This window comes from Fringilla coelebs (assembly GCF_963513975.1).
Source record: "Fringilla coelebs genome assembly, chromosome: 9".
Classification (NCBI taxonomy): domain Eukaryota; kingdom Metazoa; phylum Chordata; class Aves; order Passeriformes; family Fringillidae; genus Fringilla; species Fringilla coelebs.
In genome coordinates, this window is record NC_140067.1 from 16,462,348 (window position 1) to 16,534,436 (window position 72,089).

The 72,089-nt window shown below is 38.5% G+C and overlaps 1 protein-coding gene across 1 annotated transcript; it reads right to left on the reverse strand.

Moving 5' to 3' along the window:
* Window positions 1–6,757: 6,757 nt before the first annotated feature.
* On the reverse strand, window positions 6,758–47,178 carry HFM1 (helicase for meiosis 1; the record flags this gene model as incomplete). The annotated part of the gene is given in 39 exon segments (XM_084211299.1): window positions 6,758–7,091; window positions 16,950–17,107; window positions 17,472–17,577; window positions 17,846–17,936; window positions 18,368–18,466; window positions 18,571–18,680; window positions 18,770–18,852; window positions 19,678–19,796; window positions 20,209–20,304; window positions 20,553–20,708; window positions 21,017–21,120; window positions 21,819–21,976; window positions 22,985–23,068; window positions 23,981–24,066; window positions 26,938–27,069; window positions 27,159–27,256; window positions 27,451–27,498; window positions 27,586–27,692; window positions 28,519–28,610; window positions 29,234–29,314; window positions 31,280–31,327; window positions 32,214–32,347; window positions 33,160–33,254; window positions 33,665–33,810; window positions 35,175–35,276; window positions 35,368–35,411; window positions 36,082–36,170; window positions 36,254–36,454; window positions 36,887–37,048; window positions 37,141–37,179; window positions 37,183–37,269; window positions 37,626–37,777; window positions 39,972–40,104; window positions 40,581–40,651; window positions 42,326–42,373; window positions 43,884–44,149; window positions 44,884–45,193; window positions 46,661–46,782; window positions 47,083–47,178. Coding segments are annotated over 39 exon segments (4,662 nt in total). The 5' UTR covers window positions 47,154–47,178.
* Window positions 47,179–72,089: the final 24,911 nt, after the last annotated feature.

A 72,089-nucleotide genomic window follows, 5' to 3' on the forward strand; every position in this document is an offset into this window, starting at 1 on the left:
GGATCAAGCTATTTGCTTCAGTTTACAGTCCTGCCACTGACCAATGCTAAACACTATCTAAATAGTTCCCTGACAGCAAGTTCATGCAAACCAGTGGGTATTATCCAGCCCCAAACACTCACTGCTGCCACCAGCCCCTTAAAGCACACCTCACACTCCCCAACTCCCAGTCTGTGCTCAGAAATTATGCACAACATTATTAACACTGGTGGCAGGGGCAACATGAGGGATGTGACTGTACAAAGGGGGCAGTGGTTTATTTACTGCTGTGTTACTTTGCAACTGTCTGAATTTTAGGTAACAAAGAGTTAAAACTACCACCCGAGCAATGCTGGCAGCCTCCTGCACTGCGGGAGGTCCAAGGGCAGCAGGGAGTCTCTGCCAGGAGATGCAGCCTACAGGGGGCTTTCAGAAATCCTGCTGCTGCCCAAGGCCATCCTGTAACCCAGTCAGAGCTCAACTATGAGCCCATCTTGTCCTCCCTAACAGGGCTGAGAATGTGAGTTTTCCTAGTGAAACACTCCAGCAGGGAGCACAAGCAAAATGAAGGATAGGTCAGTCCAACACTGCCGTAACACCTGGGCACAGACTGACCCTGGGCATCAGCTGACACGTACAGACCTCACAGGCACAGCAGTGCCATCCACATCCTAAATCCAGGCACTGGGAGAGATTCATGCTCCAAGAGCCCCTCTCTCCACTGACCATGTGGTGACAGTGCTCGTCTTCACCTCCTGCCCCAAAAACTCCCTCTGGTATTGAGTCAATACCAGCATTCAGGTCGGCAACCTGGTAGCTCACAGTTGGATTTGTTCCCTCATCCAACTCTGCCATCCACGACAGAAAACAAATGTTCCTTTTGCCTGCATCAGCCACAGAGATTTGTGCTGGATTAAAGCAATCACACGACTCCTGGATCCCAGAGGAGCAGAACTCCTCTCTCACCACAGGTGTGGCCCTTCCCTACTGGTGGTATTTCAGGCACACGTTCATTCCTGCCAGCTTGCCAGCCACTGATCACAATGGTGGGTTGAAACAGCCTGTGCAGAGGGTAGGAAGGAAGAAAGGACTCCTGTAATCTCCCCATAGGCTGAGGACAGATTAGTTTTGTATCTGGACGTGGATTTTGTTAATTTGATTTTTTGCTCTGCTTTACACAGGAAACTGCCCTTTTCCTAGGGCTGCAGAGGGCCTTTCAAGCCCTGCAACTCCTGAATTTGTTCCTTGTATTCTAACGCCGGAGTGGCAAACAAGAGATCCAGAGATCACTCTGCATCTGATAAAGAACAAAACAAAGCTAAAAGTTCCAAAACAGAGTATTGACACACACCAGTTTGTAACCTACCTTGGGAATGCAGTGTTTTCTTTTACAAGTAGTCCCACATAGCCCCTTTTTAATGATCTGCAGAGAGACACAAATTCACTGGTGGTATTAAATTAGAACTGAAAAACAACAGAGACAGCAGATGCATTACAAATGGGAAAGAGAAATGAAAAATAGAGGAAGGAGAAAGGAAATATCACAACATTTAGGAAAAACAGGAGAGCATTTCAGTGTGGGGAACAAGACATGTATACATGGTATCAGGCACAGACTGACCAAGGGAGATCAAAAATGTGCCAAGAGGAACAGGTCAGCAGTAGAAGGGGAAAGACTAATAGTTTTTTTCTCCTCAATGCTGAAGACTCCTGCAGATGCAGGACACTGGAAACCCTTTGAGGTGAAGCCCTCATGCATAGAGCTGTGCTTGTAAAAACATATGGATACAGTTCCAACAGCCTTTTGCTGGAACAAAGAGCAAATGGCAGTATTTAAGAATCACATAATGATTTTTGATAATTCCTAAACAATCACATAGCCAGAAAATACATGCCAATCAACCCCTCTTCTTCATGTCGACAACTGTGTAAGTAAAGGTGATGTCCATTTGAACCTGACACCATCCTATCAAGTTTTGTTTCCATCTGAGACATCCTTTAAATAACATTTCAGAGATAGGTTTACAAAACCATTCAGATAGGTTTAACATCCATTATCACTGTTTGATTATTCTACTCCTAAGAGAAAGGATTTCAAAATTGTATTTTCCAGTTGAAGATTAAAGAGCTACTTCTATGCTTCCTACCTTCTTTAACGAAGTAAAATTCCGCTGTTTCTCAAACGCTAAACATTAATACGGATGGGATTTGCTGTCATTTTAGTAAATGTTAGCAGCAAACATTTAGCATTCCCATTACTTTCCCACCCAAACCTCATCTACTCATGTTGAGAAGCAAAATGGATTTCTTATACCCTCATGCTTCCTCATCTTGTGCTCAGGGATACCTGCCACTGTCGGACTCCAGCTTTTCTGCTCGGCTTCACAAAGTGAAAGCAGGTTGTTGCCTCAGGGCCTAAAGAGAGCAGCTTTTCACGCCTGCGATGCACAGGTATCCCGCTGACCTTTTAAGCAGCCTGCTGCCCTCCAGGGGGGCTGCTGGAACAGGGGGAATGCTGCTAGCTCACCTCATGGCACACGTGCAAACAGCAGCTCCCCACATCTGATGCTGTGGTATGTACTTGGCACTGGAAAGCCACATATATCGCTGCAGAGTGCAACGCAAGATAGGATTCTTTTCACTGCACATCAGTAAGCAGTGGCAGTCCATTTAGCTAGCCTTGCCTTTCTTATAGTCACATCACTTTCAGACTACAGGCAGAGTCACAGCACTTGCCTCTGACTGCAGCATACATCCCTGGAAACAGGGGTGGAGGGGAGGCGGGAGGTAAGACAAGTCTCTTAGTAAGGGACAGAGATGGGCCCTCTCAATCTCACACTGCAGAGCCACAAACTCCTGGCCCTACTGCTGGGGAAAACAGAGGGAAAATCCCACATCCTGGTAAGAATCCAGAGCAAAACTATGCCCTATGGAATTTGTCTGAGGTATGGCATTGCCTAAATCAGGTCTAATTGCCATGCAAGATAGGATGAAGAGCCTCTTAATTCCCCAAACTCTGTCCCAAAGGCTGAGCACTCTTAGAGCTCATAATCTTGTGAACTGAGTCATATTAAACAAACTGCAGGACTCAGCCTAGGTTTGCCACACTTCCTCCAACACACTGCTTTAGAAGGAAGGGTGAGTTGCACTCTGAGCCTAAAACCAGGGTGTGCATTCCCTTCCTCCACTTTCCCCAGGCTTTACACCTAAAGAAGAGCAGGAACTAGGTAACTTACCTGCTGTCAGCACCTTCTATGTTTTAAAGTTTTCTATCAGGGCACAGAAGAGCCATAATAATGAAGACCTACATTATCTCACTTTGCATCAGATTTTCCACCTTCTTCTGTGATTTACCATGCCAAAATCTCTGCTATTTGAGTGATACGGAAAGCGGCAGATGAAGGCTCAAAACCTGTAATGCTGCCTAGAATATGCAGCAAATAGAGTCTAATTAGAAATTAATATTTATGAGCTGTGTTCCTTTAACATAATTCCTTCTGCCCCAAAGTATCACTAGAGTATCACTTAGAAGACGAGAAGATTTGAGGTGAAGTCTCTTAGTAGAGAAACAGAGCAGATGCCATGTGGGGAGCAGCAGCCTGGAGGCTGACAGGACCTGGCTCTGCAGAGACGCCGGCCTGCCCGACAGGGGCAGAGGAGCCCACGGACAGGAGGGCTCCAGACATTAAATACCTGCTGGCTGAGAGCCGGTAGAGCTGCAACAACCAAGAGGGGCTGGTCCTCATCAGCCGCGCAGAGCTGCGGGCTCCTTCCCGGCGGAGGCGGACGTGGGCGCGTCACGTGCGGCCGTGTCCCCTCAGCCCCGCTTCCTGCGGCCGCGTCCCCGAGGCCGGTCCCCGCAGCCCCGCTTCCTGCGGCCCTGGCTCCTCAGCCATGGCCTCTCAGCCCCGCTTCCTACGGCCCTGGCCCCTCAGCCCCGCTTCCTGCGGCCGTAGCCCCTCACCGGTCCCCGCAGCCCCACTTCCTGCGGCCCTGGCCCCTCAGCCCCGGCCCCTCACCGGTCCCCGCAGCCCCGCTTCCTGCGGCGCCCCCGCGGACGGCAGTGGCCTGGCCAGCGCAGCGACCGCGGCCAGCGGGGAAAGGCTGCTGTCTGTCTCGGCAGGGCTCACGGGGAGAATGTGCCGGAACAACATCCCGGCCTTTGCCCGCTGGTTTGTAGAACTAAGTCCTAGAAATGAGTGTCCCCCAAAACGGAGCTTCCACACAAGTGAATGCTTAAAGAAACTGCACCACGATGTGTATAATGGAGTTGGGACATAAACACTGGGGAGATATTCAGGATTTGACTGTGTGTCAAAGGAGGCCTTGTCCCATCACTAGTCAACCGATGACTAAAGGCAGGACCTGCAGAACAGAGAATACCATCGAATGAAGCAAACACCTGGAAAAAAGAGAACCATTAGAATTATATCCGTTTTCACCTCCTAGCAATATGTAAACACAATAAGGTCAAACCTAGACAGTACTGTTGAGTATGTGACAAGTTCTCTCCAAGAACCTGTGTTTTTAATCCAGGGTGTGAGATCTTTGCACAAGCTCCACACTCCTGCATACTCCACAGTTCTCCTTGGCTGGGGTGTGGGTCAAACACAAGACCAAGTCTTCAGCCAAGACTCATCTCTACGGCAAAAACAATGAACTAAGAATACACTCACTGTGTCAGCAGGTCCTATACATAAGAAGCACTGCAAGGGTTAATAACAAAAGAAATGGCAGGATTTCTTGAGTTTCAATTACAGCTTGTATACTGAAAGTAACGATCCTTACTCAGGAGTGAATCCTACTCAATGAAACGCGAATTTTCAGTAAATGCAAATAGCCTACACTGAAAATGTGAAAAATAAACAAAATATCATTTAATTTAATTTGAGTGCCCAAGCAAGTAATTTTCAAGTCTGTTTAATGTTTAGGAAGAAAAAGCCTTAGTTCAGTCTCTGCAAATGGTTTTAGTTACTTCTGTGACTTTCCATCTCTTGAGGATAATCTACTCCTAATAAGGACAATTGCTTAGATTTATTACCCCACTGAGGTCTTGTTAAAGATCTAACAAAAATCCTATTTAAATGAAAAGGACAATAGAATTTAAAGTCAGTGTAGAGTTTAATTAAAACCTGAAACAGAATCAACATCTTCATGCATTAGAAAAGCAAAAACAGATTTCAAAGCTGTTAAACTACATGTAATTGGCATAAACTATCCATTGAGCCAAAGTTAAAAAAAAAAGGCAGACTATCGTATGGAAATTGAAGTCTATTAATAAGTAAAAAACCTGATACATGTGCATAGCACCGTATTTTTGCATGCATTTTTTTATTTGCCTAATTTGCTAAGCATATTTTAGAGCAAACATGAAACAAGCTAGCTGTTAAGTTGAACAAATCCAAAAGGGACAAAAAGAGGCTGATTGAAATCAATGCATTAACATGAACCAGCATTTAAAAACGTTTCATAATGTTCCCAAAGAGAGCATGTAAACTGCAGCAGTCTCAGTGCAAAACTGCTGTAATCTGGGTTCCCATGTAGTCATTATTCATACATGGGAGTATACAGCTCCTAAGTCATTTTTCATGCATGAATAGTTTAAAACCCAAAATCACTGACATAAATCCACAAGGGAGACTTCCCTTTTGAAAGTTAACGTCTCGAGAACTCTGGGAAGGAATGTGAAGCCAGACACCAGTCCATGTGCGGACAAAACTTTTCTGCAGGGAAGGACCTGCGCGCAGCCCCACTCCGACCGCAGGCACACCCAAGCCTTCCCCAGCCCCAGAGCCACCGCCGGCCTCTTGGGTCCCGTTTGCAGAGCCAAACCCAGCAAGGTCGCAGAGCCAAGCCAGGGCTTGCCACCTCTCCCTTCCCCTACCGACATGCAACGGGAACCTCGCACACAGGGGAGGGAGGTCAGCGAACAGCTGCTTTGGGCACGCACTGTCCTTTTCAGGAGAAAATAAATTCTGAGACAAAAACTATCCCATGACCTATTTCTGCATTAAGGAAAAGGCTCTTTTCTTTCCCTTCCTTCCCACAGGAAGGGTGATGGGCTGTCTGGGGTGCGCAAACGTGAATGGCCTCGGTGCAGAGGAACTGCACACCGAGGCGTTCCACGCAGCAGTGGCTAGAAATGGTGCCCCGGCTCGGCCGTCCGCTCTGACTGGCCCGGTTGTCACCCGAGAGTGACAAAGTAAGAGTCAGGAAGGAACTGGGGAACTACGGTGCTCAAGTGGATCACACGACTCCCTCGTTTGGAAAAATACCGAAAGGATGGTACATCACCTTCCCTCTGCAGCACATCAGTCCCTTGAAAACCATTTAACCAATCTGGTCACAATACACTGCAAGCCCACAGAACTGGCCATCTTACGTAGGCCTCTCTCCATTTAAAATTACAGCTCTTGCCGGGGCTATGGTACAGTCGGCGCCCTTGGTTTTAGCTTGCATTTTTGCTTGGGTGTTCAATATTCAGGGCACCCTTTAAGTCCGGAAACACCTGCCCGAGCAAGGCCAGCTGCGTGCCCTGCCACCAAGTCCCTGTGGAGCGCGGGTGGGCGGCGGTGGCGGCCGGGTCCCTCCCCCGGTCCCTGCCCGCGGGTCTGTGTGTCACCTACCCAGCAGTGCCGAGACGCGAGAGCCCTCTGGACAAGCACCGTGGAACACACCATGGGGTGCCTGCAGCACAAGCTGTGCCATACCTCGGTCTGGCCCTGCGCCTGGTGCCAGCACCAAGGGGGAGCGCACGGTGACACGCGAGTGCCACCGGCTAAAGCACCCGGAGGGCGGCGCTCCGAGGGCGGCACCCCCCCAGCCGTCCCGGGCCGGCCCCGCGCACGGCCCGCGAGGCGATGGCCTCCGTCCCGCACGGCCAGCGGGCTGCAGGGAGCGGGCGCGGAGCCAACGCCCCCGCGCTGCCCCCCGGGCCCGGCCCCGCACTGTCCCCGCTGCGCTGCGCCGGGGGCTCGGAGCTCCCGCGGGTGCGCAGTGAACGAGGACTCGTTCCACGCACGGTTCCGGCACGGCGGACGGGCGATTCCTCAATGCGCCTCAGGCCGGCGATTGTGAGCACTGTAACGGAGGGGAAATGTCCGATGTCAGCCCTGTGTGAAAGACACTAAAACACTTAAGTGTGCAGTGCATCCTGGGGGTTGTATTCCTCAAAGACCTTTTTAAAGAAATATGGTCTGAAATCTCTTATCAGGATCTGCAGGAAAGACACAGCTGTTTACAAATGGTAGCCAGTACTTGGAATTAGATTACCCATTCCACTTGGTGAAAAAGAGCTCCTCATTTCCCATTCCATCCACACAAGGACTGGATATGTCAATTTAGTGCTGCTGTATTTTTAGTTCTTTCATTACAGATACAAAGCCTAGCACAGTTTCAAGACAATGAGGAATGCTATGAAGCTGGGATGGAAATCTTGGAGCATCCCAAGCCCTTCCAACCACCTCTATAGCTAACAAGCAGAACTACATCTTGGTAAGTTATGACTAAGCTCCAAATAAAAAATACTATTGAAAATACACTAATAGCTGCCAATGACATTCTAAGCAGGATTTAGGATCTCTGTTTCATTAATGTTATGTAGCTCACTTGCCACATACATGAAACAAAGGCTACTTCCAATTCAAGGATGAGTGAAATACAGCCATGGAAGGTAACATTTGAGTCTACTTTGCTCTTTGTATGCATGCACTTTCTTCTGGCAATAACAGCATTGCCAAGAGATAAGAGACGGGCTTCTCAAAAGATAATTCACATAACAACCTTACAGAACAACTGGCTTGGTACAACAGCTGAGTGGCACAGGGCAAGAGTGGAGCTCCACAGCGTCAACATGCTTTTCTGACAGAACACAGATTTACACTCAGTGACTATTTTCATTACTGATTAGGTTTCCACGTCTTCACAAGCACATTCCAGTCATACTTCCAAAAGTATTTGGCCAGTCAGCACAACCTTGTATAGCAGTAGACAAAATGGCATCTGCATAAAGTTTGCCTGCAGGGGAGAAAAGGCAAAATACAGGCATGAAGGTGAGGCTTGTCCCAAACTCTACATTGCCCTCGAAGCCTCAGTGCTTCACGTAAGAAACAGGGGGTTCCTAAAGCTATGCCTCTGAAGGAAGCAATACTTTGTCCACTATTTTTTCTCCTGTTTTGCTTTTTAGTCACGCTATGTCCTAAATTCAAAGTCTTAGAACAGATACCCTACTCCTGCATTAAAAGTTGTGGGAGAGACTTTTTTATAGAACCACATCTATCCGATGCTTCTTTAGTAAACTATTCTGTTGGGGTAATGGATTGTTGTCCCTGTCCTGGAGGGGGCTGATACTGGGCATATGGCTGCTCTGTGTGTCCTCCCTGATGCAGAGCTCTGAAACTCTCCTTCCAGAGCTGGATCACGATGTTTACATGTCTGACACCAACTCTGCCTATGGCTGCACTCACAGATTTTTCAGTGAATACTTACACAGCTGCAGCACCTGACACCATATCAGCCCAGCATTTCTCAAATATTAGGGGTATGGAAGAATGAAGATAAAGTACTTTACTTCCTTCTGTGCATCATCCCACTCCAGCAAAGGAAACAATTTCCCACAGGGCTTAAGTAAGCAAAAGGTGAGGCCTACCTTTTAACTAGGGCCACAAATACAAATTATAATTACCTCAGTGGAGAGGTAAATGTTTCAGCACTAACACCTGAAAGCTTGAAATTTGGTGACATATTTTCAAATCAGTCTCAGAGTGACAAATAACCCAGAGGAATAGATATAGCTACTTTGGAAAGTGTTAATGCAGATTAAATCCAGTCAATAGCAGAAGTCAGAGTAATAAATTCTGGTTCTCAGATCTGCCCTTTCAGAAGAAAAGCCCTTTAAGAATGCAACAGATGCTTTGCTTTTGAGCACACTCCAGTAGATCTCAGTACGGCTCATATACACCTGAACGAGCAGGAGTTCCTTCAAGGGAGGGAGCTGGCCTGTCCCACATCTGTTACAACTTATCCACCCGCAGGACTAACACCCAGTTATCTCGATAAAACCAACCAACCAAAGCCAGGAAGAGGTAAGGTGTAAGAGCAGTTAGCTCTTTTTCATCCTGTCCACAAGGACCCCGAACTAGCAATTGTGTTTAGGTGGATGTTTTTCGGTTTGATAAGCACACACACAATCCGGATTTATAAATGCAAATGTTACTGGAATGGGAGGATAGAGTTGTTCTTTAAATCACAACAAGTCTGGTCTGTTGGAGAGCTAGAATTAATAAAAAAGCTTGAAAATTAATGTTTCCATTGTGACACTGCAGGGCAAATCTTTCTTTCCAGTTCTCCTTCCAATCTGAAATGGTTCAGAGAGGTGCCACAGACACCCCCTCTAGGAAACTTACCTTTCTCCTGTCATTTCTAAGGCTTGCTCTGTCCCACAACCAAAATCCCAGCTCCTCCATAACACTGCCTACAAGATCTCCCTTCTCTACCCAGCTTGGGAGCATCAGGTCTGAGCACTGCTCAGTTCCTCTTAGAGGAGATGTCTGCCCCTTCCAGAACATAGGAGGCAAATGGGTGCCCTCCATATAGCTTTCCTCACATCTGCAAAAGTTGCAGCAACATAGTATAACAGTACTTCTGCAGTGAGCTCAATGTTCACCACCCACACAGGAAGGGGAAGTACAGGAACATCACAAACAATTGAGGAGGGACTTGGGTTTTGCTTTGAGACAATCCTTTCTATATACAAAGCCTGTAGAAAGTCATATTTTCTTGAGCACTGTTGCTTTTTAAAAGCAGGAGGTATTTTTTTGCTCAAAATTCAAAGAGGCACTTAAATGCACTAAGCATAAACATGCTTTTAGCATTTTATTAAGCAAGCTGCTTCTACTGTCACAATGACTGGTCCTACCTTACTGTCACCTTTTCCCAGTCACTAATGCTGCATGAATATGCAGATACACCCATCTACTAGAACAAAATGCAACAAAGCCTCTACCCAACTTTGGATCTGCTTAAACTGACAGTAAAGTCACAAGTTACAGTAGGAACTATTTTTAAGTATTCTCAAGAAAATACAATTAAATAACAAAACTAGGAAAAAAAATCACAGCAGGTTCCATACAAGTGTTCAGACAAGAACTTAAAATAACACCTTATTTCTTTCCAGGTTACCATTTGTTTTGCACTACATTTAAATATTCTGCCATGTCTCTAGGCAGTGTGAGACAGTTATTCTGCAGCAAAACTTCTGCCGAAGTAGGCTCTGGTGGTGGAATGTATTTAGAAATGATGGCCAGATGATGGCACAGTAAACGTCCTTCTTTTGACAGGCGGTACATGTCTATTAGAAATATTCCTTGTTCCATATGCATGTGGAGGATTAGACACATACACTCCTCACACAGAACAACTACCTCCTGGAACACATCAGCAGAGTATTTACTGCCAAATCCAGAAGGAGTTTGTGATTCTTACATTGTCCCCATTAATGAGAAAAATGTCACTATACAAAAGCTCTCTCTTTTTCCCCCTTTCTTATCAAATCCTTCAAAGAGCTGATAACTAGCTTTTGTAGATTGGAGAGTCAGATGGAATTCTGAACCTATTATTTTACTAAAACCCCAGGGGTCAACTTATCACCCGAAAACCATTTTACATGGACAATTTGACTTTCATGTGGAGTGTCAGAACATACCCTAGATGGAAATCTAAAATAAATTATATGGAATAGTGCCTTCTTTGTGCTGAAATTTATCGGTCCCACACTACAATAATTTTGAAAATTGTATCCCTTAAGCTACAGTGCTGAGATATTATTAACTGCTTGAACTGAAAGAGAAGGTCTGATTGGCTGCTATAAAGTCTATGGAAAGAGACTAATTTCTATTGAACCACATGCTTATCTGAAGCTGTGTTCCACCATTGCAAGCTGCCAACTTTATTTTCTTCCAGAATACACTGCTCATCTTTTTACCATCATCCTCAGTATGCACTGTCACTTCAGCAAATCCATTCCAGGAGCTAAGAATGTGTCTAAGCTTCTGCTAATATGGTTGTCTGAGACAATCACACCCAGGAGACAGGGAGGGAGATCCATGCACTTGTACCTCTTATCTTCCTAACACAGGTTATTTTCCTCACAAAGCAAGCCTCCAGTCTCTGAAATGCATCTCTAGGATGTATCACAAGATAAGCATATCTATTTCATGGCCAACACTTTCTTTATCACTTCTGCTGCCATACTTAGGAAATAAAATTATTTGATAATGTGCTGATGCTTTGGCCAATGCACCTTTTACATCTGTTAGTACAAATTTTAGATATCAAAGTGACCTCAGAGCCTAAAATCTTTATAATTGAGTATAAACATAAAAATGATGAATGATACACCTGCTGGGTGACTATTCTTTGAGTGGAAATTCCCAACCAGACAGAAAAATCTTCTCCAGGCATAACACATAAGGCATAAGGATAGAATTCTGGGATAAAAGAAGTGTATTTACTACACCCAGGAACCTAACAAGTCTGGAAAAAAACAGCTAAAATATTACTCCCCACCAGGAAAAATAGTAATAAATGGTACTGCCTTATTTTCATTCAGATAATTTAATAGCCTTTATAAACTGAAAGAAATTGCTAAAAAGGAGGTTCTGATTTGCACATCCAAGTTTCTAGATAACACTACTTTAACTTTTTCTTTACTAGACAGTGTCAAGCTCTCCATGAGGCATTCAAAACTAATGACCATTCACTGTGGCAAATCAATCTCTCTAAGCAGAGAACCTATTGCTTCCAGCAATGACATTCAGCTCACTAAGACCTTTGCCAGGCAGGAATTTGAAAACCAAGGCATGGCAGGTCTCTTCCAAACCTTTTAATGCCTGTCTGTCCATCATTTTTCTTTTATTTTAGGATGGATCTGAGAAGCAGCAGGAGCCTGTCAGTAAGTGGACATTTGTCCCAAATGACTGGCTTGGCTGCTTAAAGAAACACCATCAAAGGTATTGGCAAAGCAGGATATAAGAATTTGTGAAAATATACAGAGTTCAATAGCAAGGTTCACTGTATTACTTATTGTGCTATACAAATTTAAGCATAAAAAAAAGAGTAATATTTCTATGTCTACTTTGATTACATCCTACCATTAAAGTGACTAGAACAAGTTAGCAGCCTTTTTCTGTCTCACTCAAACAACAGGAATTCTCTCACATCACAAATTCACAGTACTGGAGATAAGGAAAAAGGCCAAGTTAGGAGTTTTCCACTTGTACTGATGAATATTCTGAGTACTTTTAAATGCTTAAACTGATGAGATTAATGTTTTGGATTCTATTTCTCTAAATTATAGTTTAATAAGATCAAAAGAAGAAAGCCATAATTTCAAAGGATAAAGCCTGAATCTAGCTGGAAATGTGATCAGGTAACAACACGCAGCAGCTTAAAACAAGTTACGCAAGCTGACCTTAATATGTGTGAATATCAGGTTTCCAATGCAGAAATATGTATTTTTCAATATATTTTTCTGAGCAGAAATCATGTCATGTCATTTATATGCAAATCAGACTATATTCTGCAGAAGCCATGGGAATTATTTGCACTTAATAAAGCCTCATAAATAGGTTTTGCCTCTAAGTGGGTGGGGGAACAGCAAATATATCATAGCCATTTACATTTCCAAACGTCTTTTTATTTTGAAAGCTATATGCATCCTTTAATAAGAAGTTTCACAGTTACAAAAGAAACAGTATTTCCTTTATATAAACAAAATATCCTTACAGCCTTCAAAACAAAATGTTTTGCCTTATTCCCTATGCTCTACTATCTAAAATATAGAAATTGCCATCTAGCCCCAGTCAAAAAGACATGCTAGTTCTAAGCAGTATATGTTAAATACAGGAAGACGTTACTTGTTTTATATCTAGGCAATTTTATTATATTTGAAAGGACATATACCTTCTTTATGTGAAGGACGTCCACCCAGTATCATCTTATTGCATTTCTGCAAAACGTGTTAACATTTTCACACACCACCAATTAGATGTGCCCCTCAAGTCCTGGTACATGGAAATAATCCATTTTAAAAGCACAAGAGGACAGACTCAGGACCACTCAAAGCACATTCCCCAAAGTGTAGTGTTTCAGTGAGGTAGGCAGCACACTAAAGCAAATTGGGAACCAACTCTCCCTAACTGGTATGAACAGTCTGAACTGGGACTCCTGTTAAGGGCAGGACTGCAAGCCAACAGTAGCACATCTTTTCCAGTCTCTTCACCAGAGGGAAGAGCAACGGTGACAAGCACAGCCTAGAGACAGACGGATAACGAAAGGGCCCCAAGGGCCCCTAGTGCTTCCAGAGGCACACTCCTTACCCCAGCCTATTCCATATGAAATGCCCATCGGGGCACATGGAGACCAGGAGTTACAACGCTGGGAGAAAGTGAAGGCTTAAAGGGATACAATTTAATGTCACACAGACTTCAAGGACAAATACGGAAGCATGGCTCAGTCAGGTTTATCTCAACTGAACAGTGGCAGCCAACACCTGCCCTTTTTCTATCTGATTGTTTTCAGTCAAGCTGAAATTAATCACTGAAAGCACTGTATGTGCCTCAGTTAATTCTCATGGAAGTCTTCCAAAAATGCAGTGTAGCCTCTGCAGGAAGAGAATTTTACCCTGATTAGTACCTTCTTTGCTATTTCGTTGTTAAGCAAAGGAGCTTGGAAAAAACCCAGGCATCCACAGATCTCATTTTAGAGATCTCATTTTAAAGATTCTGGCAGTAAAACAATTGACATGATACAACTCTTTTGCTCATGTACATAACATGCAGACAAAGTGACATAAAGAGCTAATGCAAGACACCCTTTCTTTCAGAAGAGGTACCATCAATACTGTCATAATGATGCATTAGAATGGTATCATTTGTGCTCTGCAAAATGACTAATTTCAAATATTTTGTGTATCTTGGTTTCATACAGTGACTTCTGTTCATTCTTTATCATTATTCTGACTGCTTTTAAGAGCACCAACTTTTGTACATCACATAACTATTCTGTGAAGGTATATCTAAATAAAAATACATCCAAGTAACAAGAGTCTGACTTGTTGCAACTGCTCTTATTTTGACAATTACTGTAATGTTTAACTCATTAAAATCTTCAAATACAGGAATAAGAGCTATATAATTAAAATTGGTGGTTTTCATTAATTTTCATTGCGTGGTGCTCAGGAGACGCACCACGCAATGAAAATTATTTACAATACATTTGCAGTATTCTGTATGCTGTAACTTACCTTATACACAAATATGTCTGGCAACATGTTTAAACACTATACTTATTTTCCCACTATTTTTGAAGATTATAGGTTTTGAGTGCATATTGCATTTTCTTCAGGCACAGATATGGTTGACCTTAGTTTATATTTTGAAATCAATATGTGTGATAGGACAAGGAAGCACATAAGGAAGTTGAAGTTAAATTAAAAGCAGGTATAAGCATGTATTTTATTATGGAGAATCACACAACTAAGATAGTAAAATCTGACTTCTCATCACATTGAATTTTCTTTCACTACTCCATTATAGAAAACAGTATTTTTATAACGCAAATTTTGTAGAATCATCCCCAGACTAAAGTTTGTGGCATCCTGCTGTATCTCCAGAGAATTACTTACACAATTCCACTGATTGATACTCAAGCCATTCATTTAATGTTTCAACTCTATGTAGAATTAAAATAAGGATCAGCTTAGACTCTAATTTTTTAATGTACTTTAGTCCGTATTTTAATCATTGTTAGTAGCTTAGTGAAAATGTCTGATGATATCCTGTTGAATTTGTCTTTTTTAGCATTTGGTCAGCACCTGAAACAAAGCACAGCCATCTCTTGCCCTTTTATTCACCTTAGGAAAATTAGATCCTTACCTGGATAAAGGAATTCAGTGTCTCACATACACAAGCAAGACAATATTCAGTGAGCCTGTCTGTGAAATTACATCACACCAGCTTCTCCATGTCACTCTCATCACAGGTAATTTGGAGAGTTCCACCAATATCTTCTGACAGTGTCTGCCTCTTTCTAGTGATTAGGCAGGGAGTCTAGGAGAACTAGGTTTATCTCTTAATGGGATTCAGTTAAATAATGGCAATTACAGCTCTCCATAGTTATGTCAGCACACCTTCTGGGGTGTGACCTGGGGTTTTGGTCTCCTGATCATTTATATGAAGCATCTTTTGAGAAACACCACTGTATCTGCCTAGGAACCACCTGTTTCCCATGGAAATAAGTAGATGGTGATGTGCAGGAGATAAAATCCGCATTCTTAAATCTTACACAGAACTGGAATGTGTACATGACTAGGACTGCTGGGTTAAATGTAGCAGTAGTACAGTAATTCTGAGTTACATCAGCTTGGAAGCTTAATTTTTAAAAATCTGACAAAAAGTGACCTGACATACTAATAACTTTGAGATGTAATAAAATACTTGAGGTGTAGAAAAGTGAGTTAAGCTTGGGCCTGCTGGCATTTGCATAGTCAAAAACATATTGAGGGGTGAGTATGGACACTGCTTAGATTAGGCCATTCTTTCATGCAGAGAGTTATATTAAGTCAAAAGCGTAAGGAAACACTGGAGTCAAGCAAAATGTTATTAGTTGAGAACATTACAACCTGGTAGTGGAGAAAAAACATGACTGCATTTCGTTGCACCACAAACAATGTTGAAAGAACAGACAGCTACTGTTCCACATGTGATTATAACATTTTAATTCCTCACATTTTAAATAATTAACAGTAAAAAATAACATTCTCTTGGATTTTAGGCAATATCATATATTCTACTAACTTGAACTTGCAAAGTCTACTATTCAAACACTAAAGCTACAAGAAAATATCCAAATCCAGTGCCTGGTGCCTACATCTGTATTAGGGCACATGAATGTCCATTTTATGACCTTGGGTATGAAACTGAACAGCCAAGAGAGTTTTAGAGTATTTTTACAGACATTTAACAACCAGTTTGCTGAGAATCTGGAAACATATCTGCTGAAGTTGCACTTTTTTATTAACACATTCATAGCACTGTCAAAAGGAATATCTAGAATCTAGGATAAACTATAATCCTATTACTTCTATTTATAAATCTAATTATTTTATAGAATCAGCACTATGAAAAATTCAGCTTTAGAGAAACTGAAAGAAAAACCCGGCAAAAATTACGAAACTTCCAAGGAAAGAGTCTTTCAATCACTTAAAGATTACTTGAGAAGCAGGACATGTTACTATAAACATTTAATCCTTTACTTTCTCTAACGGGATTTTCTGTTAACTATAAAAGTACCCTCAAATTATGAACATTTGACACATTTCAATATTTTTCTTTATAATCCTGTAAACAGCAAGGTCAACAAAAAATACATTAATACTTGTAAAACAAGATATTATTTCTCATATTCTATAAATTCTACAACAAAACTGCTGTCTAATTTATTATATATTCTATGCAGCAATCCAGCTATTAATAGATAGGTATACAACAGGAATCAAATCTCTTGACTGAAACCTTCACTGTAAAATTGACTGTAAGTTCTTCCCCCAGCACTTACAATGTATTTTTTTTACATGTTTTACAAAATACCATCAAATATTCCAAGAAAGGGCTTGACATCATTGGTTTCATCATCAAGAAGAAATCTAAAGAAGATTAAGCAAACAAACAAATTAGGTATAGCACATCAAAACCTATGGAATCAGGAACACTCCACAGAGTCAAGAGAAACCAAGACAAGCAATATAATTTTAAGTAATGTCTCTTAAGAAAAATTAATTGTTACTATTATTGTGAAAGCTAAAATTTTTAGCAATGTTAGAAACTAACACATTGCCCAGAAGTCTTTGTTCCATGAAGAACTAAGCACTGGAACACTGAAGAAACAGAAAAACATATGTAAGTTTTTCTTACCTTGGATCTACTTCTTTTTCCTGCTCTTTTGTGAAAATAAAAAAATCTTCTTTCCTAGTGAATTTAGAAGAGTCTGAGATTATTTCTGGGTTGGAAGAACACTGTACATTTTTTTGCTCTTGGGAAGGACTTGAATGTATTTTTTCTTGAAAACTGAACTGCAACACAAAAGTTTAAAAGTATATATGGTTAAACTGACTGAAACTCCCAGGTTGTTGTAGAATGTAGTACTGGTTTTTAATTGATACTATGCTGTTTAACAAGGACCAAGCATGTGATGAATCTAACTATATCCTGGACAGAAAAATGATCAAATTGAGGAAATAGTTTTGAGATCATGCTATATAAAGTAAATTTGTATCATATTCCTTTGTATCAGGAATATCCCACTGAACACAGATGGATTTGGATAATCTGAAATTCATGATATACTATTGATTCCTAAGTCAGATATGGCAGATATATTTACACAATAAGTACTCGAATCATAGAAAATTCTGTTGTCAATATATTTTTACTCACCAAAGTTCTATTTCTATTCTGTGCAGATAAATTCACTTTTGATGTGCTACTGACCACAGAAACATCTGAGATCTGAATACTGGACTCATCTTGTACTGTGCATGAACTGAAAATACCAAGTTGAATAATTTCAGTATTTTTACAGAAGGGAAAAATTACTTCCTGTTCAATTCAGGTTTTTCTAGTTATTTCTCTACACAATTAAGTAAAAACCAAATTAAAATAATGCAACAATTCATACCATTTAAGCATTGAAATTTCACTCACTTTTACGAGTGAACCATCTTCTATATATTTGATTACACATATACATGTGAAATACAGAAAATATTTTTTAAACTGAATAAAACAATAGTAAATTATCCAAGTCTTACTCTTTTAAAATGTTATTTATGGCCTTGCTTGATGTATACTGGCAGAGGGGTTGACATTCATCTGGACTTTGAAGGCAGATATTTTCATGTTCTGTGAAAGAATGAAAGTTTTAAAAAGAGGGTCAGGAAGCAGCCACAACCCCTTCTAAATATTTCCCATGTTATGATAAATAATACTTTGAAAATTATGAAAGTGTCTTAATACTTAAAATATTTCTTCTTTGGGTTTTGGGCTAATATAAAGATAAGCAGAGATATACAGTCAGTATACATCATGAAACAACAATTATGCAGTTGCAGGCCATCCAAAAACTTTAATTGTGAGTTTTTCAACTCTCCCTTCTGTATTGGATTTGTCACAATAAATGTGACACTCAAGGCAGAATAATAAATCTGTCAGTCTAGCCAATTAACCAAAAATTTCAGGTGGTTCTGTTCATTGTATATTATTACAATTTATTTTCAAATAATAGCCTGTAGAATAATTTTAGGAAAGAAAAAAGTTTGTTGAAATAACCTTACCTAATTCTCTACTGACAAAATTACTGGCAAATACCAATTTCTCATCATCAATATCATCCCAAATATCATCTCTCAGTTCAAAGTCCACATTCACAGCATCTGAAAAACAGTATCTGCTTTTATCTGTGGCAGAAAAATATGAAGCAATAATTTAAACATCAAAACAGTGAACATTGTAATTTTAAACATTATCAGTAACTTACTACTCTTTCCACAATTCCAGGATTTCAGTTGTTTCTGAGATACTTCTAAGGTATTAATATTATCTGCCTGGTCCACTGAAGGTGATAAAGATGACAGTTTATTGCTAGACCTATTAAAAAAAAAATCGGTGACATGCCTGCAAAACAACTGCAGAAAGTTGCAAAATAAATTTATTCACAAAATAATTCTTACTAATACCTTGGCAGGGCTGGCAATAAAGACTTAGGTGTAAAAACAAATTGTTTGAGATCCACATTTTCAGCTTGATTTAACATCTGCATCTAAAGAAAACAAAATATTTTAACTTATAAGATATAAACATACTAAGAACTATTATTTTTAACAAGCTTGATGGCATCATTAATATTGTAAGTTAGCATAATATTTAAATGTCATAAAACCTTTCTGATGTCTGTCTATCTAATGCACTCAGTTAAAAAGGTTTGAATTATGTGCTTCTGGTGGAGGTGTCCAAACACCCTGACAAAGCCAGACTGGTTGACTCTCATCTGTGTTAGCTGTAGGCTAAATAATCCTCTACTGCAAACAAACAAGCAAACAAAACTGTGAGGTGGAAATAAAACCCTCCAATACCTCAAATGTCATTCTTGCTGCAGAAAGACCTAGTTTAACACTACATTCAGAGGAATAAAGTGCAAGCCATGAAATGTTTCAGAAGTTTAAAACTAATAGGGATAGTTTTATAAACACGTGGATATACCTGCCAGTGAAAAAAGGACTCTTAGTAGCATGACTAATAAATGCCACAATTTGTTTCATTCAGGTCATATTTTGCCAAAGCAAGTCACAGTGCAGTACCTTCCAACAATGCCTCTGAACCTTCACCAACCACAACCTATCGAATGCCATAAAAGAAAAAATACAGAGGATGTGCACAAAAATGGACCAATGGAAATGTCCCAAAGAACAGTAGAACCTCTCAAAGATTCCTGGACCTTTGTACTTTCTTACTGTTTACACTCCACACAGAAAAGTCAAACTTGAATGTTCATATTTAGTGATAAAATTCTCTCTGCAAACAATGCCTACAAATATGTAACAGATTAAAATAAACCAATGAAATGGCTGACTGCGTTCAAGTGAACCTTTAGACGTTTTACGGGGGGTATAGATGAAACTGAGTTCCTGCTCCTTAAATCAGCTAAGTACAAAGAAAACTTTGTGTCTCCATTCATCTGTGACTTTGGAGATACTCCAGTTTTACCTGAGAAAATGAAGTAAAATAATCTTTAGATTAGTTATAAGGGATAAATCCTAATTGTTTTCAAATTACTTTGAAAAACTTTCCCACTAAGCTTAATATCTTCTGCTAAAAGATTCTAAAAGATTTAGCATGCTAACTGCAAGATCTAACATAGTATTTATAAAAAAGCATAACAAGCTTGACATTTTTTAAATCATATGCTAAGTACAAAAAGGATTATTAATCATTGTAATGCCTATAAAAGTGCTATTGCCAAAGCTACTTATAACTGCTTTTATGACTGCATCATAACAACTCAGGCCCCGTTCTCTTGCTTGCATTGTTTCTATTAATGTAGCATTGGTACGATGGGAGCTGTTCTAAATTGCATTTCTCTAAAAGTATCAGAAGTAGTAGATTTAATGAAACTCACAGCAGTCATGCCCACACACATCTTTATTTTTACAGCGGTGGTTGCATTCTCTGTTGCCATATTTCTTGTAAGCAATCTCCTGTTTAGATCTGCCTCCTAGGTAAATAAAATACAGAAATTCAAACAGTAATATTGGATACCAAACACCCATGATTTTTTCTTACTTTCAAACTCATCAAAGAACTGCAGTGTAGTACTTTACATGTAGAAGCAGCAGAGTTGTATTTTATTACCTTTGAGAAAGAAACAGCAGGGATGAATAAAGATCTAGTTCCCCAGTGAAAGCAAAATTCAATTTTCTGTTGACATTAGTATCAGCCAGATACTGTGATCTGACCATTTACCTGTATCTACTTTTGCTGCTGGCAAGCTTTGGGGCGAGCCATAACATTTATCAAGTGTAGATTCAGCTTTCAATTTTTGATTTGTAACCACCTTACGTCCCTCTGGTTTTGGTGTTAAGTAGAAGGCTGTATATGCTCGCTGTATATCAAGGCCAACTTGGAAAATAAAAAGACAAAAATATTAAAACTGCTTTAAACTGTTTCTATACTACAATTATCTTCAGTTTTCTAGAGCAAGTGTTTAAGCAAGTAAATATCACTCAAAGACCATGGAAATTTTAAAAAATAATTTGCCCTTAGAGCACACTCTTGTATGACCAGATTCTTTAAGACTGAGATTAAAAACCCCAAACATTTTTTAGAATTAAAGACATAGTTACTAGAAGAAAAACAAAATTAGTTCCTTTAACCAAATGTTCTTGTATTGCGTATTGGTTTTTAATTCAAAGATTACCTTAACCTACCATAATCAGAACTAATTAAGTTTATACTGATGTCTTCTGATTTAAGAGCTCTTTTAACTTCAATTTTCTTCATCCAATTTCCAGTTTTCAGGAGCACAGAATCCCTGTAATGCATCAGCGAAGTTGTTAGACAAGGACAACATACTTTGGTATCTGTGACCAAGTGAAAGAGCCTGTATTTGGTCCTAGTTCTTTTGGTTTGCTTGATAACTGGCCTAAGAACAACTTTTTAATAATTTATGATTTATGGCCCTAAGAGGGCCAGGATCCTGCAGGTCAGTTTCCATTTTGCCAAAAGTGCCAGATTTTGGCCAGAATTCTCATGAAGGTCAAGCACTTGGAAAAGATTCTGTTCCTCTTTTCCCATTTGCTCCAAGCATCTCTTAGCCACCTGGGAAATTTAAATCCATCTCTGAGGGAAAAAAATTATTTCTAAAATATAATTGAAGAAATATAGCAATCAGGAGTAAGTAACAACTGGTTTATATATATTTTTAAAATGTATTTTACTTGTTTCATATTTATGGGAAAATTATTATGACTTTTCCATAATATGACATTGATGTTTAACAGATATTTACACGTGCTCTCTTCACTGACAAGCACACTGGCATGTTTTGGGGGTTTCTGAATCTTGTGTAGCATTTTAAATGACAACAGTGACTAGAAAATGCTGTAGGATAAAGAATAATTTTGTACTATTAGACATCAGTAGGAAGTATTGAAAATCTGCAAGTCAGAGAACAGATGAAAAGCCCACACCATAAAACTATGTGAGACAAAAAATCCTGATCATACATACATAATTTTCTGATTAAAAATAACTTGGTTGTCAGCATCTCCTATGACCAATGTAACATAGTGAAAGTCTGGTGCTGTTCTCTTTGTCTGGAGCCGCTCAAAGTTTGTTAATTTGATGGTTACTAAGATTTCGGCCAACGTGTCACTGTATTTGGGAAGCTAGAGAAAATGACACAGAAGACAGAACTGCTAAAATATGCAAAGGAAAATATATGCCCCTCCATAAATTTCTGTCAATTTACACAAGCACAAAAACTCAACTCAAGCAATCTGAATTTGTGATACAATTTTATTTGTTCTTCTGAGACACCGATTTTTAGTACTAACTTGATCATAAGCTGAATAGCCTAAGTTTGATTCAGTGCTGAGAATTAAGGACAAATGCAAAGAGAAATATGCAAGAATATGATTTGTTATATAGAAGTTATATTTTGGCATCCCAACATTCCTCTATAAGATATTTAAAAATTGTTAAATCATTCCGAGAATTGAGCTACTCATCTGGTACTATGTCAAATGAAAAGTAAACTAGAACTGATTGTCATATCAGTAGAATTTCATACACATCTATTGAGCTTTTAACTTCAAATGTGTCTTCATTTCTACCAACTTTAAGGTTACTTTTCAAATTTTGCATTTTAGAAAGCTAGAGCGTCTTTGTGATCCATATAAAGAAAAAATGCATTTTACAACCTCAAAGTTCTTGATTACACATAGAATTGTACCCTTCCTTTGAAAGAGCACCAGCTAGGTTAATGTAATAACTTACTGTTTCTCTGTATTCCTAAGTGTGCTGTAGAAAATAAACATGCATTAATACCATTTCAGTAAGCTGTATTTGGATGTTTTGCTGTCTCTAGGGTTTGCTTAAATTCAAGCTCGAAGAGACCTCTCAGACTCACATATAATGCTAGAATGTGAATATACTGGTATACATCTGTAACATAAAACGCTATCAACAAGACAGGCCAATATATTATAGGGAATGTCTGTTCCAAGGCTCTCCTTTGAGATTTAGGAGTTTCATTCTACCTGCTAAGCTGGAAGGAGGTCGCAATATTGTGTGATCTTCTATCTGTGAAGACTCAGAATTGCTTTAAGTCAGTACTTGCTTTTTCATTTAATAATACCAGCATAAAACCATAAAATAAATATAAAAGAATGTACCTGTTCAATTTCAAGTTCATATTTCGGAAGGTGCAAAACAGACTCTTTTATCTGGTTTCCAAAAGGAGGATGTCTGTTTAAAATCTGCAAAGATGTAAATCCAAGGAATCAAAGTCACCTGAATAATTATGTTTGCAACAAAAGCCCCTTTCACTCTTGGTTCTCTACTGTCAGTGATGCCCAGAATAGCAACATTACCAAAAGGAAATTCCAACACTTTCATATGTTGCTACTGCTTCAGTTCAGTTAACAGCCAATCAACTACCAGTGACTACTCAGGTTTTATATGAGATGACTCTTCTATGCTGCACAATTTTTAACTAAAACAGAACAAATGACAGGAAAAAACACAAAAGGAGCCAGAAATGAGAAATCAAATTTCCAAAGTCAAAACAGAAAAACCCAAGTAAGATTTAGAAGTCTGTTATATCTTTCAGAACACTGGAACACCAGCTTCCACAGAAAAGAAGCCAAAAGCCAAAGAACCAGTCCTAGGGTAACACCTTTCCTAAAGTAAGAAGTGCTTTATAGATGATTTAGAAGATTTGTATTCTACTCCCATCTCAAACTTGCAATAATGGAAATTTGAGATTTTAATAATTAAGATACACTAAGATAAACTGTAAATACATATTCCCTTTTATATTTTTCCAACACTCCTAACAGAGAAGTGCATATTGTTCTTTGTTACAAATCACGTTAATGATGAAATTCTACATATTTAAGCACCTGCTTTCCACAGCCAGCCAAATGAGTGAAATCATCATTCACATTAAATTTGCTACAACAAAACATCATACGCATTTTCAAGGAAAACCAGCAGTAGCTACACAGCTTTTAAAATTCTACTAGTTAAAATGAATAAATCACCTAAAGATCTAAGTTTTGCTATGATCATATAACAAATACATATTAACTATACTGCTTTTACTGGTAACAGTATCAATCCTCACTATTTTCCTATCATATTTATCTATGTACAAAATAATAAGTTACCAATTCAAGCTCTCTTGCATTTATGTCTTCAATTTTTTTAAATGATGTTAGCCCAGCATTTACCATAGCATTTGACAACGATACACCTGTGAAAAACACGTATACAAGTTTTATGCTGTTAAAAGACAATGAATAACCTCAATTTATTCTAACATCAACTGCATTTAACTGCATTACAGCAGGTAAACCCAAAGCATAAATAATTCTATTTTACATTTGATGCAGCTTTCTGCCCAGCAAATCACTAAACTTATTTTCATTTAAGTATTTCAGTGGTAATTAATTTCTCCATTAATAAAGAAAAAAAGAAACGCAATACAAGCCAAACATGAAAATATACAATATTTCAATGATGACAACTTTTGCATTTTCTACAGTAAAACAGATCTTAAATACCTTTCTACAGGAGTCAAGAAATGTGTTCTGTATATATATGATAAAAAAGCCTGCCACGCAGTATGCTTTGTCTCAGAATGTTTTCCCTATTCAAGAAATTATTTAATGATGTTAAAATAATAAAGACTTCAATGTTTTTGAACAAGTTAATAATGAAATTCAATGAAAAAGAAGTATTTATTATAATCTTCTACAAGTCATTCCAGCATTAGCAAAAAACTTTCCCACGGCATGTAAGCCACGAAAGCAGAGAATCCCATGTACACTTTTATTTCTCTTTGTGATTCACAGTACTCCCAGTGAGACTTACACTTATCACAGCATATGAAAAGGCATTTAACTGACCTGGCATTACAGCCTATTATAATAACTGCAATGATTGTAGGCAAAAATTAGTACCAAATACTTAGAATGAGTATTTGGATCCTTCTCACACAGTTCTGCTAAAGAACTTGTGTAAGTTCTGCTAAAGAGCAAGTGTAAGAAATCTGAAAATAAGGTGGGAAAACTCTTTATATACTTTAAGGTTGCTTCTTGGAAGACATTACTGTAATCTTTTAAGAAAAGACTTAACTCAAGAATTTAATAATTTAGAGAAACAGAAGACCTTTTGTCTTTTTATGTCTATTTGAACATCTTTTGGATCTGACTTAGGGAAAACATCTTTTACCATCTGCCTGCTCCTTTGCAGAAGCTCTGCAGTCTGAATACTGAGAACTTTCATATATATCTTCTGCTGCTAGAGCTGCTGCCCTGTTTCTTTATAACTGAAGTTGAAGATTAACTCTTTTATCCAAATTCCTAAAATGGTAGAAGGATTTTTGCCAGTGAAGAGAACACCAGATATAAATAAGACTTTTTATTTTCATCTACACTTCTGAGCAAAAAGAATAAACGGGAGTGGAAATAAAATTGAACAAGTAAGTAAACATCATAAATCCTGTATGAAAACTGATCATTATCCTGTCTGTCAGAACAAGCAAACAGAAATCAAACCTACCATTCAGTAACAAGGGGGACTATCATTACTGGACAGGAGGTGTAGAAATGCAGTAAGAATTCAACTGAAATATCAGTCTCAGTAAGGCCAAGTGTCAGTCAAAGAACTGTCACTTATAATGGAAATACTGACTAATAAGGCTGTTTTTAAGGTTCAAAAACAGCACACTGAGATAAGAGTTTAAAAATTAAGGATTTCTGAATATGCTACATTATACCAGCAAATATCTAGGAACTTAATTCATATAACTTCAGAAAGAAACAGAAGAAGATCAGCAGCCATAGGCAGAGGTTAAAAAATCACATCATACTACAGGCATCAATTCAGTGTTTGATTCAGGAAAAGAGTAAACTGTCAGAAGAATGTTCAAAAGAAGCTTGCGAGGGGAACAAATGACACTTTGGAAGTTAGCAGTTCTTTGTAACATATGCTGCAAGAGCTATGACAGCATAAGAAAAAAGTACCCAAAAAAAGGAAAATTGGACAGAGATGTCTGTATATACACCTCTTATTGAAAAACTAAACGTGACTTTATTCTACTGAATATAGTGTACAGGGAAGGATTTGTCTACACTGCAAGTGCCATATTTATCCCACTCATCCTAACTCCACAGAAATGCTGAACATGAGGCAGATTCCTCAGATGATTGTGTCAACATTGCTACAGGTGTGGGGTAGTGAAATGTGTTCCCAGCACTGTGCACTGTGCTGTGCACAGGCTAACAAGCCCTGCCCTTGCTTTGAATCCACATGAATGAAGCATTACAGCCTCTGCCCTTGAGCAGGCAAGCCTGTAAGGTACTGGACCCGATGGACCTCTGGGTTTAGCCATTCTCTAATTTGCAGATCTCTGTACTACACTGTTCAGTGCAGAGCTGATGTGTCTCTAAAGAAGAAATACAGAGAATGCTGCAGTGAATTTTGAAAGCACGAAGGTATGATAAGACCAGACATCAAAGCAGGAAGATACACTACTACCTCAAACAAGTATGACTACATTTTTATAAAACAGAAGACTCAAAAATTTCTGAACTCCTTTTCAAATAATTATGACAAGCCTGTACTTCCAGCCAGAAGTTCATTCAATAACAGGATACAGTGAAAGGAAGATCATTAGAAACTTTTGATCATCATGTGTATAAGAACCTCATGCATAATAAATTGATTTATATTTCATGATTCCCATCCTTTTCAATGTGAATTAAAAGGTTTTAATGCACACAAGTAAGAGGACCTACACCAACAGCTGCCTGGAAAGGAAGGCATAGCCTAGTCGGGGACACGCAATCACATCAATGTGGAATATCAGCCTGGGATAATGAGAGGAATATTAAGGAATAAGAACAATTCTGAAATACTATGAAACCCTTAAGAAAATTACTGAAAAGCTTGCTTTTGTTATGGCAGATTCTTCTGACAACTGTGGTACTCAATTGTGGCAAATAAGTAATTCGCAAACGAATTCAATTATGTATGTAGATATCACAGAAATCAGTAGGCTAATTATGAGTTGTGATTCTTTGTCAAGATTACACTTTTATAATTTTTGACTAGTACCTACCAATTTTTTCCAATTGTTTAGACACATGAAGTGAATTTTCCCAAAGTCTGCACCTGAAACACTTTGCTAAAATCAAAGAGTTTAATAAAGCAGAGAAGTTGTTCTTAGATGATGCCAGAAAGTCAGATAGCCCTGTAAAAAGAAGATTGACTTATGTTAATAAACTAAAATGTAGCTTATTAGGATACGTACCAAAAAAAAAGAATTAAATTTTACCATACATCTAGTAACTCTCAAGCCATTTCTAAATATTCTGCCAGTATCTTGTGTCAAAGTAAAGTCTTGAATAGGAATACATCCCAGCTGAGCCTGAATGAGACTAGAAAAAGAATGGGTTTGTAAACAAAGAACAACATCAAAGTTATTAATGGGGGGAAAAAAGGAAATTCAGAATAGAAACAACAAAATACAAGATCTGGTCCTCTGCAAAATGACAAAAAATTTAGCAGGGACTTCAACAGCCATAAAATGGCTGTTTTTCAATAAAAAAGAAAAAGGCAATATAATATTTACCAGTTTACTTTCATTTCTCTTGTTTTTATCTTCCCCTCCATTGGAAACCTATGCATGAAAACATACATATTTTCTACAATTCATTTTATTTATTGTTAAAAAGGTACTTTCAATTTTCAATGTATTTTAAAATACCTGATAGTTATTTTGTCTTTGTCTTTATTCAAAGTGTTCAATATTTTCTTTTCATTTGTTCTTAATTTCACATCCACAAATTCTGCGCAGCTGGAGATCATTGTAATCTGTAATAATTAAAGTTTTTTAGTAATTGCTTTATTTTGCCATTTTTTCTATTACTTCTTCTAATTTTTTTTTTTAAAGAACACTTAAAAAAATTTATTGTCTCAACAGTATGACCATGAAGACACAATCCATCAGTTCTTTTTAATACTGACCAACTTTTTTTCCTCTTCCTATAAAGGCTATTAATGAAAGGGGAAAATTTTTCTTTCAGCTTTTAGATTAGTATTTCAATTGAGGTTATCTAAAATCAACCATACACATTACTAATGTTTTATACAAGGAAAATACAAACAGCTTTTTCTGTTATGTATTTCACCCTGCTTTCTTCACACTTTAACAATAAAGACAGTCACAGGAGAACAAGTGCTCCATTTTTTTCATGGCAAATCTGTTTTACCATAGTATTCGCTTGAAAAAAAAAATCTTGTGCTTCAGATAACAGCTTGTCAGCTGAAAGCAGAAAGTTGCTTAAAACAGAAAGACAATTCCCTTAAAAGTAAAACCTGCTCTTGATGCAGCTTTTTTTTTGCAACAAATGAAACCTACTAAAACAGAAAACAATAAAGCTCTTAATACATAAATAGAACAGCTTCAGCAACCTTGCATCTTCATAAGCAAGGTTAGTGAGCAGAGAGAGAGTTGGCAATCAAAAGATCTCAAAGTACAAAGTCTCAAAAATACTCCATATTAATTTAATTAGATGTATTCTTTAAAACTTTATACGAACAAAGCCTGAGCTCTTTAAAATAAATAACAACTTGTGTTTCTTTTCTGACTGTTTAAAAACAATTGAACATATGTAATTTAAAAAAACCCTCAAATTACCAATTCATTTAGTGTCTCAGTTCCCTTAATTGTGAAAAACTGCTTCACTGTATCAAATGCAATGTAATACCACGCCATTAATCTTCCAGTCTCTGTAAAAGAAGAATATACCTTAAAAAAATAAGTATGTCAAGTATATTTTAGTGGCTTCATTTTTTAAGCCACAAAATTAAATTAATTTTCTTATTACAGGCCTCTGTGAGACTTACGCCCACTGCTCAGTACATTACTGCCCCCAGCTGTGTGATGGACATGACTGACCCAATCACAGAGTGGCAGAAAGAACCATGTGCAGTGGCAATTCTCTCCAATGGAGATTAAGTCCCACTAACACACACAGTGAACTGTGGTTGCTAAGAAGCCAAACACCTCTAGCAGAGGACCCTAGAGAAGAGCAAGTATTGATAAAACCTGTCCTTCCTTGCACTGTGCTACAACCAACTATGCTGTCACAGTGTTCTGCAATCTTCTAATCTATAAGAAATTTTCAGCAACAAGAGAAGATCTATTCATAAAACAAGATTAAGAGAATGAATATCCATGACTTGGTCAAGGAACTTGTCCTTTTATTCTACTCAAAAAATCCCTCAGATTTTACTCTCTACTACATTTATGTACTCTTATTAATGGGTCACAAGGGTAGTTGAGACCCTTCATAGTTCACTTCCATCTCTACATCACTTCTGAAAATTAGTTTATTTCAAACAAGTATTACCTGTTGGCTTGAAATTATTTGCTTCATCCATCCTGATCAAATCAAAAGCTGATAAATCATTTAAGTTCTTGAGACACAGTTCTGTCAAAAATTTGAAAAATGTTTTCTACATGTACTGAAAATACCTCATCCATGTACAAACCACAAACATCATTATCAAATGGTATGAATGTATTCCCAAGTAATTCCACTGAACACAAGAAAAGGTTTCGGAATCCTTCTATTAAAGTTGGTGGTTAACTTCTCTCTGGGGAAACTCACTGAAAGATAATTGATAAGGACAAGCCAACTCTTTTTCAGTAAGGCAAAAGTTGCAAAGGGAAAGAACCTAGATGCTGGAATGTAGGCTGCCATATTCAATTTTGAATGACAAATCAGAGAGCCCACAAGCACTTATGTAGCTCTTTTGTTACAGAGCTGACACTGAAATGGTTCAAATTTCAAATACCCACAAGTATTCATGAATCCTTCATTAGAAATTTTCATACTGTATCAGGTGCATTTGTATTTATTTCACTAAACCTGTTGTGTCAGGTTACCTGCATAAGAATGACCAAAGTGCTTTTGTTTTCTCTTCTTCAAGACCAAGTGAATATTCAGAATTTAGAAGTCACTTAGAAGAGCACTCAAAGAGATAGTTCCCCTAGCAATCATTCACTTTACACATGAAATATATGAAAACATTATATACATTACTACAAAATAGTTCATGTTGCAGGGAAAAGGATATCGTTTTTAATATCAGAACTGCAAGGAAATATAATCCACACTAAAAAAGCATTAATTAAATTCTTCTAGCACTATCTGTACATTTTAAACCATGCCTTCTCTCATAAAGCCTTCTTTAGGTAGTATCATGCTACATCCCCTCTATTCCTTTCAACCTACATGGCAAGAATAGAAAACTTCTGATGTAAAAGACAGGAAAAGATAGAAAACTACTGAAAGAGGCAAATTTTCTTACTGATAAGTACTCCTCTTTTCGCTGTCTGCAAGTCAGTCAGTGTCTCTCACATTTGGGGACTTCAAGTGGTAGCAAATATACTGTGTTCCTGACCTTGAAACCCTTACACAATGAACAGCCTCAGCATCATACCACCAAGCCCAAAATCAATCACAAATATTTCCTACACAGTTATGTTAAAAATGTGTAAGTGGAGTGCAAGTACAAGCTCTACAAATTCCTGGGCATTTTATCTGTCCATGTTTTCATGGACCAGATCTTCCTCCAGATATTTTAGCTCCAAATGGTCTGGATGTACATGAGTACTTTCACTGAAGAAAGAAAATTCTATTTGTAGATTTGCAGAACTTGATAGCAAGCACTCTTTTATAAATATACTAACATTTGAAATACCAGAAAACTTACATGAAGATAAATTAAAAAAACAAAACCACCTGATGAGTTGTATGCTATTTCTGTATTTAAAGTTAATAGGCACCAATTCCCAGATGATTTTGTCCCACTGTATGTTTTCTAATGGAATTACAAATAGGTAAAATGCAGTATTTTTTAAAAAAGGTTTATAACTGGGTTTTATTCAAGTCCTAGCAAAAAAAAAAAAGCCTCTTAAACTCATGCAATTTTAAATTGTTTCTGGACGAGGCAAAGATGTTTACATTTTATATCCTTCGTTTTCAAAGCTAAATTTATGAACGGAAGGTGACATTTCTGAAAAGAACTTTTTTGAAAGTATAGTAACAGAAATTAATGAAAGCAAGTGAGATCAATCAAAGGAAAATTAGGAAGAATGACAAACAATCAAAATTAAAATGTTCTGCTCTATATTTCTGAGCATGTATATGGAGATGAGGTAGGTAAAGGCATTTAATGATTTTCCTCTATACAAGAAAAATTTTTCTACCAGTTAAAAGGTACCGATAGTATTTCAAAAATATTAATAACAAAATAAAATTAATAACACACAGTAAATTACATTTGTTCTGCAAATGGATAGACTGAAATTAATGCATATAGATAATAAACATGGGTGAACATGCCCTAAATTGTAACATTTTACTGAAAAAAGCCAAGAAGCCACTTACCTTGTAATTTTGCTTCAATTCCAACTTTATCTAATCCAGATGAAAAACCTTCATGGCAAAGACAAAAGTTGTTTTAACCTAGTACTATCATACACTTCCTCCTCAATGTAATTACCCATTAAAACTGATTTGCTGATTTTTAGGAAGCAGATAAATACCCCAAAGTGTAAAATGTGGGAATAGTTATTATACTGCAAACAAGTAAGAAGTCTTACAGGGTGCAAATATCTAAGTATCAGTAAGAGACTGCTAGAACAGATGTTCAATGGTAAAAGCTGTAGACATGCCTCCATGTAAAATATCAGAGTCCTAAAAGTTTCAGAAATGTCAGTAGAAACTTCCAGGTACAGTTTTCTTATTTTGGAATATAGAAAGCCACCTAAATTGTAACATCCATTCAAGTACTAGATATATTCTAACTAGAAATCCTTATAAAAAATTGTCTCCAGCAACTACCCAATGACTTCAAAATCAGGTGTAGAACAAGTGGGCAGGAACAAAGATATGGTCAGGGCTGGGGACTGGGATAATGTTCTGAACAAGACAAACTGAAGACATTGGAATTAAGATAACTAGAATTTTATTCTAGAAAAAACTATGAAATAATAGACTGTTCTTTTTCTTAGCAGATTACATATTCAGCAGTGCAAAGCACATTATGGCTTGATACTGTATTAATACATGGTCCAGCATATTAAGATAAAAAGAAATTGATTAGGAAGCTGTAAATGGCTTCTTCACAGTTTTTAAATGTTATACCAATGCGAAACTCCCAGTAACACTTCTCGTTAAAGAACAAAATGTTACAGGCCTATCTTGTTCTCATCACAGTATGAAATAACAGTCCATAAGAAAATGACAGAAACAAATAATATATACATAACACATCCTAATGCTATATTTAGATGAATTAAAAAAGTAAACCCAAACAAACCATAATGAGTTGGATTTTTTAAGGCTCTAATGTACAAGAATGTTGATCGTATCCATTCCAAAGCTACACTGACATCCGTGACAGTATGTAGCACTATTTCTGCATTTAAGTGTTCAACAAGGTGCCTGTGCAAGCTAGCACAAAAAAAAAAACACAAGAGTTAAGGACATTTACCAATGAGCAATACAAAAAGGGCTAAAACTAATTTTTGGGAAGAAACAAAATCAAACAAACCCCTCCCCCCAAACCACAACCGTTCACTGTAATCAGTGAAATTGATAGAACAGTAGTCAGAACAGCGAGATTATGTAGAACAGTAAAGATTATATAAGCAATCAACAATGTAATTTGCTTATTATGGCATAATGCCTAGCAAGCAAAAATAAGCTGTCAACTGTGAAGTTCCACATTTACTAGAAAACAAAGTTACATACACTTAAAAATTACAGCACAGACATTCTGTGCTGTTGATATTCTAAATATATTTGAAAAATTAAACGTTAACAAAATTAAATGAGTAAAATTTCCTGGTTTACCTTTTAACATCCTAACTTTCCCACATATTTCTCATGATAATCTGTTAACAGCAAATATAAGCCTAGTACTTTCCAGACTCTATCATCTAGAAATTCAGAGACATGGGCTACCTTCAACTCCTGCTTTTTGTCTTTGCAATAAATACTCTTTCAGCTTCCTCAGTTTTCCAGCAGGAATCTAAAACTTTTATTTTTTTTGAGCTTAAGACGTCCTAAAGATTCTTTTGGCTAATAAAACAAAAGACCATTAACTACTGAATAGCTTGGCTTTATTTTCCTTAATTCTTTCTCGATTTCTTCTAAATAGACCAAAGCAGCAGCCCAAACCCCACGTGAAGAAAAATGCATTCTGCAGACACTATGAAGTTTAGCTACTATCTACAGAGTCTTATAAAAACAGACTTAGTTACCTGCTCTCTATTATATCAGCACCATTTAACATCTGTATATATCTCTCCCTGGTACTGCAACGAGTCATAATAACTGCTGTGGCAGTAGTGTCAAACTGAAAAATAAAACCCCAAATAAAAACTGCTCTTTAGTTATTAGAAAAAAACATAGTTGAATATGCATCACATACCTGCTGAATCCACTAAAACTCTTTTCTCAAAATCCTCTCTGAAAGGGGTATTGTATGCCAGTTTCCTACTTTCTCTCTAATCCTCATTCACTATGTAACCCAAATGTAATCTTCACATCTTTTTCCACTTCAAGGTGAAGCAGTGATTTTGGATGGACAATACAAAACCAGACTTCTTTCTCAACAGAAAAGTTACCTAGGAATAACTTAAGTATTAATAACCCTTTAAAAACCAAATGCCGCAGTAAAATTCCTGGCATTGTACTTTCTTCTGCAAGAATAGCTTCTGCTAATTTGCCTATAGACAACATCAATACAATAAAACATTCACTTACCTGAGGCCTTCCAGCTCTCCCAATCATCTGCAGAATATCAGTTTCACTGTACTCTTGAAACACTCCTCCAACATAATGCATTGTGGATTTTATAACCACCAGGTGTGCAGGCAGATTGACTCCCATAGCTAAGGTGCTAGTAGTAACTACATCAGATCAAAGTATATGAACACCATCAAAATGTCTAGCAGACACTAATCAAGCAGCAAATAGGCAACTTAACCCTTGATGCCTAAGAGTTCTTAGTTTCTATTGGAATCAGTGGACATTCTACACCACAAAGAATTTGATGTAGATTACAGACAAGTACTTACATAACAGTTTGTGTATCTGATCATCAGCATTCATTTGTTCTCATATTCTTTAACAAATTACATCCCAGATACTTTCACTTAAACATTCCTTTATACTTGGAGATAATCCAGAATATGATTCATGTTCAATATAACAGACACAAAATGAAGAAACCTTACTCTTATTTCTTCAAGGGTATGCATTTGAATAGAGCCATGGCTGAATCTTGCTTAGTAGTGGTCAATATTAAGATATATTTTTTTAAGTCATCAGTCATTAGCATTGCTTATATCCATGGTACCAAACCAGAACCACCACCACTACTATCACAACACTTCACTAATACACACACACTCTCACACAGAAAACATCAGTCAAGTATGTAGCAAGTAATCTTACACTCCTGTTTCCTAATTCACGTTCTCTAAAGAATATATGGAGAGGCAAGAATTCTACACAGAAAGCCAGTTATAAGGGCCAGCTAATATTACTATTCTGCTAGGAAAATAAAGGATTATTGAAATTTCCAATTCTTCTGGAAATAAAATGAAAACTAAAATTAGTAATTATATTATTTTTTTCTTATGACCATTGTAACAAGAAATAAAAATATCCACAAATCATTTAGTGTTGTATATGAACCACACAGAATTCCCCACAGGGTCTGGAAAATTTTTATACAGAAAAAGAAAGCCCAGATGAGATGAGACAATCACATCTCAAATCCCTTCTCATTTCACATAACAACAGATGGACTATTTCTTAGGAACCTCCCCATCAGTCACAACACCTTGCATGGGAGTTTGAAAATAGCATCCTGCCCACCTAAGATGCATAAATGTAGACAATTACCTTCAGGGAAGCCACGTTTGCAAAGAAAACATCTTGGAAACTCAGAGTAAAGATTCACTAGCACAGAACTCCACCTCAATGGCAGGGTTCAATGGCAGGAAAAGGAAACAGACATGGCCAGACCTATATGGACATAGCAGGGGGATGACCTCCATGTGTGGTGAAAAGAAGTTCTACAGTCATTAGTAACAGTGCATATGTAGGCTAACAGGGTAAAAGTACATGTAAAACACAAAAACACCTTCACTTGGATTTCACAACTTCCAAAGGTAATGCTAACTATAGAACCATAAAATATTACTTCCAAACTGCAATCTCAGGATACATAAATGAAATTTTGGATTTCTAAGTTAATGTTACTTACAAAGTACTGGCAAGTCTCCTACAGTAAAAGCTCCTTCAATTATTTTTCTGTCCGATATCTCCATACCCGCATGATGATAAGCCACACCATACGTCAAAAGGTCTGATAATGAAATTATTATATACATCATTTGACTAGGTTTTCTCAAGCAAATATTCAATCACAGAACAGAGAAGTTGTAGGTTATATTTACCTCTCAGTTTGGAGTCCTTCAATGAATTTGCAAACCCCTGTAATCTATGCAACACACACAAACAACAACAAAAACAAAAAAATTAAAAAATATACGTTCTTTGGTTATTTTTAACCACCACCTTTCCCATCCTCAAAGAGAGAACAGACTGACTCTCTGGGGCAGCTATAGCAGCTTTTCAAGCCTGGTCATCTTTCCAAGTGACAGTCAACAATCCTTATGTGTTGTTCACATAAAGCAAATAAGATCATATTTTAGGTCCAAAGCCAGGAGTAGCTTCTGCAGTTGCCATGACTAGGCAATGCTGAAGTAAATAATAATTAATATGGCCATATTTATTAACAGTATCTGAAAAAGTAAAGACAACTAAAAAAAACTGTAGTAAAGTAGTAGTAAAGTCACATCCAATTCAGCTATTCATTTGCTTAATCTTTGCATTACAAGGTCTCAGAGGGCCATAAGAATTAGCATTTTTATGTTCAGAAAGCAACTTTGAGAAACAACAATGTTTGTGAAAGATATCCTGAAACTCTGAGAAGTAAATAAAACTTCCCAAGAAGAGTGCCAAGTTACCAAAAGGCATGTCAACTGTGATAATGATTTTGTTGCACACTCCTCTGCTAGAAACTGTATTAGCTCAACAGCTTTCTTCACAGATATCACAGGTTTACTAAAATGTACAAACATTTATTTCCAATTTAAATTAAAAAATACCTTTGTTTCTGTTCTATACTCAGTAGAAATTTAGCATCTTTTGCAAGAACAGAAGCAGCCTGCTGTACTCCTTTTCTTGTGGCACAAAACTATAAATAAAAGATATTTTTTTGAATCAACACTTTCAAGAAAGAAACCATTTCAAACATGATTAAAAAAAAAGCTGTTGTACCACAAGTGCTGGTTTTTGCTCCGAGTATGTTTGTATAATGCTAGCTATCTTGTAGTTAAGAGTTAAGTCAAATTTGAATTCCGTCTGATTGTCACTGCAAGGAAAACCAAGCACAATTTTGCGTAGCTTCACTGGTCGTTGATCCTCATCTATTTTCAGGCATACAGCAGGCATCTTACTATCTGAAAGCCATTCTGCAATCTTTAAAAAAGTAGAACAGAAAACACAAATTTCTTCTTTTAATTGTGCTCCAGCTCTAATAGCATCATAGAATAATTAACACTTAGCTTTTGTCACGTGTAAACTACTAAGACATTTTTTTATCTTTTAAAATCACAGGTGAGGGTCTGCTTTTTGCAGGACCAATATAATTTGGCTGAAAACTCAATTCTGTTGTGATTTGCACATATGAGGCAAAAATAACAATCAGGAATCTAAAATTGAAGCATGTACATACATGACTGACATTTCCATATGGTTGAAAGTAATCTTACATTAGCAGCAGCCTCATAGCTGTCTTCAGATGACAGCTTAAAAATTACTATTTTGCTATCAATCTAAAATTGTAATTCCAGACAAATTTTATAAAACACAACTTCACTGATCAAAATACAGTTAAAATGTAACTCTTACATCTTGAGTATTTGGGATTGTTGCAGAAACAGCTACAAATCTCAAGGGAGGAACAGTGTCATGTTTCTCTAAGTGACGCCAAAGAGAAGACTGAATAGTTTTCATCCGACTGACTACAACTTCCAAAGTTGCACCGCGGCTTTCATCCTTTATAACGTGTACCTATCAGGAATTTTAAAAGATGTGCTAAATATTTTCCAGTTACAATCTGGACATGTGCTAAATACATTTAATATTTTCTAAGATTCCTTTTATCTTTGCAAAAGATACAAAGGCAGTGCATAAATCACCATTCATTTTCTTACCTCATCAATGAGAAACAGTCGCACGAGCTGGACTATAGAGTTGTCTCTCCACCTTCTAGTCATGCTATCCCACTTTTCCTTGGAGGAAATAAACAACACATCAAAACAACAATAGAAGCTGAAAGGTGTTTTAAATGCCAACACATGCCGCAACTATAGTACATGGAAACATGCCTAAACTTCAATAAATCTTTAAACTGAAACAATTAAATTAATTCAAGCTAATGCCATTTATGTTTCATCTGGCACATTATTATATTACTAACTTTTGTTTATATGAACTGAGAGTGTGTACAGCAGTGTGCAGACAAACAAAAGGATCATAAAATTACTGTGTATTACCAAAAAACAAAAAAAAAAGAGCAGTCCTTGCTGCTGAGACCACTAATGTCTGTTTATTCTAAGTTCTTGTAAGAACTGGGAATGAAACCTACAGGTGTAGTGATAATAATGTCAGCATGATGTATTTCAAATATATCATCCATCAGTGTATCTCCTGTCAACTCCTTGCAGATGAGTCCTATAGGTCCAAATTTTTCTTTCCAGTCATCAAAACGCTGACTGCATAGAGCTTTTATTGGAGCCACTAAAAACAACACCAAATAACGAAAATTAAATCAGGAAAACCAAATCTTCAACTGTATTAGAAATGCATGCATTCAGTTTCTTTAGTAAGATGCCTTCTTGAATTTAATTTCCCTAATTTTCAGCTTTACTTCCAGAACCATAAAATCTGTAACTGGTGTTACTGCTCTTATTATCCTACTCCATGTGCACAATCAATGTTGAGCTTTGGGCCCTAGTTCTTCCCATCAGCAAGCAGAAACAAAACCCTTTAATTAAGATTATTTATGCTCTCTCTTAATCCTTTATCCTGTTGGGTTTGATTTTTCTTTGCAGTTCCACACGGAAACAATCATTCAGCTATCAAAGGTTTTCTCACAGATGGAAGAAACCACAGGAAACACATATTTTCTAATGGAAGATCAGACAAATACCAACCTTTTCCCAGTTAAGAATTATTTGAATACTCTGTATTCAGAGAGCAAAGTATAAGTGAGAAAACATCCAAGAGCAAGAGACAGACTTTTATTTCTTCTGGTATTCTATCAAAATCAAATGTACAGTTAAGTGTAGGGTCATATGAAGCAGCTAACACAGCAGGTAGCAGTTCTCATGCTGGTTCTCATGAACAGTCCTAAAACAATCTACTCTTTCTTTTTTTTCCTGAGAATACACACTGTACTTTTGCAGACTCTTTTTTCCCAGAAATCAGATGTCATTCTCAAAAAGGACTGATATTAACAATACATGTAAGGCTATACTAGATGATTCATCTATATGGAAAATGCAGTGATTTAAGTGAAAGAGGCAATCTAAGCATGAGCCTTAAACAGCCCTAGTACATTAGAGCTTGCAGGGATTACATTCTAGTTAGTTAGAGGCACTGGAATATGAATGATTTCCGCATATTAGCTCACAAATTACTTCTAAACGAAGATATATAAGAATCAGTCTCTGCTTCAGAAAGAGGTGTAAAATCTCATAAGAGTATCAGGGAAAAAATTAGCTCCAGAAAACTGATTAAGCTACCAGCAAGTAATTCACAAAATCACAAAGCTTCAGCAATGCAAGAATGCAAGAAGCAAGTGATTGCTCCCGGAACTACAGTCACCAGCCCTTCGATGTAAAGCTACTGGAAAACAACTCCACAGAACTACTGCAAGCTAATTCACATATATGGGGTCACTGATGAACCAGGCACCAGTGCTCACACCAGCAGGACATAGTGCGATTACCACCTCTGTTCCAACATTCAGAAAACTGACAAGTTTCCTTCTCCATCCTTGTGGAATCTGGAAAGGTCAGCAGATTGAACTCTACTAGCAGCTAACTGCTTCCTTACTGACAGTTCCAACCAACCAAGTTGTAGCAATTCTACCAAGGCAAGTGGAAACTATTACCATACACTCAACCTGGTTCAGCTGACAGAGAACCTGTAGCACATGCCTGCTTCTAAGATCAGTTTACAATCTACAGTAAACTCTAAAGCAACACTAGCTTTATTGTAAGAAGTTGAACAAAATGGAATAAAAAAACAAATATGAAGCTTTTTTAAATATAAGGGTAAAACCTTTAATAGCAAGACTGACAACAAGTACAAATAAACTAAAACTGGGACAAAAGCACCAATTTAATCAAATTTACACAATATTAACTCACTTCTCCAAGAAGGAAAAAAAAAGTGTAACTGGTGTGAGTATCTCCAAGTATTTTCATATTCCTACACAGATCAGTTAAATTCATGAAGATCACAGTTCTGGTGCCTCTGAGGTAGTGTCAGCAAGGAAAACAGCAGGAAACCTTGCCAGGTAAGTGAATACTGAAAAATTTGATCCTCATCTCAGACAAACAGCCCGCCATACAAAAAAAGTGCTGGCCAGAAACCATGCATTAAGAATTTTAGTTTCCTTTGCTTCTTCCTTACCTTTTTGTGTACATCTCACCTTCTTGGAGAACAAACTTCTACAGGATTTTCTAATTTTTATTTGTATAGGCAATGCTGAACACTACAATTACACAGTGCTGTTAAATACTAATAACAGTTACAATGGTACCACAAATAAACACTAAATCAACTTTGTAAAGAATGAAGCAGGTTGCAATACCTTAATGTATTTAATCTCAATATTACTCCTGGACTCGCTTCAGACCTCTGCGATCCCAGAATGACCTTTTCTGTTCTGTCACCAAAATGTTTAAAGCTGCATAATACTTACTGTAAACAACTTTAATGTTTAACCAAGGCAGTGGGGCTTCCATGAGTAATCTGGTAATAGCTAGTTCGAACATTACAGTCTTTCCAGAGCCAGTTGGAGCACAAATCACAAAGTTCCTATCTGTATATAAAAGCTAGGAAAGAATTGCCAAGTCCTGTTAAGTTTTCAATAATGACAAATTAAAGGTCTGCATGACTCTGCTTCCTTTCCACATATTTTGTCCTTCACAACCTTAGAAACCAAGTGTGTTCATGTCAAGCTCCCTCATTTTCCTCTGACAAGATTGATTCTTCCCTCTTTCCCCGTCCACAGTGTCACTCACCCATGTCACTCACCCACCCTTCCTCCTTCTTGCAAATATATTACCAATCTTTATGCATAAATATAATTCTCATCTTAACATAAATGTATTTTAAACTGAGAAAAACACTTTTTTAAAGTTCTTCTGGTCTCTTCTCCCAGCTAAGCATAACCCTGATAAACTATTCCAGGAAGAGGTTCTAGATATATGATAATTTTCTAATCCCTTTTATGCTCTGAATATCAAAGTCCCACTTAAATTTATCTACAAAGCACTACTTGCAGCTGAAGTTTATGTTCCATACTTACATCATCCAAAGCTTTTGACTGTGCATAGTTAAAATATGGGAACTCCTTAAAAATACTTCTAAATTGGGTTGCTTGAGAGCATTAAGGAATTTAAAATACTAGAGCATAAATTATAAAATTGTAGGAATGTAAATGCATCTTGTCCTTGCAATCTAAATGCAAACTTAAAACATACCACAATATTACACAGGCTTGTAAAAATTTATCCAAAAGTAACCTATTAAACGATTCGGTAGTTTTAGATTCTTGGTGTGCCATATATTCCGTATCATTGAAAAAACAACAACTTATTTGAGAGGTCTCAGGATTATACCAATAATCAAGAACCTCCTCCCTGGCATAGGCTTCATAGGATGGCAGACAGTTACGGAATGTGAAGCTGCAAGGGACAAACCAGATACATGAACAAGCAGAACGCTGCTGTTAGCCTATCTAAGGTGTCAGCAGTCACATAATATTTGTAATACAACAAATACAAATTATTTAGCATAATACTGCATGCCCAGAGATAACAGTAGCAAAAAAAATTCACCTATGATCACTTTTAAAGTGGTTTTAAAGATATTTTTCATTGGCCAATAGTGTGTGTAGTTCAGACGATGTTCCTATCTAAAATATGCGGGAGACGAACAGGGAGCATTGTTGGGTTACAGCTCCAGAGGAGCGAGCTGATCCCTGTCTGGACTTGCAGAGCAGCCACGCAAGCAGCCTGACCATGAGCATCTCCTCAGGCTGAGGGTGAGCACACAGCCAGCTGTGACACCAACAGCAACAGGAACAATGAACTGCCAAGGCCTGTGGTCCATGGCACACTAAATCACTACAAAAGAAAAGATACAGGAGTAAAGCAAGAAATAAAAGCAGTTTAAAATGGGTAAAGAAAAGTAAATAACAATAGAATAAAGCAAACAATGATTTTTTAAAAAAATACTTATTTAAAATCCCTGCTCAAAATAAGTTATTTATTTTCAAACTACAAAGCATTAATGATCCTTAATTGGTAAATTCACAACAATAGAATTCTTACTAATTTTGAAAACTGTGCCTTTTTAAAACTATTTGCATGAATTTAAGGTGCCTAAATTTAGACATTTCTTCTTCCTGATATTTAACCTACCATTCCTACAAAAAAAGTATTGAAAAGAGTGTGTAAAAAACCCAGAAGTTTGATAGATATAGATGAATGCTTGATTATATTTCATGTTCAAGGCAGGGCCAAGAAGAAAGAAAATTAAGGTAAAATCTGCTTTAAGAATGGAAATACCATATAGGCACACTACAACATAGGTACAGACCAACAAGGAATATGTTAAGTTAATTTTCTTCTAAGAAAATGGGACAGAAAGTAAGATACAGTTTTCCTAATAAGCCTAAATAATAATTAATTTTTCCTTTATTTAAAGTGTATGGAGATATATGTGTATATGTGTGTTTGCATAGAAAATGTCCAAAATATATATTATGCAAATTAAAATTTTAGATTTTTTATTTTAAAAAGAAAGTTTTGAGGATAAAATTTGAACGTTTGAAATAAGAACAAGCTTTCTTAGGAATGAATGATCTACAAGTCTTATTTCATTCTTGCTTTGGAAGTCAAAAGGATAAACACCTATTGAACATTTGATTCCCAGCATTATGCTACAAATTGAAACTATTACAATGTAATGCATTCTATTTCTAATTTTGCAAATATAAAAGCACTGTAATAAAATCAAGAAAACCAGATCCAGCAAATACAAGGATACGTATTTCTGTAACAGCCCTCAAAATTTCCAATTTTCTTCCTGTAGTTCCTAAAGTAAAAATAGTACATTTATAAAATAAGATTAATTTTCAACCAATAACCATGAAAAGTATCTTCCTGACCCCAAGATGTGTGTTCTGTAAGGAGCTTCAAGTCTGCAACAAGGTCCAGGTGATAGAAAGGAGAAGATGGGATAGGACAGGGAGGTCACCAGCTCATCATTTAAAAAGGCCATAGTGGTGGCCCTTTCATGAACTCACTCCAGTTTAAGGGTATCTTGCATGTACCAGAGACTCAAAACTTGATGCAGTATCTAGTTGTGGTCTCAAAAGTGACAAGAAAGGGATAACCACTTCTCTAAACTTCTTAGCTTTTTTAACAAAGCCCAGGATGCTGGTGGCCTTTGTTAGTGCAGGGACACGCTGCTCACTCAAGTTCAGCAAGCTGCTCACCAGGCCCCGAGCACTTTTCCATGAGCTGCCCTCAGTCAAACCATCCCAGAGAAACCCCAGGGATTTTTCTACTTCCCTGGGGCAAGACTGTGGATTTGTTCCTGCTGAATTTGATGAGATTGCTGTCAGCCCTCTCCTGCAGAGCAGACCCCTGCAGTACTCCCCTTGCTGCTGGCACGTGGGCAGTGTGACCAGCTCACCAGCACCCTCCAAGCCCGGCCAACCACTTTTACACCAGGCAGTTGTTGATCCACTCCTAGTGCCCTACGTGGGTACCAGAATGCTGTGGAAGCGGTTTCTCAACCACTCTGAGGTGTGAAAACCCTTGCTGAAGGCAAAGTGAATGGTATCCACTGCTGTCCCCTCACCCATAAATTGAATCATCACTGCTCATAAGGCAATCAGACAGGAATCTCGCTTTTCATTCCTGACCTGTTTCCAAATCCCACCCTAAGACACCACTCTGCCCTACATTTTTCTGCTAGAACTAATTTTCTACTCCATATTTCTGTAGTAATCAGAAGTCACACGAGGTATATTCCATAGATGTGCCATGTCCCACAAGTGTAAAATCTAGAAATAAAATCTAGAAATAAACAGCACTTACTTAGAAACTATTAAAAGCCAAAAATAATTTTTAAAACATATATTTTATAATTTCATCAAAATCTCACCACTTCCCTCCATTTTCTAGGTATCTCTTATTTCTACAAAGACACAAATATGAGCCACACCACAAATAAACATTTCATTTTCAATTTCTGTTTTCAAATGAAGATGAAACTCTTTCCCACACAAAGGTATAAGGCTGCTTTTTTTCAAATTGCTGAGGGGATGCGAAATTACATTTTCAAACAGGTTTACACGACTTAGTACTTCTTAAAATGTGAATCTTCTTCACAAATTGTTTAGCCAGTTCATATTAAGCAACAATGCAATTAAGTTCCACAGGACTGCAATACATTCTATCCATTTTAGCCAATTATCTCAGCTTGAGCTGGTGGGAAAATGTTCTTCACTCTACCTCAGATCTTGAATACCCTTTATTATTATATACTAAAGACAGACAATGGACTATTTTTCTTGAAATAGAGTAAAAATAATTACCTGTCATATCTAGAATCTCTGAAGCATTAGAAAATGATTGAATTTTAATTCCATTTTCAGACACAATCTCCTCATTATTTACCGTATGCAAAGTAAAATCTGAGTCTTTAGTTATTGGACCATGATGACTATTTCTCAAAAAACCTTCTTTTGTCACTTCTTTCATGTTTTCACTTGTATTTAAGTAAGCACCAATTTCTTTCACATCAACAGAACCAGCTTTGAATTCTGTATTTTTATGCACATCGCCAGACTTTTTAAATAAGCTGCAAAAGATCCAGAATTTTCATTAGCTTGTTGTAATGTTACAGTTTATTTAATATTTGAAAAATACTAGATATACATTTGTATTAGCAGCAGAATTGGTAAAATTGTATCTAACCTTATGTAATGCGACCTAAAAACTCCTTTCAAGATACATTTTAACTTCACTTTCATTCCAGAAAGAACATGAAAGAATAAACTGCCTGCCCAGATGGGCTCTGACTCCTAATAGCAGATTAATTCTGAATTTCTGCATCATTAGAACCAATAGAGGTTTTGAGGAATGGCAGGAGCTGAACACAGAAGAGCAGTTTATTGATAAAATCTCTCCTCCCAGGCAGCACTGAAATCACACTGAGAACTGCTCAAGGTATTCCTGACTAGCTGACCTCAGCTCAGCAAAGCAAATGTCTTTCTTCCTTGTCACCATGCAGGTAAAGAATTCTGAGAAGTATTTTCCAAAAGCTTTGTTATCTAAAGACTTATTTAAAATTTAAGCAACAAACCAATGCTCACTTTTCTCATGAATGAGGCTGAGCTCAGGACACATTTAATTAAATTACTAAAATATTGCCAAAAATTAATATTTTTTTTCCTTATACTGAAAGAATTAGCATCTGGAGCCTGCTAAAGTACCTTCAATTGAAGGATCCCAAACTTTGTGTTCAAGAGATTTATCTAAAATAACAATATGATTCTGACAGTAATAAATTGTCTGAGTTGACTCGACACATACCTTTTTCTTAATGTTGAATGGACACTCTCATCATCACTGTTTTCACTTAATGCTTTATTATTTCGTGGTTGCTGGGAAAAATCTATTACTCTTTTGGATTTATTTTCATCAAAGGAGAGAAAAGATGAAACCACTTTCGGATTTTCATGCTGAAAATTAATTTTATCTCTTTTTCCTAGACTTAATTGTAGGACTTCTTTTTCAGGGGTTATGCCAAAATGTACAGGTGCTGATGATTTATCTTCTACTTTCTCTGTGTTACTCTTACATTGCTGTACAAACTTCTCATGCTTGCTCCCCCCTACAAAAACTATAAATAATTATTTTATTAATATTAATATTCTTATTAACAGTTATTTAATCAAGTATCTTTCCCACAGAATCAGCCAAATTCACATCTATTATACAAACTGATATTTCTATCTAATTGCAAGAACTTTAGTGTGTACTTTATGACTTGTGCTAATGAATGTAATGCATGCGTTGTCAATAAAGTTATAAAGATAAGGTCCCTTTCTTTCCTCCATATGCAAAATAAAGGATAAAAGCTATTCTTCAGAAATACAAAATAGTTGGTATGACACAATTCTTCACCCTGTGCCAGAAACATAAAGATGGTCTTTTAAAAAAAATGACACAATGACCAAGCTTGAAGTTCCTACTACAAAGTTCCTGCTGAAATAAACACTGCAATCTCAACAGTCAGAACTGGTTGCTGATGTTAGTGACAGGCTAGTTTCTTAACCTTCTTGGTTAATTATCACCAAGGTTTTGCAGGGTTAATTCTCAGTAGAATCAGTGTCCTGATCTGGCTGACCAGACCAACAAGCACTGCTGTCGGCAGCAGGAAGGGAAAGGCACAAACAGAAACAAGCAACTAAATGCAACAAGATAACAACTCTATTTTGCTGTCTTAATTTCAATGTTATCCATCCAGAAACTCAAAATTACAATGCCCTGTTTGTGACACAACCCCAACAGTTTCAATTCTACAAACATCAAAAAGCTTCTTTGAATAAGCAGCTCTTAATGGAATTATTCTTGCATAAAGCAGAAAAAACCCCACCTTCTGTTTTACTAAAATTCCTAAATAGAGACTATTATAAATCAGCACAGCAGCTAAGAAATGCACAAATCTAGTTGACAGAGATAAAGCAATGGCATTCTTTAAAATAAATTTCCTTAAGTTAATCCTGAATGTCTAGGAATATATGCCACTTAGCAGCAATTAATGATCAGATTCAAATTTGGCCACCTGATCAATTTGATTAAAGCCCCAAAAAAAGGAAGAAAAAAGTGAGTGTCATATAAACTCTCTGTTCCTTGGGTGGCAGACAGGCCATCAGATCCATGTGACAACATTATGCTCTTACAGCCACTTCCCACTGTGTTACAATGCCTCATGAAACAATGTGCAGTAAATGAAATTTTGATTATACTTCTTACCATGCACACTTCTTCACAGCAAATTTGTGGCGTATTTATCCCTAAAGAGGACTCCTATGCTCCTGGCACATCTAACACCATCCTTCTCAACTCAAATACATTCTTTGTCTCTACTTGCATACCTAGAATATTTCATATTTCACAGCAAAAGAGGAATGATCTGTCACACTAATTATTTGTTGAGTAATTTAATATCAACATCAAATAATACTTGACATGGTCTGACACTAGTTGGACTTTGCAGTGTTGGGTTTATGGGTGGACTTGATCATCCTAAACATCTTTTCCAACTGTTGCAATGATTCTGTGATTCTATTCTCTGATACTTTACCCATAGGAGTGTTCGCTGAGCTTTTTTCCAGTTCCCTCTGTAACTCCTCTGCAGCTGGAATTTCAGCAATAGCTGGAGCAGGTGCAATAAACCAAGTCTTACAATCTTCATTTTCCAGACACCTATTTTTAACACACATATGTGAGGTAAAAGCATTTTTTAAGCCCCTCCACAACAATTAGCTCAAAATCACTAGTCATAAATAAGCTAACTTCTGCTAACCCTTATTTCTTATGGCCCTAAGATACACCTGCATCGTTGAATGTGCTTGGAGAAACATTTCAAAGTATGGGTTATGGAACCAGAAATTTCTAGCCCCACATTTCTATCAGTGGGTGAAAAAGTGAGTCAGAAGAAAAAATATTGCTGCAAAATGATTCTGTTTGGAAAACAATTATATATATCTAATAATAAAGATTTACCTTTGTCTCATATCTGGTTTTTCATAAAATAAATTATCCAGTGAAAAGACCATGTCTGCAGAGTTGAACATTTTTAGATCAAACGTGAAGTCTCTTAGTCTGCAAAGGCCACACAAGAAAATGCAAAACTGAAATTGAACCTGTCTAAAGCAACACAATGTTTATTAGTTGTGTCAATATTTAATTTCTATATTGTTTTCTTTTAGAGCTCTTGACTGCATTCTTAATCTTTCTTCAAATAGAGAATCTCTCTCGTGATAAAATGTAGTTCCTGTTGCTTCTGCTAAAAAAGCCCTGTAAGGCAGCAGTTGAAGCAACCTTTACTATCATGACATATCTGGGAAGAAAAAGTGGGTAGGAGTGAAGATCCAGATAAAGTTTATGTTCAAGTATTTAAATTCTAAGAACAATGCTAAAATCCAGCCTAGAGAAGGCTAGAGAAGAGGAGACTGAGGGGACACACCACATTCTTCAACTTCCTCATGAGGGGAAGAGATGGGCAGGCACTGATCTCTTCTCTGCGGTGACCAGTGACAGGACCCAAGAGAGTGGCCTGGAATTGTGTCAGGGGTGGTTTAGAACGGACATTAGAGAAGGGCTCTTACCCCAGAGGGTGGCTGGGCACTGGGACAGGCTCCCCAGGGCAGGGGTCACAGCAGCAGCCTGATAGAGTTCAAGAAGTGTTTGGACAATGCTCTCAGGCACAGCATGACCCTTGGGGTGTCCTGTGCAGGGCCAGGAGTTGGACTTGATGGCCCTTGAGTCCATTCCATCCCAGCATATCCTGTGATTATTTTATACAACTGCGGCCAATATTTTTTTCCTCCAATTGTTTTGTTATAATCACAGTCTGTCAAGTTTTTGCAAAATAAAATTATACTGTTATCTAAAAAAATAAAGTCATACTGCTACCCCAAAAATTATTTTAATTTCCAAGCAAATTAGACTTTTTAAAACATACATGCAAATTGCTTACCTGGATAATTGGAGTATGGGCCCAACACCTTAAAGTTGTTAACAGGTTTGTTCTGAAACATCAGGACCAGAGATTATTTCTAAATTATTTATTGTATACATCAGTATTAAAAATACTCCAGCTAATTTCAGTGTTTTTCATTTAGCATCATCTGTAGGCCTTAGAAATGCTTCTTTATGCCTTTCTGCTGAGAAGTTTTACAGCTCTTAATTTTCCTTGAGGACAACTTTAAAAAGCAAAGATCTTACTAAAAGAATACAACGCAGATGATTTCATGAGTCAAAAACCTGAGACTCACTGATACAAATGGTAAAATACAAATTAAATTTATAAAGTTCAATAAAGGCCAACTCTGGAGGTAAAATAACAAAGCAAAGCTTTCTTCTTTATCTACAGAGAAAAAAACCAAAGGTGGCACTTTTGTAGTCCAGTATCTCATTAGTAATATATGACAAGGATCTTTAAGAATGCTTTGCAAATAGGCTTCAGGTTTAGTTAATTACTGTAGACTTGGCTGTGAATCAAAAATTTTAAAAGTACTTTTCTTTCACAGAATCTATATACCTTCAAATATTGTAGAGAGAGGTTTCAAATTTTAAAAAAAGGAAACATTTCACAATACCAGAATACAGAGCATGTAATCAAAACTATCTGTGAACACAGTGAAGAACTTCAAACAAGAAATCTGTCAATGCCCCTTTTACCCACTCTAAGTCTGCAGTACCACATATGCCAATTTCTGCCACTCCCCCACTGCCAGGTTTTGCACTTTCCCCTTCACATTAATAAATACAGAATTTAGAAATCACACTGATAAATCTAACAAAGGTGTTTCATTTTTGACTCCATGCTTTTAGTGTCAGTAATCTCCAGCAAGAACTCTCAGGCTCGCAATCAGTAGTGGCAGCAGAAAGTATCTGTGAGGAGCACTAATCAAGATGCTATTGAAGTAGTAATAATCTGTGTTAGTGCCTATCCAAGTGAATAACCCCTGTTCCATCAGCTACAAGGAGCTGCAAATACTGCACACCTGTATGAAATGGCTTTCCCACCTCAGGAGGGGAATCATCAAATGTGATTATGCTACTTCCATTTAAATAGTCTGGATTTATGATGCCCATTCTTAAGCAGCCTTTGTTATGCACTACGTTTGATCTCCTGGGGCCTTACTCTGCCCTCTATGCGTAATTTTTTCCTTGACCAGCTCAATCAATCCCAATTGCTTGATTATGTAAATAAAAATAACAGGAGATGTCGTGGTCATTCTACAAGACTGGAAATCTAAAAGAAACACACTCCTTTATGCAGCTCTGCATTCACCCACCTGTTCCACCTGGGAAACAGTGAAAAGTCTCTCTGACTTTTAAAGAAAAAGAAGAAAAAAAGGCAGGCGTGGAAGTGGAGGAGCCCAAAACGTTTCCAAGATGACCAGGAAACAAAGTGTCTTTTCCACACGCTCAGTGCTGTTGGATTCTGCAGGGGAAATGAATATTCCAGATGGCAGAATGAGGGAGTAGGTGTTCGCAGGAGCAGCACAGACCACCGAATCACATTTACTGAGAGGCGTTTGCTAAATCCTGGGAGCAAAGACCTCTCTCATGTGTCTGCTTTAATAAACACCTTATTACAAACGCTGCAGGCCACGAGGGAATTTGCTCAGATTTGAAGCCACTTTACTTTTCACCTTCCTCCTAAAACAAATCCTTTCCTCAGTACACTAATTTCATAATAGCGCTCTCTCGAGGGGCCCAAAGTGAAGGTCACAACCTTTAAGGGTGCTGACCCAAACAAACCACAAGCGCCCGGCGCTCCGGCGGCGCAGAGCGCATCCCCGCCTCACCGCGCCGCTCTCCGGGCCTGCGAGGCCCCTCACGGCCAGGCTCCCGCTCCCTCCACCGAGGAACGAGAACGCCGCGGCTCCCGCCTCACCAACAGCGCCTTCCGCCGCGTCTACCGCGCTAAATGGCGGCCGCGGGGGCTGCGCGCTGGAGGCGCCTCAGCGGGAAGCGGCGATGGCGGCCGCGCCTCCCCCGCACTGTGCGCGGCCGGCGCTCCCCGCAGGGGCCCGGCGCTCCCTCAGGGGCTCCCACTGTCCCCGCAGGGCCCCCCGCTCTCCCCTCAGGGGCTCCCACTGTCCCCTCAGGGGCCCGGCGGTCCCTCAGGGGCTCCCGCTCTCCCCTCAGGGCCCCCCACGCCGCTCAGGGGCTCGGCGGTCCCGCCGGGGCGAAATGGAGGGCGCGGGCCCGCCTCAGGGCCGCTGCCTGCCCTGTGAGGGGCGGCCCGGGAGCAGCGCCGGACGAGCCCCCTACTCGAGATCCTCTGATGGGAAAGAACTGGCCTAAATTCCCCATAAAAACTGCCAGAGAGGAATGTGCAGACGCGCCACTGGTGCTGGATTTAGAGCTTGTCCGAGCATGGATTTATTGGGAATTACTCTCTTGAGAAGTCCTTACTCACTTCAACCCTGATGTAAATTAGAAAAGGCAGCTGATTCCTGAGCCATAAAACTCAGGAAAATTACTCTTGCAGGAAGAAATAAAGAAAGCAAAAATATTGATCCTTTTAGTGGATTTTTGAAAATAATAAGGTTTTCCACCTTGCTGTTCAAGTGGTACAACAAAATTCTTCAAGTTATATGAATTGAAACAATATGATAAAATATTTGTAAAATGCAGAATTAGGTCGTTTACCCTGCTCTTCCCTGAAATACTGCAACATAAAATTCTGGACTTGCCATTAGAGCACAGCAGTTTGAACTAGCAGTTTTTAAATAAATGGCACAACTGTCTAAGAAAGTCTAAATTTTTAGCTGGTTCAAAGCTTCATGACATTCAACAAATACTATAGAGGCAGCTACTGTAAATATGTATTTCCTCATACATAAATAGATGAAAAGGAGAATATTTTCTCAAATATTGATTGATTTTAACATAAATAATTTTTATTTAATCAACTTTTTTTGTTTTTCTTTCTTGAAAACATTAATTTTTAACTTTCCATTTCAAATTCTTAGACATTGTGTATATTTACTTAATGCGTTGTTCTAGCCCAGGTCAATTAAGACCCAGGTCAATGCAAGAAATATTATGTTTCTTTTTACAATCTAGTGTATACTCATGTCTTTCCTTTATTTATTCTTCCTTTTAAAAGACTTGCATCAGAATTGTGTCATATTACAATATTCCAATTTTTATACCACGCATTTAGATGCTTTAACCTACCTCCCCATCTAATTACTGGGCAGACAGCCAAAGGTGAGAAGCACTTCATTCCTACTTCCAACATGACGGGATCTTGGCCAGCACGGAATAACAAAAGATTTTATAAGGAGCTTAGAATACAATCAGGATTGATAATGAACCCATTGTCTGAAATTAGATTCTGAAGCCATCAGTCTTACTCAGTAATCTGAATAAAAGTGGGAAAATGTTTGTGCATAAGCATGCAATAAGCATTCATTTTTTTGCTTACAATAAATTCTGAAACCAGAAAGCATTTTTCCTTCTTACTATTAGTGAATGCCTTCTTTGATTCTGGCCTCGGGCAAGTTTCCATCTTAGTTCACAACATCTGCTTTTAGCTGACCAGACTTTAATGTTTAAAGCCATAATACAAACAGTTCATTTTTTAAAGCTATTTTTTTCTTCAATTCCTTTCCCTAGATGACATCTCCCTCAACACACACACAAATCACATAAAATATATAGCAAAGCAGTCTCTCAACTGCTCTGAGACAGTTTAATTTTTGATTTTCCCCAAGCCTAACATCTGATCTGCCATATGTTTTGAGTCTTTCCAGCTCACGGAGATCACATACTAAGTCATAAACTTGCATGTTCTGGAGCAACACAACTAGAAAATCATGAACACCAGACATTGGTCAGTGATCCATATGAGAACAGAATAATTCTCATACTTGCTAAATACAGAGCTGTTAGAACATTCAGTTTTCTCCAGAACTTACAAACAGAACAAATCAGCAGTAAATTAAGTGCAGAAAATAGGAACATGTAAGTGAGCTCACAATCGATGGTGACTTCTCTCCACAATTTGAGCTTGGTGAGCTTTATCCACAATTTCAGAGACACAAAAAAAACACTGGTCTCTAAAAAGCACCTTTCCTCATGGCAGAAATCACTGGGAAATGTTAGAAGGCATGAAATCACAGGCAACCCCTGAACTTATTTTTATCAGTGCTTGAGGTGGTTGTAATCATTAGGTAATTAAAGAAATTGTAAAACTCAATAATTAAAAAATAATTAAAAAATATCTGCACCTGTAACCTTTTCCAATAAAATAGAAATACAGCAAAAATGAAGTTACCTAGTTAGGTGGGGAAAAGGGAGATTCCTTCCATTTTATCACGTTGGCTTTGGTGGATTTACACCAACATTTTTAAATGTAGGATTTACAAATGTGGGCCGGATGCTGCACTAGCCCTACAAAAACTGAAAGCAGGTGAATAAGCAGATTAGTGGCAGCTGCAGTGCCTCCCGTGCCCGGGTGCTGGCGGGGCCGGGCGCGGGGAGCGCTCCGGTTCCCGCGGGGCCGCGGCAGTCCCGCTCCGCGTGTCCGCCCCGGGGCTGGCCCGGCGCGGCAGCAGCGCGGCTCCCAGGGCACTGCCGCCAGCCCGCTCGGCCGTGCCCCGGCAGATGCTGCTCCGCAAGTTTAGCTCATGAACTTGGATTTTTGTGGGGCTGAACGAAAATATTTTTAGCACTATTGTTTGGGGTTTCTTCCATGGTGAGGTGGAGAAAGTGTTCTTTTCTGTACTTTTTTACCTTTGTTTTCTTTTTCAGTTTCTTACCCATATACGTTTTGGGGTTCTTTTTAACGCTTAAGAGATGAACCCTCCGGAACAGGCTAACCAAGAACTATTTTCACTATGTATAGTATTATGTTCATGCTTCAAATTAACAAAACAAGCACATTCCACATTTACAAGCCCACCCTGAACAAATCTTCTCACATACACACACTTATTTTATGTCCTATACTAATTAGAGACATTAGCAATTTTGCACATAGACAAAGGGGATATCATATTGAGTATAGACTTAATAGTTCACATAGCTGATACTTTACAACTCCCGTTTATCTAATGCAAATGCTCAGTTGATGAAATAAGACATTCACAGAAGGAAAGAAAATTAGATTAATGCTGTAGTGATATTTGCTCTCTTGCAATGCATCTCCTAGGAGCCAAGTCATTGCTGCTTCCCTTAAAAATGAAACAAAAATGTCTCATTGAAAAGTGTCCGTGGAGTCTGCTTTTGCACAGATGACAAATCTGTAAGTTATGTCTGCAGCCGCTGTTTTGGAAAATATCTGGCTATTTTCATCTTATCAATTCCAACAATATACTTCTTTAAAGGTAGAGATGAAATGGATTTTTTTAAGCTAGAACTATTTTGTTGAAGCCAGCTCTCAACAGAAATACAACAAATGATCTTATTTTTTAAGCTTTTTGTTTTAAATTATTATGAATCAATTCTGCTTGCAGCTATATAGCTAACATCTGGAATCCAGATCATCTAATGGTTCATGCCCTTTGAAAATGTTTCCTGTCAGAAAGATTTCTTGCTTTGGATTGGAAATTATAATTCTATAATTTAAAAATATTCAGAACTCCTGAAAAGTAACACTTTTTTACAGTTCTTCCTTGAAATAGATAAGTGTGCTAGGAAATCTATAGATTATTTTCCTAGAATAATTTTTTCATTTGTAAAAAATAAATATTTGTCTGTAGTCAAGGAACAGATGAAAATTTGTGAATTTTGAAAATACAGGTCTGATATATGATGAATTTTTAGAATACATTTTGTTTTAAACATAGCATTTTATTCATCAAGAAAGTTTATATTTTTTCAAATGCGGTTTAGTATTCTGGCAAACAATGATTTGAGGAAGCCATGATACTATGGCCACTTACCAACTATGTGTCTGATTCCTCCTCAAGGGAATTTTTTTTCTTGGCTTTGTGTCTGCTCCATTTTGTTTGGAAAAAAAAGAAAAAGAAACATTTTAGGTACTGTTCTCTTTGAAATGCTCATCCAAAGATTTCTAGAAAACTTAATCATCACTTTCTGCCTTCCCTAATTATTAAATTTATACTGATTAAGGTGGAATAAAACAACTCAACCACAAACAGTGTTTGAAGCAGCAGTGTGATCCATATGCAAAGTGTGGGGGGTCCAGCCAGTATGATTAACGGCTTGATGTAGTCAGGGCTAAGACACATATGTATTCCAAAGATAATTCCATTAATTTGAAACTGTCTTTCCTAGAATGACAGCCTACTTACTCAGTTATTTCTAATACTCTTCCATACTGTAGCTATGCTGTGCATTTTAAGTTAAACAGCAACAATATGCCAATTAAATTTCTGCAGACTATATGATCTGAACACCCTACAGATCCTTCACTCTTTCAAAGTAGGTCCGTGTATACAGATTTTGTTTGATCTCTGGTTCATGTCAACCTGGTTTTGAAACATACCATTACTAGAAAATGTTTCTTTATGATATGTTAGTTATCAGGAATGTGATCTATACTGATAGAGGAGGAAACAAGTTCATGCACTGATCTTTCTTCAAAAATGAAGTTTATTCTCCTTGCATTAAGATAGAAAGCATACATTCTTCAAAGTTTATATTTTCTCCCTGTTTCAACTTTTGTGATCATTGCCTTAAGCCTTATGATTTTAAATTTACTAATTCAATGCTTAGTAATATATTTACTGATACATCATAAGAATGTTAAGTGCAAAACTGTGTGTCTTGTACACAGGTACAAGACAAGGTGGTCTAGTCCTGAGATCATTAGGATATTATTGCAGTGCAAGTAATGCACAACAGAAAGTACAAGTACAGAAGCATTGTGCATCCTTGCAGATGATGGAACGGACAAAAGTCAACCCTCCTGACTGATATCAGATACCAGGAAATTGTGTTTTACAGCACTGGAACCACATTGATATAGGAACTCAACATGATGACCTTTGTACCCTTGTAGATGCAGCAAGATTCAACACACAAGATTGACACAAGTATCTGATATTAGGATAAGAAGAAATGGCCTCAAGCTGCACCAGACAGGATTGGGTATTCTTCATGGGAAGGATTAGCAGGCATTGGAACAGGCTGCCCAGGGAAGTGGTGGAGTGACCATCTGTGGGGGAATGTAAAATGTCTGCAAACGTGGTTCTTAGGGTTATGGTTTAGTGGTGGACTTGGCAGTGCTGGCTTAACAGTTGGACTTGATGATACCAAAAGTCTTTTCCAACCTAAAGGATTCTATGGTTATCTGTTCAGTACTTCATCACAGTCCATAGGTTCACTGTCCTTCATCTACACATCTATGCAATTCCATTGCACAGTCTCAAAGGCATTTGAACAGAATATTTTTTTCCAATTCAGCCAAATTTGTACTACTGTAAATTCCAGCAGTATTGTATTTTGGAACTGAAAATCCTTGTGAAACAGTATAATTCAAAAATTTAAAGTAGTAAGTGAATTACATTTTGGAATGCAGTAACTAAATACAGATGTTCAGATTCCAGTTGGGGCACTTGAGGCAATTGTTCCTAATATATTCAGGAAACAAACCCCGGAACAAAACAAAAAATTATATAAGAAATGGCAGAATAGAATGTCTTAGTACACTCACATTTAAGAACTTGTCCATCACCAGATGGGTTTGTTCCAAGCAAACTGTGGACTCCAAACAGCTGAGCATCTCAGGAGTAGGCACAGTAATAAATAGAACGCATTCTGGGAAACCTGCAAACTAAGAAGTAAAGACAATGACTGAAGTTTGGGGACTTCTCATCATCACAAAAACATTTGAGTACAAATCCCATTGCACTTTGGCACAAAACACTGAAGATGGTTTACACAGACTCAACTTATCCTCAAAGTAGCACAACTGCTTTGGTGACAGTGGAGAACCTGAGATATCAACATGTTGCAAAGAAAAACTTCTGTCACACAGAATTTTTGATAAAAATGGAAGAGGCAGCAAGGAGCACAGCTGAAAAATGCAGTATGTCGACACACTACCAAAAGAAACAGAGTTAGATATGAAACACTTTCATAACAAGCTGACTACTGACAACGATACAGAAAGTAGGTGACAGTATTTCAAAGTCAAGACATTCTACATACTTGCTGATGTGTTTACAACATAGATGAAAGAGCAGTTTCAAGATTTCACAGAGAAATGCAGTCTGACATGTTGACATTGATAAAGTTTTTAAAACATCATCTCATAAAAAGCCTCAAAGAAAACTTTGTAATTTGCATATTTAGTCCAGCTATTCACTAATCAACCCTTTCATGTATTAATTCAGACCATACAGACCTATTGGTAAATTTTGGGTTAAGATGTTCAGAAGAGGACATATACATTTAAATGCACAAAGAATAGATGGAATGATTAGTGGACTTTGTCTGCAGAAGAATTCAGGGCATCATAATGGTCTGACAGTTTTGTGAGTCTTCTTCTGGAAGGTGGTATGTGTGTTTTCTGCTGAAACATTCTGTAGAAAATTGAAAGCCCTGGCTTCCTCTGTATTTCTAAAGAGGACTTGGGAATTTATTAAGTCTAGCCCAGCACTATGAAGTATGGTAGGGTTTTCCCTTCTCATTTCACCAAACAGCATTATAGTGTTCACTTGAGATCCCCTCCCTTTCTGTGAAGTGATTTCAGTCCACATCTACCATCTCATGAGTGAAAGCTCCAGTTACTCCGTTATTGGGTTTTGTGATGAAGCCTGTACCAGCTCTGTGAGGGTAAAACCATTTAAAGTTGTATGGAATAATTAAACCTTATGTAGAAAGAGCACATATGTGCCAATACCATTGTTTGACTCGGGAAAATCACCTTAGACTTGTGAGACTTCCCCCTAACCAAATCACTGCATTCCCCTAGCTACAAGAGAATACAGTCATTTGTGCTTTTGTCCAAATGTTTATTTCATGCAAAGGAATTGAACCCACTATATCTGGGAACCAAATACCTGCTATGAATAAGATCACTATTTAAAAGTGAAAAATTGTTCTCATGCTAATAACACTGAATTGCAGGAGTGGATTTTATATAAGTCTTTAAACTGTTTAATTTAGTATGAAAGAAACTAAAGATTAAAAACCCATGCTTTAACAGAATGTTTCTGCAAGTCATACTAATTTTCAAAAAACTAGTATGCTTTAGCATTGCTAAATGTTATAAAGTGTGAATTTCAAGGGTTTAATAGCCATTCATTACTTTTTTGTACTTAAGTGTCATGCTTTCCTGTTAAACAAGCTAAATTTGCAACATCTAGGCAAATTACTTTAACATTTGGCCTTCATAAGCTGACTACAAAATACCCAATGTGAAAATAAATTTTTTCATAAAAAGTCTTGGTTTCTTTGATGAGAAGTTGCTGATAGATAAAATTCTCGTGCTATTCAGACAGTATTTTTATTTATACATATACAAAAATAAATCTACCTCCTGTCTCCTTGTTTTAGCTCTTTGTTCTGACTTTACAGAGCCAGAATGGTATGACCAAGGAGGCTGTAGAAATTCCCAACCTGAGCTGCTTCGTGCAAAAAGCCATTAAAGTTCACTGAGTCACCCCCTTTTTGAGACCTGTAAATTTTCCTTTTCCCTCCACCCTCCTGTTTTCTCCAAAGTGTGACCTATGGCCTAAATTCACAGTCTGCGCATAGACCGTGGAAGCAGAGGGATTTGAGGTAGAAACATTTCCTTGGGCAACAGAAGTGGTAACAGCAGGAGTACCAAGGAAAACAAAGCGTTAGGATAAATCTCCTCTTAACAGGAAAAAAAAAAAAAGGAAAAAAAATCACAAAAAAGGTGTTCCTCATAGCTACTCTATATGTATGGGGAATAATCCTTATCACCTGTGCACAAAGTACAGAATTAACTAAATGTACAGATCTACAGAATTAACTAAAATGTACAGTATTTTTAAAAATAAAAATTGGAATGTGAGCAAGAGAAATGCACTAAAATGTTAAGACAAAGCCCAGAAATCATGCCGTTTTAGAGCACATATTTGTCATGTTACCAGTCAGAGCCAAAAGCTCTGCAAGGCAGCTCCAACCACTGCTTTCCAGATGCCAGGGGAGAGCAGAGGCATAAGGCAGTTATCCTGAACATAGGAAACAGCTCTAAGAGTGGCAGGGCCTCCTGAGAGGGGCATCTGGACCCTGAAGCCCCAGCTTCTGCAGCACCTGCCTAGGTCAGTACCAAAAGAAAGTTCTGGTTACATTTACTTACAGGTATTTCATGTTTCAAAAGTAAATTCCTACTTCTCCAAATGTGTTCCAAGCTTTCAATCAAGGTTGTTACTACTGCTTCTTTCATCTGTTTCCCAAAGACTAAAGGGAATTTGTCATTAACTCACGGGTGTGCATTGTGTCTCTTTCAAGGTTTGAAAACACAGCTTGTATGTCACCTGGTCCTTTTTATCTGACACTGAGGGCATGAAACATGCCTCCAGCACTAAACAGAGACCCTCATACACAGGAAGCCCAGAAACATAAGCACACACATGTACTAGCACATATCATTCTAAGAGCATAAACTAATCTACAGTAATTATCTTAGGGAACGAGACAGCAGCGCAATTTCCCCTGTGAAACTACCACTGCTGCACATTCAGCCTGAAATCAGCATTTTTACCTCATTACTTTCCTGCCAATTAAACAGTTTTACAATGTGTCACTGCAAAAAAAGGAATATCAATGACTCAGACTGATTTCCCTGTTACTGCCACCTCACTTCTCTGGTAATAAAGCATAGCTTTATTTTTAATGGTTGTAACTTCTAATGGTTATATTCCTTTGTTGATTTCTGGGAAGCCCACTGGCATCATAATCACAGTGTAAGATTTTACCATACATGATACTAATGTTAGGCAGTTTGGTTGGCTTTTCTTTAAATCTGGACAATTTGGTACAGATTCAAGATGATGTTTGAGGAGTTTGTGCTTTAATTTGTTAAAACTCCCTTTTTTTTCTGCTGAAGACTATTTCAAACAATATGGTGGAGTAGGATAGAGTGAAATCTGTTCTCCAGACCAAGACCATATTTCATTGCTGACAGGACAGGTAAGTAAAAGCTAGTGAAGTTAAAATGAGACAGAAATTAAAACAGTGCATTCCACCTAAAGCAGGTTGAAAAAATAGATTTTTCAACCTGGTAAAATCCCAATGCTTTAGACTACTTCTGTTTTAAAACATCCAGTTGTTTTGAGACTTCCATAAAAACCTTGGGCCAAGTTGTTATCTTCAAGTGGAATATTCTTATTATGGTGAAAATTCAGTAGATTCTGGCTTTGCTTCAACAGTACTTCAGTAATTTCTAATTCATTCAGAAAAAGGCATTAAAATGAGATTTTTTTAGGTGCAGGATTTTTTAAAGTTTCAGTTGTGTTTTTGCATAATCCAAATTTTTCCTAGTTTTACATTAAGAGTGAAAAATCTCAGCAACGTTATTTGCTATTGTCATAAAAACAAGCCAACTTTCCCCTGATGATTTATATAGCTAGACAGTATGCAGCATGTATCTTAAGTCACAGAAAACTGAAATTTGCACAAAATGGCATTTCTAGGGTATATACAAGGAATTGTTTGCCATGTGTTTGGAGAGGATTAAAAAAGCTCTATCCTCATATTAAACTGAGGGCAGGAGCTTGCTACTTATGTTATTTCAATTCACATTACAGTGTTTCAAGTAATTTCTATTTTAAGCATAACAACCCTCAAGAAATATCTACAGAAATACTGGAAAAGAGAGGAACCCCACCCCCCACCCCGATACCAAACACAAAAGACAATGCTGCATTGCATTACTGTAATTCTTGTGTTAAACAAAGCACCTAGGTTAGTAATCTACCAGCTCTCAGGAAAAAGAAACAAAATTTCATTCATATACATGCAGTTTCTCTGGTTTAAAATTAATTTGTTTCAAAGAAGGTATCAGTTAACACCACTGAGAGTTTTTTGCCCCTTTGCAATGCTCTATAGTTCTGAACCACTAGCTGAAAATAGGACTTCAAGGCAGCGGAGGAGAGTATAAGATGAGTTCAGGAGCCTTCTGTGATTCTGCATCCATTGAATTATTAGTACTTCTGAAAGTCAAGAAAACTGAATATTGTGTAAAATAGCTTGAGGGAACAGCTTCAGTACATTAAAATACAGTCCACAGGCAATCTTCTAGAAGAACTCTCCTTACCACAGCTCTGTCCTCCTTTTTAATATTTTAAGCTAGATGCCGTAAGTGACATACGCAGACTCTCCTTTCAGGATGGCTCTTGTCTTTGACAGACTGCCCTGGTGGGAGGGCCCCGGTGCTCCACCAGGGCTGCTGCCAGCCGGGCACAGCACAGTTCTCCTGTCTGCATTTCCTCCTCCTGCATGCTGCTATGGATCCCTGCTCTCGGGAACCGTGGCTCTCTGCTCCTGGGTTGGCAGCTCTTGGGAGGAAAGGCTTAGGGAAACCCCAGGCAGTCCCACTGTGGCTGTGCCTTAGTGAGCTAAGGGTTAATTCTACCTCTGTTATACTGATGGAAACAAGGAGGAAATACAGTCTTCTCTACAACGCTAAGCCAAGAGAAAGTATACATTTAAAAGAGTAACTAAAGCCTAGAGTTTTGGCACAGGGATGTGGCAGCTTTTAGTTTTTGATTTTTATTTGTAACATCACCCCGTAGGGGTTTGTTTCTTTTTTTGCCAAACAATGAAAAGAAAAGAACCAGAGTTTAAAAGCTACATTTCAAAAACATAAATACCTGTAACTTCTTCTGGGTTTAGAGTAGTAAATCCTTGCATGCATGCATACTTGCAGATAAGTGGGCACAGTTTTACTTGTGTGGAAAGCTAAGTGTTAGATGAAAATAACTGTTCTCACATCAGTCACGATTTCGAAAATAATAGAAATGCTACAAGTATAAAAGATATGACAAGAAAGGTGTTTCAAACAAAGTCAGTTTTCCAGCTTATTCATTCTGGGAGGTGACTCTACTCTTTATCACCTTTTTGTAAACCACTGATGCCAAAATACGGAGAGCATGAATACTAGCAGCATAGCAAAAAAAAAAAAAAAAAAAGAAATAACAACCACTAAATTTTTTAACATGAGGATCAGTGGTTGGAATGCACAAAGAATTTAGTTTTAAAAATCTGAATTAAATAGTATACTGTTCAAGAAATAGAGTAAAATATCATGCTTTCCTAAAAGGATCTTTTAACTTGAAAAATTTAGTCTCACTAAAACAGAAGGCCATAAGAAACAGGTGAATTTTTACTCATAGAAGATACACAAAAGAAGAAATTCAGCAGTATCTAAGACTCCAATAGTAACAGCAGTGGAACAATGAAGTTACAATTGCCTAGAAACAGCATAGGAGACTGGAAAGTCTAGCCTTGTGCACTGATTTAAATAAAAGCCTGCATGTATGTTGTTAGATCATATTGGAAGTGACATTGTGTTAAGAGGTTTCAGCCATTGAAGTTGGACTGATGCAGGCTCGGGCAGGATTTGGCCCTGCCTATCACATTTATTATACATGTACTGCTCCCTCTCTTGTTTTGCTCCAGCCTGACCTATTGGCTGTCCCTGCTGGCTGGAATGCTGACTTCATCCTTGACCCTGGCTTTCTTCCACACCCTGATTCTCCTGTGGCTGCACATTACTGCTCTCATTGCTTTAGCAATCTATTTTTTACCGTCATTTCATCCTCACTGAAGTCTCCCATTAAGAAATCTGATCATTTCAAGCTACCATCGAAGCTGTTTGCTTTCCTAATTTGAAATACTTGTATTTTGACCTCAATGTTTCTCAGTATAAGCACCCTGCAGAAACATTAAAATTAATCCTCCAAAGGCCAATTTTAATGTAAAATTATGTCAGTTTTCATCTTCAGCTATCCCTACCAGCTCTTCATTGATTGCAGGTTCTGTTAAGAAATGTCTCTTCTTGTTTTCCTCCACGGATTTTCTCCAGACTACCTTTTCATCTAAGGCTGGACTTTTCATTCCACCTCTCCTTAGGAAGTAACTTTCATCAGAGCTGTGCGGATACCAAAGGCCATCAAGTAAAACTGTTACACACGGCTTTGTTTGCATTGTATATATGCAAATGCAGATAAAGTCAGCAGAGAAAAGGTCCCATTGGTCAGTGCTATGCAAGAATGCACTGGGATAAACAGACCATCTACAACACAATACCCCTAACTGTGCCCAAAGGATGTATTTTGGACAAAAAACAAGAGGAAATTGAGTTTTCTGAGATGAGAGGGAATGGTTAGGACACAAAGCCTGTGGCCATACGAATATTGAATATAATAGGGATCAGAAAGGCTGAAAGGCAGTGCCTTTCTTCTGCATGAAAGGCAGTGTTCATAGTGGAGGGAGGCATTACAGTTGCCTTATTTCCTTTCCCATACTCAAATCTCTGAAGGAAGACACCCTGCTAAGTTAAGTGTTTCCACAACAGCTTTAGGTCCTTGCTAGAACAAACACGAAGACTTCAGCTCTCCCCAGCCCCTCCAAATGAGCACTATAATGTTCCTGTGAGTTCCCACCCCCCCATTAAGCACCACTGTCTCCAGTCTGTTCTGTCCTTTGTTAGAGTTCTACCAGCATTGCTAACAAAACTGCTTCTATCTGCAAAAAATCCTTTTCTCAGTCCTTCCATCCAGTCCTATTGCTTTCCCATTTTTTTTTTCAAAATTCATATGATAATACCTGTTTCTAAGTGACTCCTTGTACTTCGATACAAATTTCAGTTAACAGAGGGTCAAAAGAGATTTCACTGTCAGAGAGCAGTGTCTGAGAATGCCATGAACTTGCATAAAGGTCAGTTTGCTACCACATTTGTACCAAAACCAGGGACATTTCATCATCCTGTGTTTGTTGAATACGTGCATTAGTCACTAGGTAGTTGACAACTCCTATAGACAAAATATGAACAGCAGCCATTGCATCCCTCCTCCCCCTTTCAGGGAATGCTAGTAGAAAAATCTATTTTCAGTTAGGCAAAATATCTGGCGTACTCCCTGTGCTACTTGTGAATTAAATTAATTTTCAGCTTCCTTCTTAACATTAGATATTTTAGAAATGCCTGTTAGACAACAACATTCCCATTTTCACAGGTAAGTGTTTTGGGCTAGCTGCTTTCTTGAATAGTGACATAACCTTTGGTCAATTTAACTCATAGTTTCCATATTTTGTAGGTGTAATAGGAAGCAGTTTCATAACAAGCACACATATTTCTGTGGCTGTACTATATAGTCCTGTGGCTTGCATACCACAGAGTGAAGAACAGAACTAAAACCAGAATGTAGTCACCAAAAGTCTCCCTGGAAAGCTCATGTGCAGCAAAACCCATTACTTGGAGCATGCTCACACCAAATTGCAGCACTAAAATATTTCCTCACTGAGAATATAGGGATCCACAATCTCCAGAAATGGGGTTGTGTAGGAGGAATTTTGGAACAACTAATGTCCTGAATGCCTCCCCACAAAAAACACATTACAGCAGAAAGCAAGCAACCAGATATAAGCAAGGCGGTGTCACAAAATAAAATATTCTAGGTGAGGTTCTGTGCTTAAAGGAACATCAGAAGACTGAGGCAGTTGAGGGCTGAAAAGAGTTCCTTCTTAAGTGAGTGTCCTGTCTATTCCAGATGCAGCCACATGTGCTATTTGGTCCATTGCCTCCCCTGTCTGCAGAGGGCTTGTCTGAGACACCTGAACATGTAACTTGATAACAAGAACATGGCTCCCTCGATTGTGCCAGAAGTCACAGCAGACAGAAACATGGCATGCTTTTCCATGCAGGGAGGACAGAAGCAGAACTGCCTTTCCACATGATCACATCCCTGCCTTCCCTGTGCCAGAGCTTGATAAAAGCCTTCTGCTGTATCCTGACACAGGGGGCCAAAGCCACAGTAAACTTCAACATGTTCCTCTGCCAGCCCACAGAAGTTACCACTTTATTCTGGCATTAGAAAAGTCACCTCCTTGTAGTTTTTCATGTAATAACAGTGAAGCTAGTTTTTATTTCATCACCTGTAGCTGAGAGTAACAAAAAAAAAAAAAAAAAAAAAAAAAAGAAAAAGAAAAAACCCCAGACAATTGTCTTTAAAAATAAATGAATCAGTCAAGTCACAGCAAACTACTCACAAGAGAATTCATCCTTGGAATTTAATACAGAACAAGCTCTGCAGTGCACCAGTACACACTTAAAATAAAGCCTTTCCAAGGCATGTTATCCTCTCAGTGAAAGGGAAAACAACCCAAAGCAAAAAACAACCAAAAAAAGCTCTATATTCAAATTTAGTACTGTTATTCCTACAGTAGCTGGCAAGCACTGCAGTAGTATTGGAGGCAGCTGACTTGGAAATATTACTACTTTCAGTATGAGAGACTGCAAGAAATTAGTAATTTTTCTCAGATTTTACTGTTTCTGCCCCAAGGAAAAATTGAAGTGGCAACAGGAGAAAGTTACAAGTATGTCACAGTCCAGAGCAAGAAATTCTTCCAATTTATTGCTGGGCTGTGAGAGCCTGAAAATTAGGTTGCCTAGTTGCCCAGACTAGGATATGTGGGGCCCAATTTGAATTTCTATATTGGCTTCCTTTGGCCAAAGAACCTGGGAGTCTGAACCAGCAGCACATACAGTTATGTGCAGAGAGCGGCCAGGCTGGAAACACCTGGGTCAAAACCTACCTGCTCTGGAAGGCTTCCATGGAGAGTCTCTGCTGTACATCTTTGCTCTGGAAGAGAGGAGTACAGGAAAATAGAGTGTGGCATTTCTTCCTCAGTAAAATTTGCCTATAATAATCTAGGCATAACATAATCTTGGAGTGCTAGAAAGAACCTCCAGTGTGGGCAGGACCTGAGCAGGGCAGGGAGGAGACATCCCCACAGCCCTCTGTCACCTCCCTGGGCACAGGGACAGCCCAGGACAGCAGCCCACAACCAAGCAGGGCTGGAGGGAGCAAGAGAGCAGCACTCTTACAACATCACCAAAACCCAGGGCAAGGGGCCCAGGCTGGGCTGAAATAGGGAGGTGGGCAGGGTGGGGAGAGGCCCCAGGTGGGGATGACCAGGCTCATCATTACTGTATTGACTTTTATCTTTTTAATTAAACTCCAGCAATGAAAGTTACAGAGTTATTAGTCAAAAATTGATGCAAGGAATACTTTAGGTGTAGTATTTTCAGGTCTTATTCAATGCTATAGAAATAAAATAAGTAGTTATGCAAGCTAGCATGAAAAGTGGTTGGGTGGTTTTTCTAGGAATTTTCTCATTCAAAACACCTGGTCACATGTTAAAGGGCCAGAATTAATGTACGTTATTAAGTTTTGCTCTGACCATAATTATGGCCACAATAACAATGCAGAACATCCTTTGCCTCTGTGGTTGGGTTATCCAAAGCAAGATCCTTCAGGTAGCTGCCTGCCCATTTACACACACTCACTTATCTACCTGGCACATGCTGCTAACAGCAGCACACAACCCAGCACCTCTCCCCACAGGAGGCATTTTCTCTACCTTCTTCTCCCTGGCATTTCCTATAGTCTTCCTTAGGCACCTTCTTTTATTCAAAATTGTTTCGGTGTGTATGATTAAAAAAAGGTATTAAGTTTCTCTGCCTTTCATAGGCATTTCTTGGAACTTAGTGATGGAGGCAGGTTTTGTCCCTTTTCCAGAAAGTGCCTCTGCCAAGGAGAAATGCATAAAGAAAAGAGTATTTCATCTGGATAACCCAGTGTTTCCATTAGAATCACATAATGTCTAATTATGTACTCCATAAATCTTCATATTTTGTTATGAAGCTCCTAATAACAAAGTCTGATAAACAGATTCTTTCCCCTGGCCACTACCAATTGAGTAGAAAAAATACTTATTTATGAAGCTTTATTAATAAAATCTGAATAATTCAAACAGCTTCTTCAGTGAAGAAACAGCACATTCCTATTTGCATATAAATGAAATGATGCTTTAGTGTCAGAGTAAAGGATTAAATAATATGAATTTTTACAGTGCAGTCCTGACAGCCTCATAAATATAATGGTCATAAGTTGCAGTTTCCTAAAAATCTCATTTTATCTTTTATTACAAAAATATGACCAAAGGGCCAAGTCCTACTCATTTTACATGTGTGAGCATTCCCAATGACAACACAATCGTTCAGTAAGTGAGGTTACCACATTCAGCCTTATGTCAGCTACTAGAGCAAAACCACAGCGTTATCTATATATCTACTAGGAGACCAGAAAATCTTATTTAACCATGAGGAAATTCTTGTGTGTTGATAAAATATAAAGAACAAAGAAAACTGTAGCTCTACATCCAAAGAGACAATATACAACATGAGGAAAGGAAAAGCACACAGCTCATACACATAAGATGCCAGATTTGCTCTTAGTTACACAGGTAGCAGTTTGGCCAAGCCAAATATTCCTGTTAGGTGTAAGCAATCACAAAAGCTGCTGTAATTATAAGAACACCTGAATTACTTCAAAGGGACAGTTGCTGCTGAGGAAAGCTTTGATTTTATCTCTTTTCTTTGAAAGGTTGAAAAATCTCTGAAGCACAACCCCAGACCAGCTATAGAGAGAGCTGAACTGGAAGAAGCACATTCTCCTAGAGGTCAAATGAAATTGAGGGCCATGACACTACTTAAGAAACTTCTCAGAGAGGAGTTGAGCAGTCTCAGCAGCTGAGACAAGAAGTGGGTGCCTCCTTAGCCTGTCAGTAATATTTTTCCAGCCATATTGCTGTGCAAGTGAGACACAACAGTCATATAGAGACAAGACACACATGAAAAGTAAAGCTAAACTTGGGGTGGGAGGAGGAAAAGAATTATTTATAGTTGTTTTGGAGAGTTTACAAAGTACATAAATTTATTTATGAAGTCTAAAGAAGACTATGGGAGTATATAGTGTGATCTGTAAATTACAGGCCCATGTATTCAACCCTGAACTAAGCCTGCTGTACTCAAATACAACACAGCCTGTGTTTGGCTAGCCTGTGTTTTCCAGGGAGGCATTGGGTCTCAGCCTGAAGACACCCAAAGCCAAGTAATCAATGATGGCCCTAAACTATTCAAAGGAATACTTATTGTCAGTACTGCACTAAATACTGAAAACTATTTTATCTTGCTTGATTCCAGCTAGTAGACATTAATTCCTTCTTATTTCATTCTGGCAGGTTCAAATGTCCCTGATGTTCAACATTCTTTTTGTGCATTTATGTATACAGTTATCGACTCACCTTTCAATCTTTGATTCAGTAGGGAAGTTAAGGTTTTAATTCTTCATTGCATTTTCTCTGACTCCTGATCTTTCTGTAGCTCTTCTCTATACTCACTTCGTTTTTTCAGTATCCATCTTGCAATGTGACCATCAGAACCACACACACCATGGCCCAACCAATCTCAGCACTTTGCACATACAGATAAAAATTGTAACCATTAACAGCTGTGCTCCGTCTATAAGTCAAGGTTTGCACAAACCCTTTCTGCTACAGCAAACTCATCAGCTTACTCAGCTTGGCCTTTTTCAACTTTTCCATTGTGTAGGAGAGCCTACATTCCTTATTAGGTATATATCAATAGATTTTATTAAAACATACTTTGTTTGAATGACAGCTTTGTTTGAATGAGTTTATAAAAGATTGAGAATTCCTCTGTCTTTGCCTAAAGTAATTTTTATATCTATTTTTAACTGCCTTTAAATAGGCTGTAGAGACTGTTATTGTGGTATGTTTTCTGACACCACAACAATTCTTGATATTTCAGACACAGCTGATCAGAAAATGCTGGCAAAGACAGCCACTGACACATCTGAGTTCATTATTCTAGGGCTGCACTCATCTGCATGTGAGAGCAAAGCTGGCAATCTCAGTTTTCCTGGTTAAGAAATGGAAATTGAAAAACAGAAAAAAGGACTTTAGTCCCATGGTTTTCAAATCAATCTCTTCATGTTAGTGCAAGACTCATGAGTCCTGAATAATTGAATTTGACAGTATTCCTAAAGGGCACAATAGCATGAAGAGATGTATCTCAACCTGGTGCCAAAGAGAGCAAACTTTTGCCATAGACTCATATTGCTAACAAAAAGAGTAATTAGAAGTAGGAAAGCATTTAGGCTAATGAAAACTGAATAGTACGTTTAACAGTCTCTACTGTCATTAAAATTGCATTTTGTCTATATGTGCGTATGTATACTTCTAATACTGACAGGGCAAAAACTGCTCTCATTTGCTCATTTCTAAATAGCTTCTGACTTCTAATTTTAAGTTTCTAGTTTATGAGCGGATGTTCTTGGCAGCAAGGGGATGTTAAGGATCTCCTGCCTCTGTTTGTGCTGGATACCATTCATCAATGACCTTCCTGGATCTTGCTTATTGTTTTTCTAAGGCTGGAGGACAGCACAAACACAGGGAGTCTTCTGGTTTAATTGACCTAGGAAGTGGTTAATAGATGTGCTCTAGTGTCAGCACAGATTCTTTTAGGCCTGTCAGCACACAGAAAAAAGTTTGATTCAGCTGCAGATTCTGGCAGCAGTGGATGCAATCACACAGCAATGTTTGGATCCTTTCCTGGCGAGCTCCCAGATGTGGGTTTTGGCGATTGCTTGTCAGCTGTAGGGAACATTCTGCATGGGCCTGGCTCCTCGTCTGGCTTCTCACCCTTCATTTCCAACCTACAGATAAAGCCACAAGAGAAGGCAGTGCAGCAGTTTGGCTCACAGAGCATTAGATGTGCTGCTTTGTCTGTCAATTTTAATTAATGGAATTTCTTCTCTTTCCTTCTGAGAAGTTCCTGCCGTGGTGCATGGTTGGAACTGGATGCTCAGTGTTGACGAGCAGATGGAGCCTTCTCTGCCCCACAAGTGAAGAAGGAGTTTCTGTTATCCAAGCCAACAGTAACAGGGAGTGTCTCATGCTACAGCAAAGGCATAGAAGATGTGCAGATGCAAAGCAGAAGCAATACCTTTACTTTTTCTAAATTCATTCAAAATAGAGCAAAAATAAGTTGAAGCTACTTGAGCAAGTACTGAGAAAATAGAGTAGAAATGGCACAGATATTCTATCTCTCTCCTGTGAAGATGTACATGGAGAAAAACATTGATGAAGAGGTGACTTTGGAGAAGATATCACAAGAGTCATATCCAACTTGACTTAACTTCCTCCTGAAACAGAGGAGAAACAAGAAGGTAAAAAGAGCTAAATGAAGGCAAGCATCAAGGCTGGTGTTTCTGGCAGGCTAGAAAGAGTGGGACAGTAAATTAAGAAACAATATGAGATTATACTACAGGGCCAGTTATGCTCATGGGAACAAAAAACTATAGACATTTGACATGACAGAGAACCAGAATCATTGGAAGGATGGCATGAGAGAGCACAACATATTTGGATCAAGAAGAAAGGAGGAAATGGAGAGGCGCTCACAATCAAGCTAGATAAATGACCTGGGTCTACATGAAAATAATTTTAGGTGTTGAAACCAAGATTAATTGAGACATTGCAGGGAAAGAAACCACAGCTAGACAGGGTCTTGATAAGAAAATATAAAGAAAGCAGATTTCTTGCTGTGTGCAAGTGCAACTGAAGTGATGAGGAGGAAGTTAGTATGAATATGACTGACAGAGAATTGCCAGTAATGGGAGCTGCATGGAAATAGTGGTGATTTGGTATTCCACATGAGGACAACTCCAAGGCAGGGAGGCCAAGGAAGTCAGATGAAACTCTGACCTGGCCAGAAGGCAGCAGAGCTAAGTATGCAACCTGTAAATAATCAGCAGCTATTTTGCAAGGATTAACTGGCAAATAGAATTCCTGGTTCAACAGTATTCAGAAATGGCTGTAGGTAAGATTGTCCCAAGCGGTTAATTTAGAATGATGTTGCTTGTCATTAGCACTAGGACAAACCTGCACTCATGAATGCTTATGGTGCCCTTTGAACTTCTGTAAGATTACAGAAGATGGATAAAAGAAAGAACAGAATTTGGCCTACATTACTTTGTCATTATACCTCATTTAATTAATGTTTGGTATAATCTGCTTTTAAATTCAGGCACACTTAACTGAAATTAACTTCACTAAGGCTCAAGCTGCGGCACTGAGTTCTTAGAGCCCTAAACAGAAAGTGCAAATGAGAACAACTGTAGGAAAAGAAAACCTACTAAAACCAACAAAGCAGCTCAGCAACTCATTTCAGCATCCTCTTTCTAAAATGTGTAATAGGAAGCACAGCTTAACAAAAGTGCTGGAACCTGTTTCTGCATTTAACACTTTGTTAACCCAAGTACAGCTTGTTATAAGGTAAAGCCAAGCTAGAACATTGCCTTGGGAACTTTGGCAACGCCAGGCTTGGTTGTTATTTACCAAGGGCTGCAGTTACAGATCTCTGCTTGAATTATGGAATAAACAAGATTATTTCGGTTCATATTCTACTAAACAAGAGATCTATGCATTATCAAGTGCAGTGGAGCTACTCTTCAACAAAAGCAATATTCTTTTATCTTTAAAAAAAGAAATATTGACCAAATATGGGTAACAGATAAGAAGTGCTAAATTCTTTCGTTTACAAACATACAACTGCATTAGTTTCAATAAAATCCAACTACTCCGAACGTCAGGAAATCTTAACAGTGAATGGTGCCAATAGTTCCACTAAGTTTCCTCGACCTACTTATTGCTGGTCAGGGGTTACAGCCCAGACCAGAGCCAAGGTGCAAATTTAATGTCGTATTCTGTGCGATCCTTTTTGCTGTGTAATCAGGCAGCAAGGCAAAGCTGCGAGCCAAGCCCCGTTACAACGGTGTAGGTGAAGCCTTCCTTGGCCTCTGGGTCATTTGCCTGAATTTATGGCGGAGCTATAGAGAACAAGAATTTACTGGGGACTTGGGCTTGGGTTATTTCGCAATAACCACAGTAGAAAACCAAGCCTAAGGGACACGCCCGGCTCTGGACCCCGCTCACGGCAGGCAGCCCCGTCCGGCCTCCGGGGGCACCGCCCGCGCCCCGCCCCGCCCCGCGCGCGCCGCTGCGGCGGGCCCCGCCCCTCGGCCCGGCCAATGGCAGCGCGCCCTTCCTCGCCCGGCGCCGCCATTGGCCGGGGCCGCGGCTTCCGCCGAGGGCCGGGATTGGCGGCGGCGCGCGGGCGCGAAAGGCGGCAGCAGCAAAGCCCCGGCGCGCGCCGGTGTCCGCGTGAGTGACCCCCGCCCCTTCCCCCTCCCTCCCTCAGGCTCGCTCGTGCCGCCCGGGCACCGAACCGAACCGAACCGAGCCGCTCTCCTCTGGGCGGCCCCGCGATCGGAGCGGAGCTGAGCGACGGCTCCACGCGGGGGGCCGAAGGGCCCGTCTGCACCCCGTGAGCCCCGGGGCCGATGGGGAAGCCCGCGGCGTGCGCTGGGCCCGGGGCCTGGCTGGCGGGAGCTGTCCCGTAAGGGCTGGCCCCGCTCGGTGCGGCCCTGGTGCCCTCAGCGGGGTTGGGATGTGGGACGGGTGCCGCTCGCCTGTAGCGGACGGCTGCTCCGCGCCAGTGGGTGTTAGCGTGCCGTCCTTGTGCTGCCGCTGAGGCCAGGGTGGTACGCGTTTGGAACAGGCGAAGCTGCCTGCTCGCCTCTAGCAGAGGCAGTGCCTACCTGGCAGAGATCGGAACCGTCTCTAATCGCGTTCCGGTAGCGTCCCAGGCCCTCTCCGCCAAAGCTCCCGCAGAAAAACAGGGCTCCAATGAGACGGCTCCTGCCTCTCGTCCCTGTTGTTACACAAGGATGACAGAGTAAAGTTAGCTCAAATTCTTTGGGGACAAAATGTATTTCTGGCTCCACAGCTGAAACAGATGAATCCTTTCATCAGGAGTTTTTCAGAATTTGTTTCCCCTGTGTGGAAAAGTTCATCCGGATCTTTAAAAGTTTGGCAGAGTAACAAGGAAGGAATGTTTTTGAGTGGAACCAGTTTTGAGCATCTGTCAGAGCTGCTACTTCCAGGCTTACTTA